Below are 72,089 nucleotides of genomic sequence, written 5' to 3'. Positions count from 1 at the left end.
AAGATCAATTCTTCGCTTCGGAAGTTGTCCGGGGATCCGAAGACAACTTCCAATGTGATGGAACCCGTGCAGCGGGCCTCTACACCTGGTATTACTCCTTTAAAGTTAGTTTTTGTGGGCTTGATCCTTGATGGATCGATGCCCATTTTGCGGACTGTATCCTGATAGAGCAGGTTGAGGCTGCTGCCACCGTCCATGAGGACTCACGTGAGGTGGAAACCATCAATAATTGGGTCAAGGACCAGTGCGGCTGAACCACCATGACCGATACTGGTCGGATGGTCCCTGCGATCGAAGGTGATCGGGCAGGACGACCATGGGTTGAATTTTGGGGCGACTGGCTCTATCGCGTAGACGTCCCTGAGCACCCGTTTGCGCTCCCTCTTGGGCATATGTGTAGCGTATATCATGCTCACCATTTTAACTCGGGTGTCGGTATCAAAACCGGTGGATCTCGGGTAGGGGGTCCTGAACTGTGCGTCGAAGGTTGATGGTAAGAGGAGACAGGGGACACAATGTTTACCTAGGTTCGGGCCCTCTCTATGGAGGTAGTACCCTACTTCCTGCTTGATTGATCTTAATGAATATGAGTATTACAAGAGTTGATCTACCTCGAGATCGTAATGGCTAAAACCCTAAAAGTCTAGCCTGTATGACTATGATTATTATCATCTCTACGGACTAAGCCCTCTGTTTTATATAGACACCGGAGGGGACTAGGGTTATACAGAGTCAGTTACAGAGAAAGGAATCTTCATATCCGGGCGCCAAACTTGCCTTCCACGCCAAGGAGAGTCCCATCCGGACACGGGAGAGAGTCTTCTGTCTTGTATCTTCACGGCCCAACAGTCCGGCCCATGCTACACAGTTCAGACGCCCGAGGACCCCTTAATCCAGGACTCCCTCAGTATCCCCTGAACCAGGCTTCAATGATGAGGTGTCCGGCGCGCTAATTGTCTTCGGCATTGCAAGGCGGGTTCCTTCTCCGAATACTCCAAAATAGTCTTTGAACACAAGGATCGTGTCCGGCTCTGCAAAACAAATCCCGTACACAACCGCAGAGAGTATAATATTTCACGAGTCCAATCTGCTGACAACTTTTTGTAGCGTGATATCACATCACCACCCGGTTATTATGTCGAACCGTTTTTTAGCCTGTCGCTCAATGTTTCGAGACGTGGCTTTATTGGCACGTCTTGTCGAAGCATAGATCGTGTCCACTTATTGTGGGATTCTCATCAATACGGACGTGGGTATCCCAACCGTTCTGTTGGCATGATTCCTTAGGAATAGGCAGGTTTTAAGGCTTAGGAGGAGGCGTTCGATATTCATTGCCTTTATAAAGGGGCTAAGACCCGTCTTTCTCCTTTACGCCAACCCTTTCCTCAACCTCTCCAACCTCGAGTTCCAGCACCCAAGGTTCAATTTAATTGATTCGAGCTTCCCAGTCATGTCCGGACCCAGCCCTCAAGGCCGGTGGGTGGCTTCCTTTGTCACAGAGGAGGATATCACGAAGCTCCGGGCGGCAAGATACCTGATCGCGGAAATCTCCCAGAGGCTTCCTGCTCAAGGGCAGGTTATTCCTACTCCCAGATCCGGCGAGAGGGTCGTATTCATATCTCACTTCCTCCAAGGGCTAGGGTTCGCTCTCCATCCCTTCGTCTGTGGGCTCGTGTTCTATTACGGGCTAGATTTTCACGATCTAGCCTCGGACTCTTTTCTTCTCATCTCGGCGTTCATCGTCATGTGCGAGGCCTTTCTCTTTATTCCCCCACACTTCGGCTTATGGCTCAAGAGCTTTAATGTGAAGCCGAAGGTGATCGAGGGGAAGCAAGCGGAGTGTGGTGGTGCCACGGTGAGCAATCTCACCAACGCTCTTTGGCTAAAAGGATCCTTCATAGAATCTTCCAACTTATGGCAGCGGGAGTGGTTTTACATCACTGAACCCCGTGGTACCAAGTGGGCAGCTACACCCGCGTTCCGATCTGGCCCTCCAATTCAGCTCGCATCATGGATCAATAAGGGGTTGGACTGGGGATCAATCGATGAAGTGCAGACTCTACGAAGCCGCATTGGGAGTCTCCTTGAGAAGGACACCAATCTCATCGACGTGATTCAAGTAATGTTAGTCCGCCGGATCCTCCCGTGCCAGCGACGGCCCCTCCGTATGTGGGAGTTTAATCTGGAAGGACCACAAACCCTTCAGCACTTCTTCAGCACGACGCACAGAGGAATGTGGAAGTTATTTTTTGGGACACGAAAACAGTGGCCGGACACCACCGAGGACATCGACCTCGACTGCAACCATCTGGATACCTCGGTAAGCACTTGACTCCTTAACACAGCATAGTTAAATATCCAGTGATAAGATACTGAGAAAATCATCTTCTTCCAGGGCTGCATAAAGAAGGCGGTGCCAATTAGGTGTTCGGCCCCTCTTCCCGAAGACTCAGGTTGTCCTGTGCTAACAAGGATGCTGGCCCCGGCACCATACCAGGTGCCGGCGAAAGAGGACAATGAGGAGAGCAGGAAGGCCAAAGGTGGTCTTCATTCTGAAGGTACACCAAACATTGTGTCCGGGGAGATTAAGGCTCCCTCTTCCGAAGACAAAAGAGAAGGAGAAGCTAGCATCCTTTCTCCCCATGGTAAGAAAAGGGTCGCCTCCGAAGGTTGGGAGGTAAAGGCTCCTAAGCGAGGTAAGATGCCCCTGTCAGGTGGTTTGGGCTCAGAAGACGACGTTGTCGCAAAGTTCCTCCGTAAGGACGAGCCTTTAGCCAAATCGTAAGTGAACAAGGGTGTTTTAAACATATCCCGTTCCTTTTCCTGTTACAAGGGTGACATCTAGAATATATGTTTTGCAGTCCGGCATGCAGTCTTCCTCAACAATCCTCTTCCTCGAGGGATCTTCTTCCGAAGATGATGGAAAGCGAGACGCCTCCACAGTCTTCCTCGCCCAATAGGGCAGACGACTTCGAGGTGTCGTCCCGGAGGATCTCTCCCGATCAACAAGTGGTGCAGAGGATAATGAAGACAACACCCTAAGGTGAAACTTCGGTTGCCCAGGGTCCGGGGTGTTTGGTCCCTACGGGGACCAACAATAAAGGCCCCGGACTATCCAGTTTACAGCCGGAGACGACTCTAGGGTCGAGCAAACATATCCCCTCAAAGGGAGTCCATACTACCATAGCTGCTTCCAGGAATCTGAAGATGCCGGATACACTGATGGACATGTTGCGATATTCGTCCGTCTTAGAGGAACATCGTACCTTGATGGGTACGGTGGTTGAGAGGATTCTTTCCGCGAAAAGCGGATTGAATGAAGCCTTCATGGGCCTGCTAAGAGGCTTCGAGGTACGTAATGTAATATTTTTAATTGTGCTCTATACGCAAAATGCACCTGTGTATAGATAGTAGCCCCTGAGACTCTGGTTGGCGTCCAACGGGAGGCAATCAGAAGATCGAAAAAGATATGCCCAGGAAATAATCTAATTAATTGGAACACAGGCTGTTACATCCATGACGACTGCCCACACTACAGAGGTTGCAGGTCTAAAGCAGAAACTTGATGTGGCGGATGACGACATCATGCTTATTAACAGGCGGCTCGACAAGGCGCAAGGTATGTTTTGGGGCGGTCAGTGTATGTATGTATAATAACATGAGCACGAAGCTAAGATTTATTTACTGAGACATGCATAACTACAGATAGTGCTGGCGCGGTGGAGACCCTTCGGGCTGAACTTTCCCGAGCCAAGGAGCAAGCTCGGATGAGTAATGTGGCTGCCAAGAATGCAGCTGATGAGTTAAAAGCCGAACAGGCTGCTCGGCGCCAGTGCGAGGAGAGAATGTCTACTATGGTGCGCGAGCTAAAGGAAGCCACTGTCCGGTGCGAATTCCTCTAGAGGGATAACAAAGCCAAAACGGCCAATCTCGACAAGGCCTTACAAGAGGCGAGAGAAGCACGATCCGAGTCTAGAGCGGCTCGGGAGGAGATCCGGCAAGCTGGGGAGATAGCGGCCGGTAAGCCTTTCTTATTTGCAGACTAAATTCGGTGATCCGAAGTATGCCCCGCTTAATCAAATGTGGAGCTCTCCAGACGTACTCTTGGACTTGCCGAAGTGCGCCTCCGATGCGGCGCAATTTTACCAAGCGCAAGAAGGGTTTGCAACAGAGAAGCTTTTCTGGTTACAATTCGGCACGCCAAAGCACCCGCTGTTGCTGAGCGAACAGATGGCCCAGTGGGCCGAGCTCCACAAGATATCCGGTTCTGCCATGAAGGAAGTCGTGGTCCGGCTGTGGCCGACTGAGCCAGTTCCGAATAGTTATTTCAGTTTGGTGCAGCGACTTTTGGATGTGGTGTCGCGTATCGACGCCGTGAAGCGATCAGCATGCATTGAAGGTGCACGGATGGCCTTTGCCCGTGTCAAGACGTATTGGGCGAAGATGAAGGCCACCGATATTGCAGCGAAGAGTCCACCCGGGGGTAAGGACAAACACACGCCGGAGCATTATTTTGAAGATGTCCTAGAGGGCGCCCGCTTGATACAGGTTCAGTGCTCAAAGGATATGGTCTTCGAGTGAATGTACCGAGATTGTAAAAACAATATTATGATATTTTAAGGCTATGCCTAAAAGTTTTGGCTCCTCCAGTGCGACCGTTTTTGTATAATCTGAAAGTATTCCAGTCATCGGCTTCAGCCCCCTCGCATAAAATACGGGGGTGTTCGGAAAAGCACTTGATCACTCTTGACCCAACGTCTTGCTCCGTGAAGGAGGTGTCAATGCGGCAAACTAGGCAATCGGACTATAGGGCTTTAACACTTTCACTTAGCCTTAGGAGTTTGATGGTTGGTCTACGATATAGCCCCTAGTATGTACGTAGTTATCCGAATACGATGTGTTACATAGATGACCAGAAGAACGGTCCTTCGTGTAATACAGAAGGAACCGCGAAAGATTCTGATAAGTCATCAAGTGGTTGACCAGCTCTCGCCGCATCATGACAGTTAGTTTTCGGCTTTATCTACTGAGGTGCTCATCCGGATAAACCAGGACACAATCGCAGTAGTTCTCCCATTACCACCCTAGCTGATAGAGCGGAATGTAAGGTAGTAAGCACAGGAGCCGGGCAACCCAACTATTGACCAAAGTGTTGGAGATCATTGCAGAAATAAAAAAAATTCTACGCATCACCAAGATCAATCTATGGAGAGACTAGCAACGAGAGAGAGGGGAGTACATCTTCATACCCTTGAAGATCGCGATGCGGAAGCGTTGCAAGAACGCGGTTGGTGGAGTCGTACACGCAGCGATTCAGATCACGGTCGATTCCGATCTAAGCGCCGAACAACGGCGCCTCCGCGTTCAACACACGTGCAGCCCGGTGACGTCTCCCGTGCCTTGATCCAGCAAGGAGGAGGGAGAGGTTGGGGAAGACAACTCCAGCAGCAGCACGACTGCGTGGTGGCGGTGGAGCAGCGTGGTTCTCCAGCAGGGCTTCGCCAAGCACTACAAGAGACGAGGAGGTGGAGAGGTAGGGCTGCGCCAAGAAAGAGAGAGACGTTCGTGTATGGCAGCCCCAAAACCCCCACTATATATAGGAGGAGGGGAGGGGGTGCGCCCCCTTTAGGGTTCCCACCCTAGGGGGGAGGCGGCAGCCCTAGATGGGATGGAGGGGGGCGAGCAAGAGGGGTAGAGAGGGGGGCGCGCCCTAGGGTGGGCCTTAGGCCCATCTGCGCCAAGGTTTTCCCCCTCTCCCCTTTGATGCGCCTTGGGCCTTGGTGGGAGGCGCACCAGCCCACTCAGGGGCTGGTCCCTTCCCACTCTTGGCCCATGCACGCCTCCGGGGCAGGTGGCCCCTCCCGGTGGACCCCTGGAACCCTTCCGATGGTCCCGGTACATTACCGGTGATGCCCGGAACACTTCCGGTGTCCAAATCCTCACTTCCTATATACCATTCTTTACCTACGGACCATTCCGGAACTCCTCATGACGTCTGGGATCTCATCCGGGACTCCGAACAACATTCTATAACCACGTACATACTTTCCCTATAACCCTAGCGTCATCGAACCTTAAGTGTGTAGACCCTACAGGTTCGGGAACCATGCAGACATGACCGAGACATCTCTCTGGCCAATAACCAACAGCGGGATCTAGATACCCATGTTGGCTCCCACATGTTCCACGATGATCTCATCAGATGGACCACGATGTCGGGGATTCAATCAATCCCGTACAAAATTCCCTTTGTCTACCGGTATGATACTCGCCCGAGATTCGATCGTCGGTATCCCTATACCTTGTTCAATCTCGTTACCGGCAAGTCTCTTTACTCATTCGTAACACATCATCCCGTGATCAACTCCTTGGTCACATTGAGCTCATTATGATGATGTCCTACCGAGTGGGCCCAGAGATACCTCTCCGTCACACGGAGTGACAAATCCCAGTCTCGATTCGTGCCAACCCAACAGACACTTTCGGAGATACCCGTAGTGTGCCTTTATAGCCACCCAGTTACGTTGTGATGTTTGGCACACCCAAAGTATTCCTACGGTATCCGCGAGTTGCACAATCTCATGGTCTAAGGAAATGATACTTGACATTAGAAAAGCTTTAGCAGACGAACTACATGATCTTGTGCTATGCTTAGACCATGAGAAACATTAGCAAGGGCCATTTGAAATTTTAGCGAGGGATCATCTTATTTAAGCTACCGTCGTTCTAAGCAAATAAGATGTAAAACCATGATAAACATCACATGCAATCAAATAGTGACATGATATGGCCAATATCATTTTTCTCCTTTTGATCTCCATCTTCGGGGCGCCATGATCATCATCGTCACCGGCATGACACCATGATCTCTTCATGAAGTTGTCTCGCCAACTGTTACTTCTACTACTATGACTAACGGTTAGCAATAAAGTAAAGTAATTACATGGCGTTTTCATTGACATGCAGGTCATACAATAAATTAAGACAACTCCTATGGCTCCTGCCGGTTGTCATACTCATCGACATGCAAGTCGTGATTCCTATTACAAGAACACGATCAATCTCATACATCACATATATCATTCATCACATCCTTTTGGCCATATCACATCAGACGGCATATGCTGCAAGAACAAGTTAGACGTCCTCTAATTGTTGTTGCAAGTTTTTTTACGTGGCTGCTATAGGTTTCTAGCAAGAACGTTTCTTCCCTACGCCAAAACCACAATGTGATATGCCAATTTCTATTTACCCTTCATAAGGACCCTTTTCATCAAATCCGATCCGGCTAAACTGGGAGAGACAGACACCCGCTAGCCACCTTATGCAACTAGTGCATGTCAGTCGGTGGAACGCATCTCACGTAAGCGTACGTGTAAGGTCGGTCCGGGCCGCTTCATCCCATGATGCCGCTGAATCAAGATAAGACTAGTAACGGCAAGTAAATTGACAAAATCGACGCCCACAACAACTTGTGTTCTACTCGTGCATAGAAACTACGCATAGAACTAGCTCATGATGCCACTGTTGGAGATCATTGCAGAAATCAAAAAATTTCTACGCATCACCAAGATCAATCTATGGAGAGACTAGCAATGAGAGAAAGGGGAGTACATCTTCATACCCTTGAAGATCGCGATGCGGAAGTGTTGCAAGAACGCAGTTGGTGGAGTCGTACACGCAGCGATTCAGATCGCGGTCGATTCCGATCTAAGCGCCGAACAACGGCGCCTCCGCGTTCAACACACGTGCAGCCCGGTGACGTGTCCCGTGCCTTGATCCATCAAGGAGGAGGGAGAGGTTAGGGAAGACAACTCCAGCAGCAGCACGACGGCGTGGTGGCGGTGGAGCAGCGTGGTTCTCCAGCAGGGCTTCGCCAAGCACTACGAGAGACGAGGAGGTGGAGAGGTAGGGCTGCGCCAAGAGAGAGAGAGAGACGTTCGTGTATGGCAGCCCCAAAACCCCCACTATATATAGGAGGGGAGGGGGTGTGCCCCCTCTAGGGTTCCCACCCTAGGGGGGCGGCAGCCCTAGATGGGATGGAGGGGGGCGGCCAAGAGGGGGAGAGAGGGGGCGCACCTTAGGGTGGGCCTTAAGCCCATCTGCACCTAGGGTTTTCCCCCTCTCCCCTTTGATGCGCCTTGGGCCTTGGTGGGAGGTGCACCCTCCCACTCAGGGGCTGGTACCTTCCCACTCTTGGCCCATGCACGCCTCCGGGGCAGGTGGCCCCTCCCAGTGGACCCCCGGAACCCTTCCGGTGGTCCCGGTACATTACTGGTGATGCCCGGAACACTTCCGGTGTCCAAATCCTCACTTCCTATATATCACTCTTTACCTCCGGACCATTCCGGAACTCCTCGTGATGTCTGGGATCTCATCCGGGACTCCGAACAACATTCGTTAACCACGTACATACTTTCCCTATAACCCTAGCGTCATCGAACCTTAAGTGTGTAGATCCTACGGGTTTGGGAACCATGCAGACATGACCGAGACATCTCTCCGGCCAATAACCAACAGCGGGATCTGGATACCCATGTTGGCTCCCACATGTTCCACGATGATCTCATCGGATGAACCACGATGTCGGGGATTCAATCAATCCCGTACACAATTCCCTTTGTCTACCGATATGATACTTGCCCAAGATTCGATCATCGGTGTCCCTATACCTTGTTCAATCTCCTTACCGGCAAGACTCTTTACTCGTTCATAACACATCATCCCGTGATCAACTCCTTGGTCACATTGAGCTTATTATGCTGATGTCCTACCGAGTGGGCCCAGAGAGACCTCTCCGTCACACGGAGTGACAAATCCCAGTCTCGATTCGTGCCAACCCAACAGACACTTTCAGAGATACCCGTAGTGTGCCTTTATAGCCACCCAGTTACGTTGTGACGTTTGGCACACCCAAAGCATTCCTACGGTATCCGGGAGTTGCACAATCTCATGGTCTAAGGAAATGATACTTGACATTAGAAAAGCTTTAGCAGACGAACTACATGATCTTGTGCTATGCTTAGGATTGGGTCTTGTCCATCACATCATTCTCCTAATGAAGTGATCCCGTTATCAACGACATCCAATGTCCATGGTCAGGAAACCGTAACCCTCTATTGATCAACGAGCTAGTAAACTAGAGGCTCACTAGGGACATGTTGTGGTCTATGCATTTACACATGTATTATGATTTTCGGATAACACAATTATAGCATGAACAATAGACAATTATCATGAAGAAGGAAATATAATAATAACCACTTTATTATTGCCTCTAGGGCATATTTCCAACACAAAGACATGATTCGGAGCTGATGCATATAAGGCCAAACTCGTGACGCCGAAGTGTGCTATAAAGCTGTTCGGACTTGTCGGCAATTCATTTGTTCCCATATTGAGCCCCTGGCAATTTGCACCGAGGTGCGTGTGTGAAACAACCGAAGAAGCAAAATTCAGTTCTGTAGAAAAAGCGAATACTGAATACGGATTATGTTCACTGGAACCTGATTGATATGTCAATTTCCATTTTATAGATAATAACGCCGCGACCCAGGCTATTTGACATGCCGGTGGTCGAAGGCTGAGGGAGAAGGCACTTTACAGGCTCGAAATAGAGAGTGCGGTCTACGAAAAATTATTTGGACCTCCTGTCGCACGTCTGCGCCGCCTTGCCTCGGTGAAAGGACTCCTTAACAGGAATAGCCTTTGGGTAAGTGTACGAAGCCGAACTCCGAAAGAGTCCGTGAGATGACCAGTCTTTGAGCCACCTGTGGTAAAAGATAAAAAATAGTTAGAAAAGAAAAGGAGGCTATGGGAGTGCTTGTAGGCCTGTCCGTATTGTGCCTCCGCCGATGACCAGGGTATTTTAAGTACATAATTATGCGTGGTACAAACTTTGCGGGTGCATGAGGCGAACGACGGAGGCCGAACTGCTAATCCAGCTCTGAGATTGATCGGTTCCCTTTAATAGAGACCGGCGGCTTAATGGCCGATGAGATATGCGGCTTGATGAGGCCGCTTTGTACTTCGGCTGTAGTAGCCGTAGTATGGTCCTCTATACGGAGGGAGTGTTCCGTATTTCCATTTATTGTTATGACGCCACGTGGACTAGGCATCTTAAGTTTTGCGCGGGCGTAGAGTGGGACCACTTTAAAATGAGGAAAAACAATACGCCCCAGAAGTGCCTGGTGGCTACTGCGGAACAGGACAATATCAAAGTCAAGCCTTCGCTTCGGAAGTTGTTCGGCAAACCGAAAACGACTTCCAATGTGATGGAGCCTGTGCAGTGAGCTTCTATGCCGGGTACTGCTCCCTTGAGGGTAGTTGTGGTGGGCTTGATTCTTGAAGGATCGATGCCCATTTTGTGGACAGTGTCTTGGTAGAGTAGATTAAGGCCACTGCCACCGTCCATAAGGACTTTCGTGAGATGGAACCCATCGATAATCTGATCGATGATCAGAGCTGCCGAACCTTCGTGACGGATATGGCTAAATTTTGGGGGGACCGGCTCTATGGCATGTGCGTTCGGTAGTGCGCGCCTGCGCTCCCCTGTAGGGGTGTGCGTCACGTATACCATGTTTACTGTTTTCACTTCGGGGGGAATTGCTTCTGACCCCCGGTACTCGGCTGGCGAGTCTCTTCATCATCGCTGTCACTGGGTGACCCCTTCCCCTTGTGTTCGGCATTAAGCTTGCCGGCTTGTTTGAAGACCCAACAGCTTCTGTTGGTGTGAGTAGCTGGTTTATCGGGGGTGCCATGAATCTGGCAGGGCCGATCCAGTATCTTGTCTAGATTGGATGGTCCGTCTCTATTTGCCTTGAATGGCTTTTTCTGTTGACCGGGTTTGGAGCCGCTGAATCCGGCATTGACCGCCGTGTCTTGCGTTCTTTCATTATTATTGCGACGCTTGTGTTTATTGCGTCGTGGCTTTGCATTGCCGTCTCGGACTTTGGAAGTGCCCGGATCGCTGGCGCTGTTGCTTCTACGAGCGAGCCAGTTGTCTTCTCCCATGCAAAAGCGGGTCATTAGAGCGGTAAGGGCTGCCATGGATTTTGGTTTTTCTTGACCGAGGTGGCGGGCGAGCCACTCATCCCGGACGCTGTGTTTGAAGGCCCGCGAGGGCTTCGGCGTCCGGACAATCGACAATTTGGTTCTTTTTAATTAAGAACCTAGTCCAGAGCTTCCTGGCTGACTCTCCGGGCTGCTGGATGATGTGACTTAAGTCATCGGCATCTAGTGGCCGGACATATGTACCTTGGAAGTTATCGTGAAAGGCATCTTCCAGGTCTTCCCAGCTGCCAACGGAGTTCTCTGGAAGGCTATTTAGCCAGTGCCGCGCTGGTCCCTTTAGTTTTAGTGGGAGGTATTTGATGGCGTGGAGATCATCACCACGGGCCATGTGGATATGGAGAAGAAAATCTTCAATCCATACCGCGGGATCTGTTTTTCCATCGTATGATTCGATATTCATGGGTTTAAACCCTTCTGGGAATTTGTGCTCCATTACCTCGTCAGTGAAGCAAAGGGGGTGTGCGGTGCCTCTATATCGGGCCACGTCACGATGTAGCTCGGATGGAGTCCGTCTGCGGTTCTCAGCCTGGGCGTGATTATGATTGTTGCATCCGGCTAGGTAGCCATTGTCGCGTGTCGGGGCACGCCCCTGTGATCCATAGATCGATCTCTTCTGCCCTGCTCTACTGTCCAAGTTCCGCCGCAGGTCATATGTATGTCCCCGAGCTATTTTATCTCTGCCTTTATGGTGAGGTAGTGCGGGCTGGTGTTCGGCTTGAGTTGCCGCTTTGTCCCGGCCACGTGGTGGTTGATTAGCCGCATTGCGCGATGATGGTATGGACTCCAACGCCTCGTCATCGAACTGAGGTAGCAATTTGTGCTTCGGATAACTTTTGGTTAGGCGCTCGAGGCCGTATTCCTCGACTGCCAGGACATTAGTCCACCTGTCATTGAGCAGATCCTGATCAGCTTGAAGCTGTTGTTGTCTCTTTTTCAGGCTCCTTGCAGTGGCGATTAGCCGGCACGTAAAGTGCTCCTACTCGAGAGGTTCCTTAGGTACGATGAAGTATTCGTCACCGAGGCTCACCTCATCCTCGGAGAGTGGTAGATAATTGCTGTTCTCCGAGTCTTCATTTATGGCCTGTTCATCAGGGCTAACTTGCTCATCTTCCCGATCGTCCTGTTCAGCAGTTTGCTCATCGGGGTATTCTCTGTCTTCGGCACCATCCGAAGTGTTATCTTCTCCTGTGCCGGTATTGCTGTTTTTTCTGTGGCATGATTTAGAGCGGCGCCGCTGACGTCGGCACTTTGGTTGTATCTTAGGAGGTTCATCCTCGACTGGATATTCCTTGTCATCGCCGCTATTCTCTTTGGGTGTATCCACCATGTATACGTCGTATGAGGACGTGGCCGTCCAGTGCCCGTTAAATGGCAGGTTTTTGGCCAACTCCTCTTCGGCATCGTCGTCCATACCATCGATGTCTTCGGAGCTGTAATCGAGCGTGTCGGTTAATTCTTCGACAGTGGCTATTAAGTGGGATGTGGGTGGGAAGCGAAATTCCTCGTCATTAGCCTCCAGCTCAAACCGGATATAATTCGGCCGTGAGTCCCCTGCTAAGGAGAGGGTTTTTAATGAGTTTAGCACATCGCCTAAAGGTGAGTGCCGGAAGATGTCCGCGGAGCTGAATTCGACGATCGATGTCCGATCACGCTCGACGTACGTGGACACACGTGGTTCGGAACCTGTAGCCGGAAACGAGTCCGAGGTTCCGGTGGCGCAGATTCCACCCGAGGTTGGGTCTGTGTGTGGCTCCAATGCCGCTGAGTCTGCGGCTTCCCTGGCGGGGTTGAGCTTCCCGTCCTCGGATGGCGCAATCTGCTCCGGATCTAGGGCCAGAGCACTTACAGGTGCTATCTCCTGGGTATGGTCCGATGACAGATTTAGGTCATGCTCATCGCGGTGGCAGGGAGCGGCTGTCGTGGGCTCGAACCCATCAAAGATCAAGTCTCTGCGGATATTGGCAATGTAGTTCAAGCTTCCAAACCTAACTTGATGGCCAGGGGCGTAGCTGTCGATCTGCTCTAGATGGCCAAGCGAGTTGGCCCGCAGTGTGAGGCCGCCGAATACGAAGGTCTGTCCGAGGAGAAAAACCTCCCCCTGGACAGCATTATTGCACATGATTGACGGGGCCATCGAACCTCTTGAAGACTATGCAGCGGAACTCTCAATGAAAGCACCAATGTCGGTGTCAAAACCGGCGGATCTTGGGTAGGGGGTCCCGAACTGTGCGTCGAAGGTTGATGGTAACAGGAGACGGGGGACACAATGTTTACCCAGGTTCGGGCCCTGTCTATGGAGGTAATACCCTACTTCCTGCTTGATTGATCTTGATGAATATGAGTATTACAAGAGTTGATCTACCTCAAGATCGTAATGGCTAAAACCCTAAAAGTCTAGTCTGTATGACTATGATTATTATCATCTCTATGGACTAAGCCCTCCTGTTTATATAGACACCGGAGGAGACTAGGGTTATACAAAGTATGTTACACAGAAAGGAATCTTCATATCCGGGCGCCAAACTTGCCTTCCACGCCAAGGAGAGTCCCATCCGGACACGGGAGAGAGTCTTCTGTCTTGTATCTTCACGGCCCAACAGTCCGGCCCATGCTACATAGTCCAGACGCCCGAGGACCCCTTAATCCAGGACTCCCTCACCGGGGGGGACTTCTTCTGTCCCCCTGTGTTCGGCGGACGGGACTCCTCGTCGTCGTTCTCACTTTGCGACCCCTTCTCCTTATCCTCGGCATTTAACTTGCCGGCCCGTTTAAAGACCCAACAACTCCGGTGGGTATGATTGGCTGGTTTATCAGGGGTGCCGTGGATCTGACATGGACTATCGAGTATGCGGTCAAAGCTAGAAGAGCCCGGATTGTTCCTTTTGTATGGCTTCTTCCGCTGACCGTGTTGGGGATCGTAGCAGAATTTTAAAATTTCCTACGCATCACCAAGATCCATCTATGGAGTATACTAGCAACGAGGGGAAAGGAGTGCATCTACATACCCTTGTAGATCGCGAGCGGAAGCGTTCCAATGAACGAGGTTGATGGAGTCGTACTCGCCGTGATCCAAATCACCGATGACCGAGTGCCGAACGGACGGCACCTCTGCGTTCAACACACATACGGAGCAGCGACGTCTCCTCCTTCTTGATCCAGCAAGGGGGAAGGAGAGGTTGATGGAGATCCAGCAGCACGACGGCGTGGTGGTGGATGTAGCGGGATCTCGGCAGGGCTTCGCCGAGCTTCTGCGAGAGGGAGAGGTGTTGCAGGGGAGGAGGGAGGCGGCAAAGGCTGTGTTGTTGCTGCCCTCCCTCCCCCCTTTATATAGGCCCCCTGGGAGGGGGGCGCCGGCCAAGACCCATCTGCATGGGGGGGCGGCGGCCAGGGGGGAGACTTGCCCCCCAAGGCAAGTGGGGCGCCCCCCACCCTAGGGTTTCCAACCCTAGGCGCAGGGGGGAGGCCCATGGGGGGCGCCCCAGCCCACTAAGGGCTGGTTCCCTTCCCACTTCAGCCCATGGGGCCCTCTGGGATAGGTGGCCCCACCCGGTGGACCCCCGGGACCCTTCCGGTGGTTCCGGTACAATACCGGTGACCCCCGAAACTTTCCCGGTGGCCGAAACTTGACTTCCTATATATAATTCTTCACCTCCGGACCATTCCGGAACTCCTCGTGATGTCCGGGATCTCATACGGGACTCCGAACAACTTTTGGGTTTCCGCATACTCATATCTCTACAACCTTAGCGTCACCGAACCTTAAGTGTGTAGACCCTACGGGTTCGGGAGACATGCAGACATGACCGAGACGCCTCTCCGGTCAATAACCAACAGCGGGATCTGGATACCCATGTTGGCTCCCACATGTTCCACGATGATCTCATCGGATGAACCACGATGTCGAGGATTCAATCAATCCCGTATACAATTCCCTTTGTCAGTCGGTACGTTACGTAGCAAGCGTTCATAACGTCTTGGTTCTCTGGGATTGGTGCTTCACCTAGCGGTGCTTCTAGGACATAATGTTTCTTGGCAGCTATGAGGATGATCCTCAGGTTCCGGACCCAGTCCGTATAGTTGCTGCCATCATCTTTCAGCTTGGTTTTCTCTAGGAACGCGTTGAAGTTGAGGACAACGTGGGCCATTTGATCTACAAGACATATTGTAAAGATTTTAGACTAAGTTCATGATAATTAAGTTCATATAATCAAATTATTCAATGAACTCCCACTCAGATAGACATCCCTCTAGTCATCTAAGTGAAACATGATCCGAGTTAACTAGGCCGTGTCCGATCATCATGTGAGACGGACTAGTCAAGATCGGTGAACATCTCCATGTTGATCGTATCTTCTATACGACTCATGCTCGACCTTTCGGTCCTCCGTCTTCCGAGGCCATGTCTGTACATGCTAGGCTCGTCAAGTCAACCTAAGTGTATTGCGTGTGTTCCGAGGCCATGTCTGTACATGCTAGGCTCGTCAACACCCGTTGTATGCGAACGTTAGAATCTATCACACCCGATCATCACGTGGTGCTTCGAAACAACGAACCTTCGCAACGGTGCACAGTTAGGGGGAACACTTTCTTGAAATTATCATAAGGGATCATCTTACTTACTACCGTCGTTCTAAGCAAATAAGATGCAAAACATGATAAACATCACATGCAATCAAATAGTGACATGATATGGCCAATATCATTTTGCTCCTTTGATCTCCATCTTCGGGGCGCCATGATCATCTTTGTCACCGGCATGACACCATGATGTCCATCATCGTGTCTTCATGAAGTTGTCACGCCAACGATTACTTCTACTTCTATGGCTAACGCGTTTAGCAATAAAGTAAAGTAATTTACATGGCGTTATTCAATGACACGCAGGTCATACAAAATAATAAAGACAACTCCTATGGCTCCTGCCGGTTGTCATACTCATCGACATGCAAGTCGTGATTCCTATTACAAGAATATGATCAATCTCATACATCACATATATCATTCATCACATCTTCTGGCCATATCATATCACAAAGCACATGCTGCAAAAACAAGTTAGACATCCTCTAATTGGTGTTGCAAGTTTTTACGTGGCTTGTATAGGTTTCTAGCAAGAACGTTTCTTACCTACGTAAGACCACAACGTGATATGCCAATTTCTATTTACCCTTCATAAGGACCCTTTTCATCGAATCCGTTCCGACTAAAGTGGGAGAGACAGACACCCGCTAGCCACCTTATGCAACTAGTGCATGTCAGTCGGTGGAACCTGTCTCACGTAAGCGTACGTGTAAGGTCGGTCCGGGCCGCTTCATCCCACAAATGCCGTCGAAACAAGATAAGACTAGTAGCGGCAAGAAGAATTGGCAACATCTACGCCCATAACTGCTTTGTGTTCTACTCGTGCATAGTAACTACGCATAGGCCTGGCTCATGATGCCCCTGTTGGGGATCGTAGCAGAATTTTAAAATTTCCTACGCATCACCAAGATCCATCTATGGAGTATACTAGCAACGAGGGGAAAGGAGTGCATCTACATACCCTTGTAGATCGCGAGCGGAAGCGTTCCAATGAACGAGGTTGATGGAGTTGTACTCGCCGTGATCCAAATCACCGATGACCGAGTGCCGAACGGACGGCACCTCCGCGTTCACCACACGTACGGAGCAGCGATGTCTCCTCCTTCTTGATCCAGCAAGGGGGAAGGAGTGGTTGATGGAGATCCAGCAGCACGACGGCGTGGTGGTGGATGTAGCGGGATCTCAGCAGGGCTTCGCCGAGCTTCTGCGAGAGGGAGAGGTGTTGCAGGGGAGGAGGGAGGCACCAAAGGCTGTGTTGTTGCTGCCCTCCCTCCCCCCCTTTATATAGGCCCCCTGGGAGGGGGGGGCGCCGGCCAAGACCCATCTGCATGGGGGGCGGCGGCCAGGGGGGAGACTTGCCCCCCAAGGCAAGTGGGGCGCCCCCCACCCTAGGGTTTCCAACCATAAGCGCAGGGGGGAGGCCCATGGGGGGCGCCCCAGCCCACTAAGGGCTGGTTCCCTTCCCACTTCAGCCCATGGGGCCCTCTGGGATAGGTGGCCCCACCCGGTGGACCCCCGGGACCCTTCCGGTGGTCCCGGTACAATACCGGTGACCCCCGAAACTTTCCCGGTGGCCGAAACTTGACTTCCTATATATAATTCTTCACCTCCGGACCATTCCGGAACTCCTCGTGACGTCCGGAATCTCATCCGGGACTCCGAACAACTTTCGGGTTTCCGCATACTCATATCTCTACAACCCTAGCGTCACCGAACCTTAAGTGTGTAGACCCTACGGGTTCGGGAGACATGCAGACATGACCGAGACGCCTCTCCGGTCAATAACCAACAGCGGGATCTGGATACCCATGTTGGCTCCCACATGTTCCACGATGATCTCATCAGATGAACCACGATGTCGAGGATTCAATCAATCCCGTATACAATTCCCTTTGTCAATCGATACGTTACATGCCCGAGATTCGATCGTCGGTATCCCAATACCTTGTTCAATCTCGTTACCGGCAAGTCACTTTACTGGTACCGTAATGCATGATCCCGTGGCTAACTCCTTAGTCACATTGAGCTCATTACGATGATGCATTACCGAGTGGCCCAGAGATACCTCTCCGTCATACGGAGTGACAAATCCCAGTCTCGATCCGTGCCAATCCAACAGACACTTTCGGAGATACCCGTAGTGTACCTTCATAGTCACCCAGTTACGTTGTGGCGTTTGGCACACCCAAAGTACTCCTACGGTATCCGGGAGTTGCACGATCTCATGGTCTAAGGAGAAGATACTTGACATTGGAAAAGCTCTAGCAAACGAACTACACGATCTTTGAGCTATGCTTAGGATTGGGTCTTGTCCATCACATCATTCTCCTAATGATGTGATCCCATTATCAATGACATCCAATGTCCATAGTCAGGAAACCATGACTATCTGTTGATCAACGAGCTAGTCAACTAGAGGCTTACTAGGGACACGTTGTGGTCTATGTATTCACACATGCACTACGATTTCCGGATAACACAATTATAGCATGAACAATAGACAATTACCATGAACAAAGAAATATAATAATAACCATTTATTATTGCCTCTAGGGCATATTTCCAAAAGTCTCCCACTTGCACTAGAGTCAATAATCTAGTTACATTGTGATGAATCGAACACCCATTGCGTCCTAGTGTTGATCATGTTTTGCTCTAGGGAGAGGTTTAGTCAACGGATCTGCTACATTCAGGTCCGTATGTACTTTACAAATATCTATGTCTCCATTTTGAACACTTTCACGAATGGAGTTGAAGCGACGCTTGATATGCCTAGTCTTCCTGTGAAACCTGGGCTCCTTCGCAAGGGCAATAGCTCCAGTGTTGTCACAGAAGAGAGTCATCGGGCCCGACGCATTGGGAATCACCCCTAGGTCGGTAATGAACTCCTTCATCCAGACTGCTTCCTGTGCTGCCTCCGAGGCTGCCATGTACTCCGCTTCACATGTAGATCCCGCCACGACGCTTTGCTTGCAACTGCACCAGCTCACTGCTCCTCCATTCAAAATATACACGTATCCGGTTTGTGACTTCGAGTCATCCAGATCTGTGTCGAAGCTAGCGTCGACGTAACCCTTTACGACGAGCTCTTCGTCACCTCCATAAACGAGAAACATATCCTTAGTCCTCTTCAGGTACTTCAGGATATTCTTGACCGCTGTCCAGTGTTCCATGCCGGGATTACTTTGGTACCTTCCTACCAAACTTACGGCAAGGTTTACATCAGGTCTGGTACACAGCATGGCATACATAATAGACCCTATGGCCGAGGCATAGGGGATGACACTCATCTTTTCTCTATCTTCTGCCGTGGTCGGGCATTGAGCCGTGCTCAATTGCACACCTTGCAATACAGGCAAGAACCCCTTCTTGGACTGATCCATATTGAACTTCTTCAATATCTTGTCAAGGTACGTACTCTGCGAAAGACCAATGAGGCGTCTTGATCTATCTCTATAGATCTTGATGCCTAATATATAAGCAGCTTCTCCAAGGTCCTTCATTGAAAAACACTTATTCAAATAGGCCTTTATACTTTCCAAGAATTCTATATCATTTTCCATCAATAGTAGGTTATCCACATATAATATGAGAAATGCTACAGAGCTCCCACTCACTTTCTTGTAAACACAGGCTTCTCCATAAGTCTGTGTAAACCCAAACGCTTTGATCATCTCATCAAAGCGAATGTTCCAACTCCGAGATGCTTGCACCAGCCCATAGATTGAGCGCTGGAGCTTGCATACTTTGTTAGCATTCTTAGGATCGATAAAACCTTCCGGCTGCATCATATACAACTCTTCCTTAAGGAAGCCGTTAAGGAATGCCGTTTTGACATCCATCTGCCATATCTCATAATCATAGTATGCGGCAATTGCTAACATGATTCGGACGGACTTCAGCTTCGCTACGGGTGAGAAAGTCTCATCGTAGTAAACCCCTTGAACTTGTCGATAACCCTTAGCGACAAGTCGAGCCTTATAGATGGTCACATTACCATCCGCGTCTGTCTTCTTCTTAAAGATCCATTTATTTTCTATGGCTCGCCGATCATCGGGCAAGTCAGTCAAAGTCCATACTTCGTTTTCATACATGGATCCTATCTCGGATTTCATGGCTTCTAGCCATTTGTCGGAATCCGGGCCCGCCATCGCTTCTTCATAGTTCGAAGGTTCACCGTTGTCTAACAACATGATTTCCAGGACAGGGTTGCCGTACCACTCTGGTGCGGAACGTGTCCTTGTGGACCTACGAAGTTCAGCAGTAACTTGATCCGAAGCTTCATGATCATCATCATTAACTTCCTCCCCAGTCGGTGTAGGCACCACAGGAACATCTTCCCGCGCTGCGCTACTTTCCGGTTCGGAAGGGGTGACTATCACCTCATCAAGTTCCACTTTCCTCCCACTCAATTCTTTCAAGAGAAACTCTTTCTCCAGAAAGGACCCGTTCTTGGCAACGAAGATCTTGCCTTCGGATCTGAGGTAGAAGGTATACCCAATGGTTTCCTTAGGGTATCCTATGAAGACGCATTTTTCCGATTTGGGTTCGAGCTTTTCAGGTTGAAGTTTCTTGACATAAGCATCGCATCCCCAAACTTTTAGAAACGACAGCTTAGGTTTCTTCCCAAACCATAATTCATACGGTGTCGTCTCAACGGATTTCGACGGAGCCCTATTTAAAGTGAATGCGGCAGTCTCTAAAGCATAGCCCCAAAATGAGAGCGGTAAATCGGTAAGAGACATCATAGATCGCACCATATCCAATAGAGTGCGATTACGACGTTCGGACACACCGTTTCGCTGAGGTGTTCCAGGCGGCGTGAGTTGTGAAACGATTCCACATTTCCTTAAGTGCGCACCAAATTCGTGACTTAAATATTCTCCACCACGATCTGATCGTAAGAATTTTATTTTCCTGTCACGTTGATTCTCAACCTCACTCTGAAATTCCTTGAACTTTTCAAAGGTTTCAGACTTGTGTTTCATTAGGTAGACATACCCATATCTACTTAAGTCATCAGTGAGAGTGAGAACATAACGATATCCTCCGCGAGCCTCAACACTCATTGGACCGCACACATCGGTATGTATGATTTCCAATAAGTTGGTTGCTAGCTCTATTGTTCCGGAGAACGGAGTCTTGGTCATCTTACCCATGAGGCATGGTTCGCATGTGTCAAATGATTCGTAATCAAGAGACTCCAAAAGTCCATCTGCATGGAGCTTCTTCATGCGCTTGACACCAATGTGACCAAGGCGGCAGTGCCACAAGTATGTGGGACTATCGTTATCAACTTTACATCTTTTGGTATTCACACTATGAATATGTGTAACATCATGTTCGAGATTCATCAAGAATAAACCATTGACCAGCGGGGCATGACCATAAAACATATCTCTCATATAAATAGAACAACCATTATTCTCGAATTTAAATGAGTAGCCATATCGAATTATACGAGATCCAGATACAATGTTCATGCTCAAAGCTGGCACTAAATAACAATTATTGAGGTTTAAAACTAATCCCGTAGGTAGATGCAGAGGTAGCGTGCCGACGGCGATCACATCGACCTTGGAACCATTCCCGACGCGCATCGTCACCTCGTCCTTTGCCAGTCTCTGTTTATTCCGCAGTTCCTGTTTTGAGTGACAAATATGAGCAACCGCACCGGTATCAAATACCCAGGAGCTACTACGAGTACTGGTAAGGTACACATCAATTACATGTATATCATATATACCTTTGGTGTTGCCGGCCTTCTTGTCCGCTAAGTATTTGGGGCAGTTCCGCTTCCAGTGACCACTTCCCTTGCAATAAAAGCACTCAGTCTCAGGCTTGGGTCCATTCTTTGACTTCTTCCCGGCAACTGGCTTACCGGGCGCGGCAACTCCCTTGCCGTCCTTCTTGAAGTTCTTCTTACCCTTGCCTTTCTTGAACTTAGTGGTTTTATTCACCATCAACACTTGATGTTCTTTTCTGATCTCCACCTCCGCTGATTTCAGCATTGAATATACCTCGGGAATGGTCTTTTCCATCCCCTGCATATTGAAATTCATCACAAAGCTCTTGTAGCTTGGTGGAAGCGACTGAAGGATTCTGTCAATGACCGCGTCATCCGGGAGATTAACTCCCAGCTGAGACAAGCGGTTGTGCAACCCAGACATTCTGAGTATGTGCTCACTAATAGAACTATTCTCCTCCATTTTACAGCTGAAGAATTTGTCGGAGACTTCATATCTCTCGACCCGGGCATGAGCTTGGAAAACCATTTTCAGCTCTTCGAACATCTCATATGCTCCATGTTTCTCAAAACGCTTTTGGAGACCCGGTTCTAAGCTGTAAAGCATGCCGCACTGAACGAGGGAGTAATCATCAGCACGTGATTGCCAAGCGTTCATAACGTCTTGGTTCTCTGGGATTGGTGCTTCACCTAGCGGTGCTTCTAGGACATAATCTTTCTTGGCAGCTATGAGGATGATCCTCAGGTTCCGGACCCAGTCCGTATAGTTGCTGCCATCATCTTTCAGCTTGGTTTTCTCTAGGAACGCGTTGAAGTTGAGGACAACGTGGGCCATTTGATCTACAAGACATATTGTAAAGATTTTAAACTAAGTTCATGATAATTAAGTTCATATAATCAAATTATTCAATGAACTCCCACTCAGATAGACATCCCTCTAGTCATATAAGTGAAACATGATCCGAGTTAACTAGGCCGTGTCCGATCATCACGTGAGACGGACTAGTCAAGATCGGTGAACATCTCCATGTTGATCGTATCTTCTATATGACTCATGCTCGACCTTTCGGTCCTCCGTGTTCCGAGGCCATGTCTGTACATGCTAGGCTCGTCAAGTCAACCTAAGTGTATTGCGTGTGTTCCGAGGCCATGTCTGTACATGCTAGGCTCGTCAACACCCGTTGTATGCGAACGTTAGAATCTATCACACCCGATCATCACGTGGTGCTTCGAAACAACGAACCTTCACAACGGTGCACAGTTAGGGGGAACACTTTCTTGAAATTATCATAAGGGATCATCTTACTTACTACCGTCGTTCTAAGAAAATAAGATGCAAAACATGATAAACATCACATGCAATCAAATAGTGACATGATATGGCCAATATCATTTTGCTCCTTTGATCTCCATCTTCGGGGCGCCATGATCATCTTTGTCACCGGCATGACACCATGATCTCCATCATCGTGTCTTAATGAAGTTGTCACGCCAACGATTACTTCTACTTCTATGGCTAACGCGTTTAGCAATAAAGTAAAGTAATTTACATGGCGTTATTCAATGACACGCAGGTCATACAAAATAATAAAGACAACTCCTATGGCTCCTGCCGATTGTCATACTCATTGACATGCAAGTCGTGATTCCTATTACAAGAATATGATCAATCTCATACATCACATATATCATTCATCACATCTTCTGGCCATATCATATCACAAAGCACATGCTGCAAAAACAAGTTAGACGTCCTCTAATTGTTGTTGCAAGTTTTTACGTGGCTTGTATAGGTTTCTAGCAAGAACGTTTCTTACCTACGTAAGACCACAACGTGATATGCCAATTTCTATTTACCCTTCATAAGGACCCTTTTCATCGAATCCGTTCCGACTAAAGTGGGAGGGACAGACACCCACTAGCCACCTTATGCAACTAGTGCATGTCAGTCGGTGGAACCTGTCTCACGTAAGCGTACGTGTAAGGTCGGTCCGGGCCGCTTCATCCCACAATGCCGCCGAAACAAGATAATACTAGTAGCGGCAAGAAGAATTGGCAACATCTACGCCCATAACTGCTTTGTGTTCTACTCGTGCATAGTAACTACGCATAGGCCTGGCTCATGATGCCACTGTTGGGGATCGTAGCAGAATTTTAAAATTTCCTACGCATCACCAAGATCCATCTATGGAGTATACTAGCAACGAGGGGAAAGGAGTGCATCTACATACCCTTGTAGATCGCGAGCGGAAGCGTTCCAATGAACGAGGTTGATGGAGTCGTACTCGCCGTGATCCAAATCACCGATGACCGAGTGCCGAACGGACGGCACCTCCGCGTTCAACACACGTACGGAGCAGCGACGTCTCCTCCTTCTTGATCCAGCAAGGGGGAAGGAGAGGTTGATGGAGATCCAGCAGCACGACGGCGTGGTGGTGGATGTAGCGGGATCTCGGCAGGGCTTCGCCGAGCTTCTGCGAGAGGGAGAGGTGTTGCAGGGGAGGAGGGAGGCGCCAAAGGCTGTGTTGTTGCTGCCCTCCCTCCCCCCCTTTATATAGGCCCCCTGGGAGGGGGGGCGCCGGCCAAGACCCATCTGCATGGGGGGGCGGCGGCCAGGTGGGAGACTTGCCCCCCAAGGCAAGTGGGGCGCCCCCCCACCCTAGGGTTTCCAACCCTAGGCGCAGGGGGGAAGCCCATGGGGGGCGCCCCAGCCCACTAAGGGCTGGTTCCCTTCCCACTTCAGCCCATGGGGCCCTCCGGGATAGGTGGCCCCACCCGGTGGACCCCCGGGACCCTTCCGGTGGTCCCGGTACAATACCGGTGACCCCCGAAACTTTCCCGGTGGCCGAAACTTGACTTCCTATATATAATTCTTCACCTTCGGACCATTCCGGAACTCCTCGTGACGTCCGGGATCTCATCCGGGACTCTGAAAAACTTTCGGGTTTCCGCATACTCATATCTCTACAACCCTAGCGTCACCGAACCTTAAGTGTGTAGACCCTACGGGTTCGGGAGACATGCAGACATGACCGAGACGCCTCTCCGGTCAATAACCAACAGCGGGATCTGGATACCCATGTTGGCTCCCACATGTTCCACGATGATCTCATCGGATGAACCACGATGTCGAGGATTCAATCAATCCCGTATACAATTCCCTTTGTCAATCGGTACGTTACGTGCCCGAGATTCGATCGTCGGTATCCCAATACCTTGTTCAATCTCGTTACCGGCAAGTCACTTTACTCGTACCGTAATGCATGATCCCGTGGCTAACTCCTTAGTCACATTGAGCTCATTATGATGATGCATTACCGAGTGGGCCCAGAGATACCTCTCCGTCAGACGGAGTGACAAATCCCAGTCTCGATTCGTGCCAACCCAACAAACACTTTCGGAGATACCCGTAGTGTACCTTCATAGTCACCCAGTTACGTTGTGACGTTTGGCACACCCAAAGTACTCCTACGGTATCCGGGAGTTGCACGATCTCATGGTCTAAGGAGAAGATACTTGACATTGGAAAAGCTCTAGCAAACGAACTACACGATCTTTGAGCTATGCTTAGGATTGGGTCTTGTCCATCACATCATTCTCCTAATGATGTGATCCCATTATCAATGACATCCAATGTCCATAGTCAGGAAACCATGACTATCTGTTGATCAACGAGCTAGTCAACTAGAGGCTTACTAGGGACACGTTGTGGTCTATGTATTCACACATGCATTACGATTTCCGGATAACACAATTATAGCATGAACAATAGACAATTACCATGAACAAAGAAATATAATAATAACCATTTATTATTGCCTCTAGGGCATATTTCCAACAGACCGGACTTGGAGCCACTAAATCTGGCATTGACCGCCGTGTCATCCGTATTGTCACCATTGTTTCGACGCTTATGCCTATTGCGTCGGGGCTTGCTGTTGCTATTCTTGGCTTCAGAGGTGCCAGGTTCGCTTGCATTATTATTGCTACGGGCTAGCCAACTATCTTCGCCCGCACAAAAGCGGGTCATAAGTGCCGTGAGGGCCGCCATGGACTTCGGCTTTTGCTGGCCGAGGTGTCGGGCGAGCCATTCGTCGCGGATGTTGTGCTTAAAGGCCGCTAGGGCTTCGGCATCCGGACAGTCGACGATCTGGTTCTTTTTAGTGAAGAACCTAGTCCAGAATTTCCTGGCTGACTCTCCGGGCTGTTGATCTATGTGACTTAAGTCATCGGCATCCAGAGGTCGGACGTATGTACCCTGGAAGTTGTCGCGGAAGGCGTCTTCCAAGTCCTCCCAGCTGCCAATTGAGTTTTCAGGCAAGATGTTCAACCAGTGCCGAGCTGGTCCCTTGAGTTTGAGCGGGAGGTATTTGATGGCATGAAGATCATCACCGCGGGCCATATGAATATGGAGAAGAAAATCCTCAATCCATACCGTGGGGTCTGTTGTCCCATCATATGATTCGATATTCATGGGTTTAAACCCTTCTGGAAATTCGTGCTCCATTACTTCATCAGTGAAGCAAAGGGGGTGTGCGGCGCCTCTATATCGGGCCAAGTCGCGACGTAGCTCGGATGGAGTCCGTCTGCGGTTTTCGGCCCGGGCATGATTATGCTTGTCACGTCCGGTTAGATAGCCGTCGTCCCACATCGGGGCACGCCCCCGTGATCCGTAGATCAATCTGGTTTGACCTTCTCTACTGTCCAGGTCCTGCCACAGGTCGTATGTATAACCCCGAGCTGTTATATCTTTACCTTTAAGGCGAGGCAGTATGGGCTGGTGTTCGGCTTGAGTTGCCATTTTGTCCCGGCCACGAGGTGGTCGGTCAGCCACATTACGTGCTGACGGTACGGGATCCAGTGCCTCGTCGTCGAATTGAGGTAGAAGTTTACGCTTCGGGTAACTTTTGGTTGGGCGCTCGAGACCGTATTCCTCGGCTGCCAGGAAGTTAGTCCACCTGTCGTTGAGTAAATCTTGATCAGCTTGAAGCTGTTGCTGCTTCTTTTTCGGGCTCCTTGCAGTGGCTATTAGCCGGCGCATAAAGCGCTCCTGCTCGAGAGGTTCCTCCGACATGATAAAGTCTTCGTTGCCGAGGATCACCTCATCATCGGAGAGGGCCGATAATTGCTGTCCTCCGAGTCTTCGTTTACGGCCTGTTCATCAGGGCTAACTTGCCCATCTTCCCGATCATCCTGTTTGGAGGTTGGCTCGATGGGTTCTTCTTTGTCTTCGACATCGTCTAGAGTGTTGTCTCTCATGCCAGTATTGCTGTCTTTTCCACGGCGTGATTTAGAGCGACGCCGCTGACGTCGGTGCTTTGGTTGGATCTCAGGAGGTTTATCCTCGACTAGATTTTTCTCGTTATCGCCGTCACCCTCCTTGGGTGTGTCCACCATGTACATGTCATACGAAGCGGTTGCCGTCCAGTGTCCGGTAAACGGCGGGTTTTCGGCCTGCTCCTCTGCGGCATCGTCGTCCATACCGTCGATGTCTTCGGAGCCGTAGGCGAGCATGTCAGTTAAGTCCTCGATAGTGGCTATGAAGTGGGTGGTGGGTGGGATGTAAAATTCCCCGCTCTCAGCCCCTAGTCCGGACTGGGCGTAGTTCGGACATTGCTCCTCTGTAATGACGAGGGATCGCATCAAGTCCAGAGCCTCGCTTAAAGGCGAGGTTTTGCCAGGGAGAAGAGAATCCGGGAAGGATACTTCTTGGTCGAGCTCACACGATGCTGACTCCGAGGGTTCGGAGCCAGTGTCCGGAGGAGAGTCCGGCTTCATGACGGTTGCCAGCGACACTACTTCCTCCGGTTCTCCCGTACTGGGTTTAGTGGCCGCATATGGTCCGGCGGGCTCAGGAATCCCGTCTTCGGACATGGAGACGCGCTCTGGATCTAAAGCCATAGCGGAGGTTGGAGTCGTGAACCCTTGGAAGATCTAGTCTCCTCGGATATCCGCGACATAGTCCAAATTTCCAAAACTAATCTGGTGACCTGGGGCGTAGCTATCGATCTGCTCTAGATGGCCAAGCGAGTTGGCCCGCAGTGCGAAGCTGCCGAATACAAAGATCTGGCCGGGGAGAAAAACCTCCCTCAGGGCAGCGTTGTTGTAGATGATGGATGGAGCCATCGAACCTTCCGATGATGACACAACGGAACTCTCAATGAAAGCACTAATGTCGGTGTCAAAATCGGTGGATCTCGGGTAGGGGGTCCCGAACTGTGTGTCTAAGGTCGATGGAAACAGGAGACAGGGGACACGATGTTTACCCAGGTTCGGGCCCTCTTGATGGAGGTAATACCCTACTTCCTGCTTGATTGATCTTGATGAATATGAGGGTTACAAGAGTTGATCTACCACGAGATCGTAATGGCTAAACCCTAGATGTCTAGCCTGTATGATTGTGATTGCCTCTATGGACTAAACCCTCTGGTTTATATAGACACCGGAGGGGACTAGGGTTGTACAAAGTCGGTTTACAGAGAAAGGAATCTTCATATCTGAACGCCAAGCTTGCCATCCACGCCAAGGAGAGTCCCATCCGGACACGGGAAGAGGTCTTTTATCTTATATCTTCATAGCCCATTAGTCCGGCCCATGTTACACAGCCCGGACGCCCGAGGACCCCTTAATCCAGGACTCCCTCAATAGCCGAGCTCACTACCCCTAGCTCCGGTGGAACGAGGTGGACCGGACGTGTGTCGAAGGGGAAATTGAGCCTACCCACTGCGCCGTGGTAGCGGACCTGCCAGCGGTCGTACTCCATGGCCGCGAGCTCGGACGTGTGGAAGCTACCGAGCCACCGGCGGGTGTGGGTCTCCCGATCTATAATCTCCGCGATCCACATCCCCCACCACCGCTACAGGACCTCGAGGTAGGACCTCGTCGGCTGCCGGGTCCGAGGGAGGACGGGGAAGTCCTCGAACCGGCGTAGGGGCGCGGCGGCGGGCGGTTCGGGGGACCTGCGACGGTGGATCGATAAAGAGCCCGCGGAGGACGACGGGGACACCTCAGTGGCCACCTCGCCAGCGTCGGGCGAAGAGGCCTTGATAAACCTCTTTTTGGCCGTTGGCTCCTCGAGCTCCCCGGCACACAGGCAGAGGTTGAGGATGGAGGCGGCGGCGATGGTGGCGACCTACCAATGGTTTTGGGGGTGGTGTGTGTCTGTGTGAGCGGAGGTATGGGGAGTGTGTGGTGTGTGTGGATGGGGGGGTGGGCAAGGTGGTGTTTGAGGAAAGACCGCGGCAACTAAAAATTTTACTAGGCAGGAGTAACAAGGCGGGGCTACTGAAAATTTTGATCAAGGGCGAGCAGATATTTTTGATATTGCAAGGGATGTAGAGGCGGGAGTAAAATGCCGGGGCCCGGGGCTACTGAAAATTTGAATCAAGGGACTGAAGCAGAGCGGGAGTAACAGACATCGCACACGGTCTGCACATACTAATCATGTGCTATCTGTTAAATTGTGATCCAAATTCTACCGTATTGGACTAGACGTAGTACATACGGTGTGGGCCTTTGCGTTGGTACCGACGCGTATGAGTACAACTCGTTTACTTGTCCTCCAAGGACTCTCATGTATTGCCCTCATATATACCCCATGTAGTCGCACCTCAGACGGTCTATCGTCTCGTGCTTGTAATACTCCTCCATCATAGTGATTGCGCCTTCGTCCGTCCGTGGTTTTCTCCCGCAAGGGTTTCCACATAAAAAATCCGTGTGCTCTCATGTCTCATTTATTTCTCGTTATTATCTAACAAGTGGTATACAGAGCCAAGTTGCAAAGATACGAGATTTGAGACGAGAGTTAGGGTTGCGGTCTATCCGCCGCAGCCGTCTTCCGCGATCCTCGAATCCGACACGGGATTGTTTTCTGCTGCGCGTCGTCACAGAGATCCGCTGTTCGAGTCTGACAGCTATTCCGCCGAGACCTCCGCTGCTGTGCCGCCCTACAAAGTCGTGCGCTTGTCCGATCTGCCGAGCCGTGCGTCTCAGCAGGTGCAAGCTTCAAGTCCCCAGATTTGTCGGCAAGTGATCTGACCAGCTATCGCTTCCTCGTGTGGAGACCGAAGCCACATTCCAGGTCCAGATTTGTTTTCTTTAACCCTCTCTGATCAAGAGCTAGTACTAGATAGCCAGCTACTGGTACTATTTGTCACGTGAAGCTACAGTTGGTTTTTTTAATTGCTACGTCCACTACGAAACAAACTACCAGGTGCTATCTTCTCTGTTTTGTTTGCTCCGCATATTAATTCCATCAAGAATTATTTTACTCCGACTTCACTACTTTGTGCATAGTTTAATCGACTCATGGCTTCCATGAAGTACGATCTTCCGCTGCTGGACCGTGACACAAGGTTTACCCTGTGGCAAGTCAAGATGCGGGCGTTGTTGGCACAGTCCGACTATGATGAAGCACTGTGTAATTTTGGGAAGAACAGAATTCAGGACTGGACTAATGTGGAGAAAAGAATTGATTGTAAGGCTTTGTCACAAATTCAACTCCATTTGCATAATAATATTTTGCAGGAAGTTTTGAGTGAGAAAACTGCCGCCGCTCTATGGTTAAAGCTGGAAGGGATTTGCATGACTAAAGATCTCACCAGCAAGATGCATCTGAAGCAAAACATTATTCCTGCACAGGTTACCCGAGGGAGGTAATGTTTTGAATCATATTTCAGAATTTAAAGAGATCATATCTGATCTAGCTGCAATGGAGGTTAAGTATGAAGAGGAGGATATTGCTTTACTGTTACTTTGTTCACTGCCAAGTTCTTATACCAATTTTAGAGACACCATATTATACAGTCGTGATGCTCTCACACTTAATGAAGTTTATGAAGCTTTGAACTCTAAGGAGAAGATGAAATTAATGGTGCCTCATGATGGTTCAAGTTCATCCCAATCCGAGGGATTATCTGTTTGTGGCAGGACAAAGGAGAAGAACTCACATAATGGAAACAGAGGCAAAAGTAAGAACGGCTATAGGGGCCAGTCGCAATCCAGAGACAAGAAGTATTCAGGTATTGCAAGAGAGACGGACATGACATCTCAGAGTGTTTCAAGTTGCAAAACAAGGAAAAGAGAAAAGGTAACAAACAAGGTGACAATTCTGCTAACGTTGCTCGTGATGATAGTTTCAATGATGCTCTTGTCATTATCGCTAGATGTGCTGAGACCAATGATGAGTGGGTACTTGACACTGCATGCACTTTTCATATGTGCCCGCATAGAGATTGGTTTACTACTTTTGATTCCACTTCTGCTACTGGTTCCGTTTTGGGTTTTGATAATTCACCATGCAAGATTGAAGGCATAGGTTCCATTCGAATTAAGATGTTTGATGGCACAATCAGAACTTTGGCAGATGTTCGGTATATTCCGAAGATGAAGAGAAATCTTATTTCTATGAGTGCCCTTGATGCAAAGGGGTACAAATATTCAGGTGGAGATAGTGTTTTGAAGGTCACCAAAGGTTCCCTTGTTGTGATGAAAGGTGACTTAAGTTCGACCAATGGTCTTTATTACCTTTGAGGTTCTACCGTTTCAGGTAACGCTACTCCAGTTATTTCAAAGAATTTTGATTGTGATGCTGCTAACCTTTGGCATATGCGTCTTGGACATATGAGTGAACTTGGTTTAGCAGAGTTAAATAAGAGAGGTCTTCTTGATGGATATGAACCCGGTAAATTGAAATTTTGTGAGCATTGTATCTTCGGCAAACACAAGAGGGTGAAGTTCAACACTTCGGTTCATACAACTGAAGGTATTCTTGATTATGTTCATGCTGATTTATGGGGACCATCTCGCAAGAAGTCACTAGGTGGTGCTAGTTACATGCTGACTATTATTGATGATTATTCGAGAAAAGTTTGGCCTTATTCCTTGAAGCATAAATATGAAGCATTATCAGTTTTTAAGGAGTGGAAGATTATGATTGAAAGGCAGACTGAAAAGAAGGTAAAAACACTTCGCGCTGATAATGGTATGGAATTATGTTCTAAGCAATTTAAGAATTATTGCAAGTCTGAAGGCATTGTCAGACATTATACCGTTCCTTATACTCCTCAACAAAATGGTGTTGCTGAGCGTATGAACAGGACCATTATTTCCAGAGCCCGTTGCATGTTGTCCAATGCAGGTTTGCATAAGCGTTTTTGGGCTGAGGCCGCTTCCAGTGCTTGTTATCTCATTAACCGTTCACCATCTATTGCTCTTAATAAGAAAACTCCAATTGAGGTATGGTCTGGTTCACCTGCTGATTATTCACAGTTGAGAGTTTTTGGTTGCACTGCTTATGCTCATGTTGATAATGGAAAGTTGGAGCCTAGAGCTGTTAAGTGCATCTTTCTTGGTTATAAATCTGGTGTTGAAGGTTTTAAATTGTGGAATCCTGAAACCCAGAAGGTTGTTATTAGCAGAAATGTTATCTTTAATGAATCTGCTATGTTACATGATGTTTCATCTACTAATGTTCCTATTGAGAGTGAACATCAGCCTATTGTTCAAGAGCCTATTGTTCAAGAGCCTACTGTTCAGGTGGAGCATGTTATTGACTATGGTGATACATCTGGTAATGAAATGTTGATGCACATGATGAACCCGTCGTTAATGATGATCATGTCACTCCCCCTCCAGTTCAGCTTATTGTTCCACCCAGTTGGAATCTCGCACGTGACAGAGTTAGGTGGGGTACTAATAAACCTGTCAGGTTAATTGAAGAGTGCAATATTGTTTCTTTTGCTTTATCTATTGCGGAAGAAATTGAAGGTAATTCTAAGCCTTCTTCGTATTTCGAGGCTATTATTTCTGGTGATAGTAATAAGTGGATGACCGCTATGCATGATGAGATGGAATCACTTGAAAAGAATGGCACTTGGGATTTAGTAAAATTACCTAGAGAGAAGAAACCTATTTGTTGCAAGTGGGTTTTCAAGAGGAAAGAAGGTGTTTCTCCTAATGATGAGACAATATATGAAGCAAGGTTAGTTGCTAAAGGTTACAGTCAGATTCCAGGTATTGACTATAACAAAGTCTTTTCTCCTGTTGTGAAGCATAGCTCTATTCGCACTTTACTCAGTATTGTTGCCATGCATGATCTTGAGCTTGAACAATTGGATGTTAAAACTGCATTTTTACATGGAGAATTAGAAGAGGATATTTATATGGAACAACCTGAAGGTTTTGTTATTCCTGGAAAAGAAAAGCTTGTCTGTAAGTTAAAGAAATCTCTATATGGATTGAAGCAACCCCCTAGATAGTGGTACACGAAATTTGACACCTTTATGCTCTCTCAAGGTTTCGAAAGGTCTAATTATGATAGTTGTGTTTATTTGAAAACTGTCAATGGTTCAACTATTTATTTGCTCCTTTATGTTGATGATATGCTAATTGCTGCAAAGAGTATGTCAGATATTGATGAACTAAAGAAGCAATTGAGTAATGAATTTGAGTTGAAGGATTTGGGTGCAGCAAAGAAAATTCTTGGCATGGAAATATCCAGAGATAGACCGTCTGGAAAAGTGTATCTAAGTCAGAAGGGATATATTGATAAAGTTCTTCATCGTTTTAATATGCATAATGCCAAGCTGGTGAGTACACCGTTAGCTGCACACTTCAAATTATCATCAGCTTTATGTCCTAAGTCAGATGCCGATATTGAGTACATGTCTAGAGTTCCCTATTCGAGTGCAGTTGGTTCACTTATGTATGCCATGGTTTGTTCTCGTCCGGATTTATCATATGCATTGAGTGTTGTCAGTAGATACATGACTAATCCTGGAAAAGAGCATTGGAGAGAAGTTCAGTGGATTTTCAGATACGTGCGAGGTACTTCTAATGCTTATTTACAGTTTGAGAAAACTGGAGATGGACTTGTTGGTTTTGTTGATTCTGATTTTGCTGGTGATTTGGATAAGAGAAGATCCCTCACAGGTTATGTTTTCACCATTGGTGGTTGTGCTGTGAGTTGGAGAGCAACTTTGTAGTCTATTGTGGCTTGTTCCACTACCGATGCCGAGTATATGGCTATTTCTGAGGCATGCAAAGAAGCTATCTGGTTGAGAGGTTTGTATACTGAGCTTTGTGGAGATTCATCTTTCCCTACCATATTTTCTGATAGTCAAAGTGCCATATATCTTACAAAGAATCCAATGTATCATGAGAGGACAAAGCACATTGATGTCAAATTCCATTATATTCGAGATGTTGTTGCTGAAGGCAATTTGAAGGTATGCAAGATAAGTACTCATGATAATCCTGCTGACATGATGACAAAGCCAGTTCCGACCAATAAGTTTGAGCTTTGCTCAGGCTTAGTTGGTATTTCTCACTAGCCCTATGGACTTTGACGCACAAGGTGTTTATACAGATTTGGATGGAGTTATTTGCTTTCTTCGACTACTGGAGGGAATTTGGCTCAAGGTGGAGATTGTTAAATTATGATCCAATTTCTACCGTATTGGACTAGACGTAGTACATACGGTGTGGGCCTTTGCGTTGGTACCGACGCGTACGAGTACAACTCGTTTACTTGTCCTCCAAGGACTCTCATGTATTGCCCTCATATATACCCCATGTAGTCGCACCTCAGACGGTCTGTCGTCTCGTGCTTGTAATACTCCTCCATCATAGTGATTGCGCCTTCGTGCGTCCGTGGTTTTCTCCCGCAAGGGTTTCCACGTAAAAAATCCATGTGCTCTCATGTATCGTTTATTTCTCATTATTATCTAACACTATCAAACATTAAAACCTTCCACGCGGTAGATATTTTCGAGATTACGAGGCAGTAGATATTTTTGAGACCGGGAGGCAAGCCTCGTGGCGCCCAATCTACTGTGTTGATGTGAGGGACTGCAGGGCACGGGCGTGGCACACGGGTAGTCTGACCAAACCGTGTCTGTTGCGTACCCAATCGCAGACGGTTTCTACATCCAACTCGTGTGTTGTTTATAATTTTGGCAAAAAGAATAATGCGGGAGAGGGTCAGAACACAAACACACTTGCATGTGGACAAATATATGTATGAAAACGGTGGTTTGATGTTCGAATACCCAATGCACAATTTTGATGTGGCACCTGTCGCACAAAAGCACAATATTGCTAGTCAGCCATCCCCCTACGAACCCCACTTCGTGTCGGCGGTAAGGGAATCCTAGCTACGAGTGCATGCCCCCAAATAGCTAGGTCTGAAATCTCACCTTACCGTAACACACAACCTATAGGAGTCCATCATATATATAGGTAAAATGTTTGGGGCACCTAGTTCGGATCCGACCCGCTAATTCATTTTTTGCTTACAAATAATCAATACTACCTTTCAAATAATTCACTTTCCTTTTGTACTTGCATGCACTGCCATTGATTGTCGATTGGTTTCCAGAAAATGGCATGTTATTGATTCCCTCATAAACAACTTCTTTCCTTAAATACTATAGTATTGTTAAAAAATAGCGAAAAACTCATATTTGGGTACGTAAATATATACCCTATGATTTTTTTTTCATTTGGGTACGTGTATATATACCCTATGATTTCCCTTAAATACTATGATTTTTATTTGGGCACATATATATATACCCTATGATTTTTTGTAGATACTCTATGATTTATTCTAGGTATTAGATGTCTTTCCTTAAATACTATAGTATATACCCTATATATATATATTAGTGTGGATTTTTTAACACCTAGTGACTATGCCACCCCTGTGGGTGACAGTGCCACCCCATGTAATCTCTGTTCATTGCATGCCTCGTGATCTGTGCAAACACTATGCTAACGTCATTCCTCCATCGGGATTCAGTTAATGAGCATGCTAACAATCACACTAATACGATTCCAGAAGAGTATGTGTCAAACTTGGGGCATCATAATGTCAGATCATCGATACTTAACCAAAAAGATTTCCTAATAGTATAAAATTATTATAATTACTAACTTTCTACAATAGTAAAAAAAGTTGGTTGGTGATTAGAAGTTATAATACCTAAATGGAGTTCTCCGTGAACTCAAAACAGATTCCCTGAAAATAGATCCATGCGTATACATAGTATCAACATTCAATCTTGATACTACCTAGTTCTGATGAACTCGTCTCAGTGTAAATAGACAACTGGAAAACTAGTCAATGGCAGACTAAAAAATACTGCACGGATCTCAAAGCGAGATCAGACGGAACCAGAAGGATGACAATGCCCCAGGTGACAAAGCCATAATAATAATAACAGAATAATATTCTGTTACCCTCCACCCTATAACGAGCGATCCGAGAGTAGAGGCAGACCCGTCGTCCCGAACGATTCCCCACCCCGATGCGCCTCCCTCTCCTCCCAGCGCGCCGCCGCCGCGGCCTCCCCGTCCCCCAGCGCGCGCTGCCGCGGCCACCCTCTCTCCCAGCTCGCCGCCGCCGCGGCCTCCCCGTCCCCCAGCGCACGCTGCCGCGGCAACCCTCTCTCCCAGCTCGCCGCCGCCGCGGCCTCCCCCTCCCCCAGCGCGCGCCGCCGCGGCCACCCCTCCCCCAGCTCGCCGCCGCCGCGGCCACCCCTCCCCCAGCTCGCCGCCGCCGCGACCAGCCCCTCCACCGCATCAGCTCCCAGGACGTTCAGAGCCGCCAACCAGTCCGTTCACCACCGCGAACAGAGCCCGTTCAACGACGCAGCGGTTCGATGTGTGACACGCTGCCCTGCCCTGACGTGCAGCCGACGCGCACCATCCCATCGTCGGCGCGACCTCTGCCACGTCGGGTCGCAGCCCCAGCCACCCAGCGCGCCGCTCGCGCAGATCGCCTGCGTGCTGGTGGCGAGCGTCTCCTTGTCTCGTACTCCTGCTGAACTCGGGCTCCTCTGCCCAGGCCCTTGTCTTCGCAGCACTTGCGCGGTCATCCGGCAGCGGCGGCGCCAATGGATCCAACGATGTTAGCCTCCGGCAGCGGCGGCGCTTCTGGCTACCCTGACGTGCCCCACTCCAGCTCCTCCCCTTCCCGGCGAGCCTCCCATGCCACAGTTTCTCTGTCTCTCTCTCTCTCAAGAACGTGTTCTGTTGGACAGTTCGAGTGCATCATCCTCCGTGCTAGTAATAATGTGTACACATCAGTGCATATGTGCTACTAGTGTACATGCGAATTGTCCTGTGCTAGTACAATCATTTCCATCTTCCGATGGACAGTTCAAGTACAAAACACCTACCTCTCGCTGATCCCCTGCCTTACTCTACTTTGTTTAATCCTGTGAGAGTTAGCTACAAAAGATAGCATAGCTAAAAATCCTTCATGCTGAACCATGTATTTTTACCTAAACAAACTTTTAAAACAACTATTGTGCAGGTGAACAAATTTACTGTTTGAGGCTCCCTGCTGGATGTCGGTGCCGGAGGCGAACAGACACCATCGTCTCCCCGCGCCCATAGACTTCTCTTCTCTCCTGCAACGCAAGGTTGATTTTCCTCTTAAACATTCACACGGAAAAGAATAGAGCTACTCCTTACACATTGTGTGCTGGCGTCAGAACGTGTTATACTCCAACAGAAGTTCTGCAGGGACATATAGACAGAGTGATGTGTTGTGTGCTGTTAGTTCATAAAAGTTCAGGAACTAGAGATTCAACACACAATCAATGTATAATAATATCTCCTATTTTGCTCATTTTTTCTTTCCAAAACAGCACCATGTTTTTGTTCCCAATAACGATGGCTATATTGTTCACCGCAACGTAAGTACAGTTCTGGGTTCCAGCTTTTGATCCATTCTCTTATTTTATTGCACTAAAACATGCTTGAACCATGTTTGGGAATATGTTAGATAGCTCCGGCACAGGTGACTCGGTTTGCACTTGTACTTCTCAAGTGGGAGCTATGTGTACTAATTATTTTGCTAGCAAACCTAAGTCTTATTCTGTGCATGTGTACTTGTACTTCTTAACTTGTTCTAGCAAATATATGTGAAAACTAGGTAGCATTTCTTCACACTTTTGGTGGGAAAAATATTGTTAAAACATGTTTCTTCAAATGGGAATTAATCAAAAAATTGGCAGAGGCAGTGTAGGAGTAGCAGCCACGTCATGGATGGTGAAATGCGAACAAGGTTTCAGTCGGGGTGGTCTACACCAACTACCTTCAGCTAGGAGGACAGAAAATAGTAGTAGGATGAATACATTGGCCTTACCGGTCTGTCCAGCAACTTCATTCCACGCCAGTACATGCAATGCTATGTTTTTTCTTTGCTAGTATCATGTGCATCCTCGAGTCCTAATACGAGTCATGTTTACCCTGTAGTTATGTTCCTATGTTTGGAGAGACGAACTATGATCCGAGCCGTCAGTACGCGCCTATACCGACGGGAGAACAACTTGAGGCACTTGGAAAAGGCATAGAGAAGAGGAATATCTTCCTGTAAGTAACACTACTATCTGTGTGCTTTTAGCTACGCCTATGTGCTTGTTTTTTTTGAAGCATCCTGTACAAAAAAAGAGGAGAATCTTGTGTTGATGCTGCTATCATTCAATGTCATGCTGCTTCTGTGTAAAAAAATGATGCTCTATAGGTTCTTGTCGAAATGCCTATGAAATTTGATATATCACCTAAATAAGCTCAAAGAAAAAAAATATGCAAGTTCAGTGACATGCTGCTACAGTTCTGGACTTTTCCAGCCGTGCTAGTACTAATAAAATCACATGGCAGGTAGCTACACCAAACTAAAATAGATACTGGTACTGATGAATATCGAATTGATTGAAATTTGTAGCTGATTCCTCATACCAAGGACTCTTATTTTAATTTGTAGCTGATGAATATCGAATTGATTGAAATTTGTAGCTTATTTTTAGTTCAGTTTAGTTTCATTTCTTATTTTAATTTGTTGCGTGCGTGCTACAGAGGACTCACTCTTCACTGACAAAGACAAGAAGACCGGCAGCATCCTCAGCCAGGTCTGATACATATAGAGTCTTATATTATTTGATTTGACCACAGTATGCGTAGCCTCTGCCTATGTAGTATGTAACGAACGAGATGGCAAGCATCAACATGTAGTATATGTGAGTGAGAGGAACACAAGTACTTCAGTACGGCTAGCTTAAGTGGTGTGAACTGAAAACCAAGTCTCAACATATCTGGTTCTTTCTTTTATGAGATGATTTCCTCCCGATTTCTAGAACTCACAAATATAGTGTTTGGTCATCCTTAGCAGGTAGGTGTAAACCACACAGACGCTTAGCAGGTAGGAGTACAACCAAAGCTAGCCGACGGCGCATAAGCTACTTGCAAAAGAGAAGCCCTTCTTACATCGACAACATCTTAATTTTTATTCAGTTCAATTTCCAATTTTAGTTCAGTTCATTCTTATTTTTAGTTCAGTTCATTCTTATTTTTAGTTCAGTCAGTTTCTTATTTTATTTTCCTTCAATTTCTATTTCTTTTTTAGTTCAGTTTCTAATTTTACTAAAGTTCAATTCCTAATTCCAAACAGTTTGTGTAAATTCCCATCGAGCAGGTGTGCACGGTGAGCGGCTACTGAACTAGCACAAAGGATACCAAGCAGGCTAAGGGTGAAGTACACGATGCAGGCAATGAGGAGAACAAAAACATGCAATCCGTACACATAGAAGCAGCTGCAAGTTCTTTTGTCTATGATGATATGATTGCTACTCCCTCCGTTCGGAATTACTTGTCGCAGAAATGGATGTATCTAGACGTATTTTAGTTCTAGATACATCCATTTCCGAGACAAGTAATTCCGAACGGAGGGAGTACTTCTTAAAAGAAAGTGTACATGATAGTTTGATGTTTCTACAAGAAAGGAAAAAATGGTTTGAATTTAAAACATTGATCAGTACAGATAAAAACAATTATTAGTTCGAGTGCTCTCTCCTGCCTATGTTGGTTGATGTCCACGGACGGACAAGAAATTGTATGGAATGTTCAATTATTACTAGCATATAAGTTTAGATAATAAATAGCTGTTGGTTCGTCTATGGAATTTGAGAAAGTTCGTCTATGGACCTGAGCAATATATGCTCAAAGAAAGCCAAAGAAAAAACACAACACATTTATTGTGGAAATTTTTTATTTTAGTTCAGTACAAACACACAGATAGATTAGTACAAATACGAAAACACATGAAATTTTTTTTTGCTGAGGTCGGTGCTATGGATAATATGATTCATGTACATGTATTATATGTGTGGAAACAATTTTGTCAGATGAAAGGAAAAATGGTTTGAATTAAAAATATTGATCAATACGAGTTAAAAACATGGTCCATTCGGAATAAAAGAAATGAAAAAATCAAATTGTAAAAGTTCAAGCAAAAAAGAAACCCCATGAAAATTCAAATGGTAAAAGTACAAGTCATAATGAGAGAAGTTCACAACATCGTTGTAAAAAAATGTTGAGTTCAAAAAAAAGAAACAAACTAAACATTCTCTTTCTGAAAAAATAGTATTCAGTTTGACGATATAAACTATGCAAGTACAGGGGCGATGATACTGTAAACTATTGAAACTTTACGAGGAAAACCTTACCCAAAAAACAAAGTGAAAGTTCAATTTGTGAAAACGCGCTTAGCACAAAATCCGTACGGAGATCAGTTCGAGTACTTTGTTTCCAGAAATTCAAATGATAAAAGTTCAAACAAAGAGACCCCATCGGAAATTCAAATGATAAAAGTTCAAGTCGTAAAACGAGAGAAGTCCAACACATCATTGCAAAAAAAGTGGAGTTCAAAAAAATAAACACATGAAAATTTTCTTTTCAAAAAATATGATTTAGTTCAACATATAAACCATGCAAAGTTCGGAGACTATGATATCGTGTACCATTGAAAAGTTACGAGGAAAATCATACCGAGAAAACAGAGTAAAGTCTAGTCTATGAAAACACGCTCAGTACAAATCCATACAGATATCCGTTCAAGTACTCTCTTTTTGGAACCTTTCAAAATTACTCTGTGAAAAATAAATCAGTTCGAACATATACATAGTTCAGTACAAGTACTCTGTTTTTCTACGGAAAAACATCACGACTTGTCTCACGGTATTCAAAATTACTCATCAACGATTGCGAATTTGAGAAAACATTCAATAGGACTAACTTTTGCATTTTTGATAGCTATCCAACGATATATTATTTGCCCCATTTCGACAAACTTTTAGAAAAATCGCATTCAAAATCAAATTTGACCGTATTCGAATTCGTTTTTAAACCGTAAGGAATTAGAAAAACATTTCTATATGAAAAGGTTGCGCATTTTCCATAGCTTTCCAACGCCGTATCATTTGCATAAATCCGACAAACCGTTTGCAAAAAAATGCGAAAATACGTTTCGCCCAGAATTTCACCGTTTTTCAAATTACTTTTAAATTGTACATAATTTGAAAAAACAATAGATATATGGAAGATGCGGATTTTTACCAGCTTTCCAACGCCATCTTATGTGCTCAATTCCGACAAACCGTTTGAAAATTGAGTCCAAAATACGATTCTTGTTTTCGGTTTTGAAATATTTTTTTTTTCAAAACTGCTCTTAAAGCGTGATGATTTTAAAAAAAAAATTCTATATATTTGTAATGTAAATATCAAGAGCTTTCCAACGATATATTACACGCCCCATTCCGATGAAAAGACGATCAGTTCGACGAGATGAAAATCATCAGTACAACCGCGTGAAACCATCAGTTCAAGTAGGGTAACAGAATACTATTCTGTTACGCGAAACAGAAGAGCTTTCAAACTTCCCCTTTCGCTTCCCGACAAAGGTGGACTGTGTGACGACCCACAAATGTGTGCTTGTGGCGCGAGAAGGGTCAGACCACATACGAACCACATGCGGGTGGCCCTACTATATGTATGAAAATGGTGTGGTGTGTGATATTTAACTACCATTCATAAAATTTGATGTGGCACGTGTGCCTCGCAAATTAACCGGTCTTCCCCGACCCCACGGAGGTTGCAGGTAGCGCGAAGTAGCCCCCGCCCCACACACACGTCGGGGGGTGGGCATCTCACCAAGACGTATTGTAACACGGACCAAGCAGAATCCAACTTGGTCGTACAACCTCTCCCCGCTCGTTGTTGGTCAAAGTGATGGACGTCCACACGGCCCCGCAAAATGGGCTAGCTTGTCGCCGATAACCTCGCGAGGGAGTATTGTATGAAGACAAACCCACTATGTGCATGTGGCCCAAGTATGTATATGGAAGTGGTGTGTGTGGTGTTTGAATATCCAATGCGCAAATTTGATGTGGCACCATGCTTTGGAACCGTAAAATCCCCACACCGAGCGAGGGTTCACGACGCGTAGCATGCGCTCGAACTTAATTAGGCTTGGAATGGGTCGACCTACTATACGATAACTCGAAGCAAAGAAGAAGAGTATATCCACCCTGGTAACCTTTCTCGTCGTTGGTCGAAATGATGGACGTCCACGCAGGCCCACGAATATATATAGGCTTGCCGCCCATAACCAAGCGAGTGAGAGTGTGTCCAAAGACAACCATTATTGCATGCGTGTGTCCCCGAACATATTGATGGAGTGCATGCTATGTGTTGAATACCTGACCCAATGCACACCATTGATGTGGTGCATGTGTTGAAAATCGCAGAGGTCCCCACACAGAGCAAGAGGTCGTTCATGCGTGTCGTGTGCTCCCTGAGGGAGTCCTGGACTAAGGGGTCCTCGGGCGTCCGGCCTATTATCCATTGGGCCGGACTGATGGGCTGTGAAGACATGAAGGCCGAAGACTATACCCGTGTCCGGATTGGACTCTACTTGGCGTGGAAGGCAAGCTTGGCAACCGACTATGTAGATTGCTTCTTATGTAACCGACTCCATGTAACCCTAGATCTCTCCGGTGTCTATATAAACCGGAGAGCGTAGTCCGGAAAAGGGGATACTCATTACCATATTCACATAGGCTAGACTTCTAGGGTTTAGCCATTACGATCTCGTGGTAGATCAACTCTTGTAACACTCATATTCATCAAGATCAATCAAGCAGGAAGTAGGGTATTACCTCCATAGAGAGGGCCCGAACCTGGGTAAACATCGTGTCCCCCGTCTCCTGTTACCATCGATCCTAGATGCACAGTTCGGGACCCCCTACCCGAGATCCGCCGGTTTTGACACCGACATTGGTGCTTTCATTGAGAGTTCCACTGTGCCGTCGGCAAAGGGCTCGATGGCCCCTTCGATCATCAGTAATGACGTTGTCCAGGGAGAAACCTTCCTCCCCGGACAGATCTTCGTACTCGGCGGCTTCGCACTGCGGGCCAACTCGCTCGGCCACCTGGAGCAGATCGATAGCTACGCCCCTGGCCATCAGGTCAGATTCGGAAGTTTGAACTACGTTGCGGATATCCGTGGAGACTTGATCTTCGACGGATTCGAGACCGCGGTCACCGCTCCCCTTCGCCCCGATGAGCATGGCCTAAACCTGTCATCGGGCCCCATCCAGGAGATAGTTCCTGCAACAACTCCGTCCTTAGATCTGGAGCAGATCGAGTCATCCGAAGATGGGAAGCTTAGCCCCATCACGGAGGCTGCTGATCCCGCGGCGTTGGAGCCACACACGGATTTTACTTCATATGATATCTGCATCAACGGAACCCCGGACTCGCCTCCGGCGACGAGTTCCGAACCCTGCGAGTCCACGGATACCGAACTCGATCGGTTATCGATCTTCAAGTTCAGCGCCGCAAACGTCTTCCAACACTCGCCCACGGGCGATGTACTAAACTCACTAAAAAACCTATCCCTGGCAGGCAACTCGCCGCCGAACTATGTTCGGTTCGAACTTGCGGCGGATGGTAGAGAATTTTGCTTCCCACCCGCCACCCACTTCATAGCAACTGTCGAAGACCCAACCAACACGCTTGACCCCGGCTCCGAAGACATCGACGGTATGGACGACGATGAGGGGCAAGGCCAGAACCCACTACCCGCTAGACGCGGGACGACCACTTCTTGGTACGATGTGTGTATGGTAGACACACCCAACGACGCTCTCGACGATGACAAGGAGGATCCAGTTGAGAATAAACCTCCTGGTACACAGTCTGAACACCGGCGCGCTCTGCGCCGCTCGAAGTCACGTCGCTCAAGAGAAAACAATACTAGCCCCAGAGAAGATAACACTCCGGATAATGAAGACCCTGTTGAGGTACGATCCGAACAGGAGGAACAGGAAGGCGGGCAAGACAGCCCTGATGAACAGGCCACATATGGAGACTCGGAGGATAGCAATTATCTCCCACTCTCCGAGGAAGAGGAGATCCTCGGCAACGAGGATTTTATCGTGCCTAAGGAACCTCTCGAACAGGAGCGCTTTAAACGCCGGCTCATAGCCACTTCAAGGAGCCTAAGGAAGAAGCAGATGCAACTTCAAGCGAGCCAAGATTCGCTCAATGACTGATGGACCGAGGTCTTAGCCGCCGAAGAATACGGCCTTAACGGCCCAGACAAAAGCCACCCCAAGAGTAGGTGGCTCCCTCAATACGATGGCAAGGCGTTGGAGCCCACACCACCATCGAATAATGCGGTATGCCGACCATAGTTCGGTCCGGATGAAGCAGCAGCCCAAGCAGAGCACCATACCAAACCACCCGGCCGTCAAAACAAGAACAAAACAGCTCGGGGGAATACTCACGACATCCAACAAGACCTGAAGGGTAGAACAGGACACACAAAATTGATATACAGATCGCGGGGACATACCCCGACCGGTGATGATGGTTACCTATTTGGACACAATAGAGCCGACCACGCCCGGTCCAAACACCGTAAACGGAGTCCGCCGGAGGTGCTTCATAGTGTGGCCCAACATAGAGGAGCCGCACACCCTCTCTGCTTCACTGACGGGGTAATGGAGCATGAATTTCCAGACGGGTTCAAACCCATTAACATCGAATCATACGATGGAACAACAGATCCCGCGGTATGGATTGAGGATTACCTCCTCCATATTCACATGGCTCGTGGAGATGACCTTCATGCCATTAAATACCTACTGCTCAAGCTTAAAGGGCCAGCTCGGTACTGGCTAAACAGTTTGCCAGAAAATTCTATTGGCAACTGGGAAGATTTGGAAGACGCCTTTCGAAACAACTTCCAAGGAACATATGTCCGGCCGCCAGATGCCGATGACTTAAGTCATATTGTCCAGCAGACCGACGAGTCAGCCAGGGAGCTCTGGACCAGGTTCTTAGTCAAAAAGAACCAAATCGTCGACTGTCCGGACGCGGAAGCCCTCGCGGCCTTCAAACATAGCGTCCGAGATGAATGGCTAGCACGTCACCTCGGCCAGGAAGGACCCAAATCCATGATAGCCCTCACTACTCTAATAACTCGCTTTTGTGCGGGAGAAGACAACTAGCTCGCTCGTAAAAGCAACAAAGCCAGCGACCCGGGCACTTCCGAAATCCGAGATGGCAACGGCAAGCCACGACGAACCGAACAAAACAGTCACAATGACAATGAAAGATCACGTGACATAGCGGTCAACACCAGATTTAACAATCCAAACCCCGGTCAACGGAAGAAGCCACTAAAGGCAAACAAAGACGGACCATCCACCCTTGACAGGATATTGGACCGACCTTGCCAGATCCACAGCCACCCTGATAAGCCAGCTAGTCATACCAACAGAAATTGTTGGGTCTTCAAGCAGGCAGGCAAGCTCAACGCCGAACACAAGGGGAGGAGGCCACCAAGCGATAAAGATGACGGACCGGCTCAGCAGCCAGACACCAGGGGCCAGAAACAGTTTCCCTCCGAAGTTCGACCACTCCCGGAACGGAAATAGCAGTTCGGCTTCCGCCACCCACCTCATGTACCAGCAAGATTTACACCGCGCATGCATCACTACGCACTCAAGATACCATGGGCCTCGGCAGAAGCACAATACAGACAGCCCTGCAAGCACTCCCGTAACGTTTCTTATCTGGTTTCCTTTTTCTTTTTTCACTATTATCTCATAAAAACAGGTGACGAGAAAGACAGTATCCACAACGGACTCTCTCGGAGTTCGGATCCGTACACTCACCTAAAGGGGTTACTTCCATTAAGGATTAAACTCCCCGAGGGCAGGCAGCGCAGACGTGCGACAGGAGGTCCAAAACAACTTTTTGAAGACCGCACTCTTTATTTCGAGCCTGTACTATGCCTTGTTTCCTCCATTCCCGACCCCAAGTATGTCAAATAGCTGGGTTCCTGGTTTTTTATATGAATTTATCATTGGCATATTGCTCTACTCCCAGTAAACTTTTATCTGAACTAATCTTCCGTACTCTTTCAACAATGAGTACGGCCTTAATGGCTACTTTACAGATGAACCTCGGCATAACTTTCCAGGGGCTCGGTATGGGAACAAATGAGTTGCCAGTAAAAGTCCGAACAACTCTAAAGCGCACTTCGGCGTCGCAAGTTTGGTCTTATATGCATCAGCTCCGAATCATTGTCTTGGGTCAATAGTTGGGTTGCCCGGCTCCTGTGCTTGCTACCCTACATTCCGTTCTATCGGCTAGGGTAGTAAAGGGAGAACTACTGCGATTGTGCCCTGGCCTAGACCAGATGAGCACCTCCGTAGAGAAAGCCGAAAACTGACTGTCATGATGCGGCGAGAGCTGGTCAACCACTTGACGACTTTTTCGAATCTTTAGTGATTCTCCGTGTCACACGAGGGATCTTTTTCAGATCAACATATGTAAGGCACCATATTATAATGCGCCGTATACATACCAGGGGCTATGTCGTAACCCCATCATAAAACTCCTTTGGCTAAGTGAAAGTGTTAACGCCCTATAGTCCGATTGCCTGGTTCGCCGCATTATCACCTCCTTCACGGACCAAGACGTTGGATAAAGAGTGATTAAATGCTTTGTCGAACACCCCCGTACTTCCTACGAGGGGGCTGAAGCCGGCGACTGGAAAACTTTCAGATTACATTAAAACGGCCGCACAGGAGGAACACAAGCTCTCGAGCAAAACATAAAAATAGATTAACTATAAAGTTGTTTGTTACAACCATTATACGCATCACTCGAACATTATGTCTTTCGAGCATTGACCCTCTATCAAACGGGCGGCCTCTAGGACGTCTTCAAAATAGTGCTCCAGCGCATAACAGTCCTTGCCCTTGGGTGGACTCCTCGCGGCAACATCGATGGCCTTCATCTTTCCCCAGAATGTTTTAACTCGGGAAAAGGCCATCCGTGCACCCTCAATGCACGCCGGCCGCTTCACAGCATCGATATGTGGCACCGCGTCAACAAGCCGCCGCACCAGGCCAAAATAACTACTCGGAATAGGCTCACTTGGCCACAACCGGATTATGACGTTCTTCATGGCATCGTCGGATATCCTATGAAGCTCGGACCATTGGGACATCTGTTCATTCAGCAACAGAGTACGTTTTGATGCGCCAAATTGTGACCAGAAAAGCTTCTCCGTTGCATACCCCTCTTGCGCTTGGTAAAATTGCGCCGCATCAGAATAACTCTTCGGCAAGTCCAAAAATTCAGCCGGAGAACTCGAGACCTGGTTCAGCTGGGCATAGTCCGGATCGCCAAACTTAGTCTGAAGCAAAAAGGGCTTACCGGCCGCTATCTCCTTAGCCTGCCGAATCTCTTCACGAGCCGCGCTGGATTCAGACCGAGCTTCACTCGCCTCTCGTACGGCCTTATCAAGTTCACCATTTTGGCTTTATTTTCCTTCTCAAGGTATTCAGAGCGGCTGGCAGTATTCTTCAATTCAAGCGCCAGTGCGGATATTTTCTCCTCATTTTGACGCCGAGCTGCATGTTCGGCTCTTAGATCATCCGATGCCTTCCCAGCAGCCACATCACTACACCGGGCCTGCTCCCTGGCCCGGGCTAGCTCCGCCCGAAGAGCTTCAACGGTGGCAGCACCATCTGCACTCATGCACATTTCGTATAAAACTCTTTTCGGCGTCAGGCCTAAATTAAAAGCACATTGGTGTAAGGAATGCTCAAAATATATACCTTGCGAGTCGTCAAGACGCCTGTTGATCAATGCAATGTCATCTTCCGCAATATCCAGCTTTCGCTATAGTTCGGCCACTTCCGTATTTCGGGTAGCCGTAGGAGGGGAGGCAGCCTGTATTCCAAGTTAAATCAAGGTTAGTACCTGAGCATATCTTTTTGATCCTCCAACCGCTTCCTTCGGAAGGCAATCCGAGTCTCAGGGGCTACTGCATATACAACAGGTGCATTCTGTCAATATTATTTCAATTGGCAAAACTACATCACAAACCTCAAAACCTCTTAGAAGGCTCGATAAGGCCTCGTTCAATCCGCGGATAGAACCTTTTCGACCACCGTAACCATCAAGGCATGGTGTTCCTCTGAAATGGACGCTTGTCGCAGCATGTCCGTCAGCATTTCTGGCGCTCCGGGGTCTTCGAAAACCGTTGCTGGAGTACGGCATTCCTTTGAAGGAATCCGCTGACTCGCCTCCAGAATCGTCTCCGGCTGTAGGCCGGACAGTTCGGGGCCGTCATTCTTGATTCCCGAACCCTGAGTGACAGAGGCACCACCTTCGGGTAACGCTTTCTTTGTTTCCTGCACTACTTGACGACCGGGAGGAGCCCTCCGGGACAATACCTCGGTATCATCCCCCCTGTTGGGCGATGTAACGCCCCAAGACCGACGCTCCAGATGCCTTCCTTGTTTTTCGTTGTTGCCGTGTGTTTTATTTGCTTGTTGCATTCGTCATGTCATCATGAGCATTGCATTCTCATGTTTTCATAAAACTTGCATCCGTTCATAGTGCCGCTTCTCCTTCATCTCGGTGTCCTTTCTCAGATCGACCGGGTTTTGCTTCCCTCTTGTCTGGCCGCATAACCTCTCCGCACAAGCCACACTCTTTGCTGCCTTGTCCAAAAACTTCCCCGAACCGCACAGTCATGACCAGTGGGTCCGGAACAATCCCGAGTTATCCTAAACATCATCCGTTCTTTGTATAGACAACCCGAAGCCGTCCGATAAAAATCTAGGGGCTAATCCCCTCTCATATTAGCCACCTACTATATATAGTGGGCAGCCCCTAACCAAATCAGACCAAACCCTAAATTTTAGGGAGATGTCCCATCCATCAATCCCCATGCCGCCGCCACCTTCTCCACCTTCCTCGTTTTCCCCATCGAGCCAACCACCAGCCAGATCCATTCCAGCCCGCAGCTCCCCTTCTCCACCCTCGAATGAAGATCCAAGGGATCTCCTCGTGCCAGCCAGGGCCTTCGGGCAGCTTCCCTCGCTCTGGATCGGGCTCCCCATCTCCCGAGCACCTCCTTGCCGCGTCGCGCCGGCCGGCTGCCGATGACCCGAGACCAGGCGCCCTGTGCCCGCGACCCTCGCCCGAGCCGGCGACCTCCAGCAGCAGCAGCTCGTCCGGGTCGCCTTCTCTTCCCCTGGTTTTCTCTGCTCCCTTTCTTCTCTTCTATCTCTCTCTAACCTCTCGTGCTCTCTGTTTCATGCCATGGCACCGTGCCTCAATCCGCCAAGGCCACCACCGGAGCAAGCAGCACCTCCTTCACCTAGGACTCCCAGCGCCCGTAGCTCCTTCCCGTCGTCCTTACGCTGCCTCCAGGACCCACAGAAGCCTCGACTCACCAGCGACCAGGAGCCCCTCGAGAGCCCGAGGTCTCCTGCCTCCCCGATGCCCGCTTCTTCATCATCTTCCCGTGCTCCTCCACCTCGCCTCGTCGTCTCGTGACCGGCCTCGCTGCCGGCGACCACGGCAAGGACCGGCCTCGTCCCGCTCCTCTCCTCCCCTGTCTCTCCCTTCCTCCCCGTGCTTTCCTCTGTTCCTCACATCTCTCTCTCTCTCTCTCTCTCTCTCTCTCTCTCTCTCTTTCATGCCCATGGACAGGAGCCTGAAGCCCAAGCCACCGGCGGCCTTCCTCGCGCCTGGATCTGGAGTTGCCGCCCCGGATCGACCTGTCCCGCGCCCGTCGTCGCCTGGCGCCGCCAAGTCCCGCTCCCGCCTCTGTTCAAGAGGAGGAGGCTGCAGTCGCATAGCCGCGTTGACCACTCCTCTGCTTCTGCTCGTCCTGCGTCGCCAGTCCGTCCCCGCGCGGCCCAGTCCGTCCCGGCCTACCTCTCCACCGCCTGGGCCATGGCCCATGGTGAGAAACCCCCAGCGCCCATGTCCTGTTCTGGCCTGTAGCTCTAATTCGGCCCGATATGTTTTTTCCTGGTCCTGCGAATTTTGCCAATTATCCAGAGAATTACCATTTTGCAGAAAAGTCCCTCATGTTCATGCATATAATAACTCCACAACCGTGCATCATATGTAAAAACTTCATATATGAAAAATGTCTAGAATTTCATCTAGTTTCATAATATGCTGCTCTCATCCATGTTTAAAATGTTTAAACTTGCTGTTTATTTAATTTTGCATAAATAGCATGTTAAAATGAATTATTTCATATCTTAATAACCGTAGCTCTGAATTTAATAAACTTTATATGTAAATGGGGTAGAAAAATGCATAGATTAACATGGTGCACATTGTTTTACTGTTTAATAACATTAAAAGATGTTTTAGGGCAGAACAGTAGCTAATTCGAAAAATGGACATGGGGATTTTCCGGAATTGTTGTTTGTTGTTCCGGCCTCATTTAAACTTGCCTAGCTAGGTAGTTTTCTTATGCTTCACCTCTTGCCATGTTAATCAACATTTAATATTGTTGGCTACATAAACGAGAGAGAACTAAACAATTAATGTGGTGTTTCGTCAATATGCAACTCGTTGCATATTGAGCTCCACTTAACTTGTAGTTTTGTTTGTGCACTTTGCCATGCCATGCCTCATTAAATCGGACATGCATCATACTTGATTTTGCATCATGCCATGTGTATGTGGTGGTTGTTTACTATGTTGTTTGTTTCTTTCCGGGTTGCTTCTCTCGTTACCTTCGGTTTCGTTCCGGAGTTGTGAGGATTCGTTCGACTACGCCCGTTCGTCTTCTTCTTGGACTCGTTCTTCTTCCTTGCGGGATCTCAGGCAAGATGACCATACACTCGAAATCACTTCTATCTTTGCTTGCTAGTTGTTCGCTCTATTGCTATGCCACGCTACCTACCACTTGCTATATCATGCCTCCCATATTGCCATGTCAAGCCTCTAACCCACCTTTCCCAGCAAACCGTTGTTTGGCTATGTTACCGCTTTTGCTCAGCCCCTCTTATAGCGTTGCTAGTTGCAGGTGAAGATGAAGTTTGTTCCATGTTGGAACATGGATATGTTGGGATATCACAATATCTCTTATTTAATTAATGCATCTATATACTTGGTAAAGGGTGGAAGGCTCGACCTTATGCCTGGTGTTTTGTTCCACTCTTGCCGCCCTAGTTTCCGTCATACCGGTGTTATGTTCCTTGATTTTGCGTTCCTTACGCAGTTGGGTGATTTATGGGACCCCCTTGACAGTTCACTTTGAATAAAACTCCTCCAGCAAGGCCCAACCTTGGTTTTACCATTTGCCTACCTAAGCCTTCTTCCCTTGGGTTCTTCAGACTCAAGGGTCATCTTTATTTACCCCCCCGGGCCAGTGCTCCTTCGAGTGCTGGTCCAAACCGAGCGATGTCCGGCGCCCCCTAGGCAACTAGGGTCTATGCCAACCCGACGTCTTGCTCATCCGGTGTGCCCTGAGAACGAGATATGTGTAGCTCCTATCAGGATTTGTCGACACAGCAGGTGGTCTTGATGGTCTTGTTTTACCATTGTCGAAATGTCTTGTAAACCGGGATTCCGAGACTGATCGGGTCTTCCCGGGAGAAGGTTTATCCTTCGTTGACCATGAGAGCTTGTGATGGGCTAAGTTGGGACACCCCTGCAGGGTGTAAACTTTCGAGAGCCGTGCCCGCAGTTATGTGGTAGATGGGAATTTGTTAATATCCGGTTGTAGAGAACTTGACACTTGACTTAAATTAAAATGCATCTACCGCGTGTGTAGCCGTGATGGTCTCTTTTCGGCGGAGTCCGGGAAGTGAACACGGTTCTTGTGTTATGCTTGAACGTAAGTAGGAGTTCAGGATCACTTCTTGATCATTACTAGTTGACGACCGTTCCATTGCTCCTCTTCTCGCTCTTATTTGCGTATGTTAGCCACCATATATGCTTAGTGCTTGCTGCAGCTCCACCTCACTACCCCTTTCCTACCCTTAAGCTTAAATAGTCTTGATCTCGCGGGTGTGAGATTGCTGAGTCCTCGTGACTCACAGATACTTCCAAACAGTTGCAGGTGCCGATGATACCAGTGCAGATGATGCAACCGAGCTCAAGTGGGAGCTCGATGAAGATCTTGGTCGTTACTATGTTTCGTTTCACGTTGATCAGTAGTGGAGCCCAGTTGGGACGACCGGGGATCTAGCATTTGGGGTTGTCTTCTTTTCTTTTGGTTCCGTAGTCGGACCTATGTGTGTACTCTGATTGATGTATGATTTATTTCTGTATTGTGTGAAGTGGCGATTGTAAGCCAACTCTTTATCCCATTCTTGTTCATTACATGGGATTGTGTGAAGATGACCCTTCTTGCGACAAAACCACAATGCGGTTATGCCTCTAAGTCGTGCCTCGACACGTGGGAGATATAGCCGCATCATGGGTGTTACAGGCGAGGAGGCCGGAGAAGGCGTGTCACTCTCCATCATCTCCAGAAGAAGGTCTCTCGAGGAGGAGGACGATTGAGAGACACCAGGCGTTAAGCTGCGTGGATGTGCATATGTCAGATGATTACTAATAGGAAAAGAATGCGGTACGTTTAAAGTGCCCCAGCTTCACTTACGGTTTGGCCAGAGGTTCGTCCTCATCATGAAGCCCTATGGCAGCATCGCTTGCTCGGCCCAAGCCGCCCGACGATGGCATTTTTCCTCTCTTGGAAGACTTCCCCTCCTGATCTTCGGAAGCGACCCTCTTCTTGCCATGGAAGGCTCCCTCTGCACCTTTGCCCTTGGGCAAAAGGGTTTCGGTTTCCCCGAACGCGGCGTCTAATTCATCCTCAGGACGGGCACCACCTTTGGGCTCCCCGCTCTTGCCCCCCTCTGCAGACACCTGGTACGGTGTCGGAATCAGCATTCTCGTCAGCAGGGCGGTCGTAGAGTCTTCGGGAAGGGGCGCCGGACACCGGATTAACACCGCTTTCTTTATCCAATCATGTGTAGGAACGGATTGTTCAGTATCTTGTCAAGAGGTGCTTGAATGGAAGGTGTTCGGAGATTGAATACTTACCGAAGTGTCCGGATGATTGTAGTCAAGGCCAACATCTTCGGTGGTGTCCGGCCATTGCTCTCGTTCCCCGAAATATAATTTCCACATTCCTTCGTGCGTAGTGCCGAAGAGGTGCTGAAGAGTCCGCCACCCTTCTGGATTAAACTCCCACATACAGAGAGGCCGCCGCTGACATGGCAGGGTCCGGCGGACTAGCATTACTTGAACGACGTTCACAAGATCGATGCCCTTCTCGGTAAGGCTTCGGATGCGACTTTGCAGAGTCTGCACTTCATTGACGGATCCCCAGTCCAATCCCTTATTGATCCATGAAGCAAGCTGAATTGGAGGGACGGGTCGGAACGCAGGCGTAGCCGCCCACTTGGAGCCCCGCGGCTCGTTGATATAAAACCACCCCTGCTGCCATAGGTCGGAAGACTTGGCGAAAGATCCTTCAAACTAAACTGCGCTGGCAAGCTTGCCTATTATGACGCTGCCGCACTCTGCTTGCTCCTCCTCTGTCACCTGCGGCCTCACGTCAAAGGTCTTGAGCCACAAACCAAAGTGCGGAGGAGTCTAAAGATGATAAATGTCGAGATGAGGAGAATAGAGTCCGGGGCCAGATCGTGAAAATCTAGCCCATAGTAGAAGATGAGCCCCCGGACGAAGGGGTTAAGCGCGAACCCTAACCCATGGAGGAAGTGGGATACAAATACGACCCTCTCGCCGGATTTGGGGGTAGAAATAACCTACCCCTTTGCGGGAAGCCGATGAAGGATTTCTGGGGTCAGATACCTCGCCGCGCGAAGCTCTGCAATATCCTCCTCCATGACAGAAGAAGCCACCCACCGGCCTGGACGGCTGGATCCGGACATGATTAGGGCTAGTGGAGATTGGAACCAGAGGGTTAGAACTCGAGGTCGCTGGGGTTGAGGAACAAGCAAGCGCAAAGGAAAAAGACGAGACTAGGTCCCTATATAAAGACCCCAAATACTGAGCGTCTCCACCTGGGTCTCGAAACTTACCTATCCCCAAGGAGTTGTACCCAGGGAACGGTTGGGTTACCCACGCCTGCATTAATGAAAATCCCGTGAATAAGGGGACACGATCTTTGCCTTGACAAGACGTGCCAGTAAAACCGCGTCCCGAGACGTGGGGCGACGTGCTAGCCAACGGCTGGAAATAGTAACCGGGCAGGCGTGATACGATGTCATAAACAGTTATCAGCAAATTGGACTCATGGGATATTATATTCTCTGCAATTATATGCACAAGTCCGGATATACTTACTACATCCGAAGGCCATTCTGGAGTTCGGAAGGAGGGAACCCGCCTTGCAATGCCCAAGACAAATCTGCGCATCGGACTCCTCATCATTGAAGCCAGGTTCAGGGGCTACTGAGGGAGTCCTGGACTAAGGGGTCCTCGGGCGTCCGGCCTGTTATCCATTGGGCCGGACTGATCGGCTGTGAAGGCATGAAGGCCGAAGACTATACCCGTGTCCGGATTGGACTCTACTTGGCGTGGAAGGCAAGCTTGGCAACCGACTATGTAGATTGCTTCTTATGTAACCGACTCCATGTAACCCTAGATCTCTCCGGTGTCTATATAAGCCGGAGAGGGTAGTCCGGAAAAGGGGATACTCATTACCATATTCACATAGGCTAGACTTCTAGTGTTTAGCCATTACGATCTCGTGGTAGATCAACTCTTGTAACACTCATATTCATTAAGATCAATCAAGCAGGAAGTAGGGTATTACCTCCATAGAGAGGGTCCGAACCTGGGTAAACATCGTGTCCCCCATCTCCTGTTACCATCGATCCTAGACGCACAGTTCGGGACCCCCTACTCGAGATCCGCCGGTTTTGACACCGACACTCCCCCCCTTCGATCCAGCAGGATGGATTCATGTGTACAAATGTGCTATTATATATATATGTAATCTCACATCATGATCTATATGAAGAAAAAACAAAAATTAATCCCCTGCTAAGTCAAATTAGTTAGCCTTTCTCGCGCTGTCGGTGAAAGTGATGGACCAAGCTGGTCACCCCCCTCGACACATACTATATATACACCTAGTAACACAGCCCTAAAAGAATTAATCCTCCTTGTTCGTCAAACGCGTACCTCTCTCTCGCTGGGTCAAAGTGATGGACGACGAACTCGCGGGCCCAACACAGAAGCGAAGCATACGTTGCATGTGAGTGATCATCCTATATAGGACTACGTACCACCGTGTGCATGCATGTGGCCCAAGGAGCTGTTTGTGTGATGTTTGAATGCGCAATGCACAAATTTGCTGTGGCACCACGTATATATATATATATATATATATATATGTAAGAAACCAAAAAGTCCCCGCAAAGAGCGCGAGGTTCATGACGCGTGGCATGTGCTATATGTACGCCCCCATTCGACGCGTGGTATATATGTACTTCTACTATATAGCACAAACCAAAAAAGAATCATTCCTTGATGATCAAATTAACCTCTCTCTCATTGGGTCAAAGTGATGGAGGACAACCTCGCATGCCCACGGATGGAAGGGCCACACGCGAGTGAGTTCCAATATATAGGGCAACCACCGCCTGCATGGTATTGCGTGATATTTGAATACCAATATAATGTGCAACTTTGAGGTGGAACCTGCCTCGGGAACCGAAAAGTCCCCACATGGAGCGAGGTTATGACATGCATATATATAGAGTATTCATGTTTCCCCCTCTTTGACATGTACATACTCCTATACCGTGCATATACGTAACACAAACCAAAAAAGAACCATCCTTGTTGGTCAAATTAGCCTCTCTCTCATTGTACGTTCAACTGGTCGACGACGACCTCGTGGGCCCACAGAGAGAGGCACATGCGAGTGATGTCATAGGACAAAACCAGTGCGTGCATGCGCCCGTGTGTTATGTGATGTCTGAATACCCAATGGACAACTTTGACGTGGCACATGCTTCGCAAACTGGAAACGCACTACACCATGATGCGTGTAGCCCCCTCACTTCAAGCCGGCGGGAGTGTGTACACACGTGCTCGAACTTTGACATTGAATCCCACCATGATCCACACCACACACATGCTAAGATGAATCCACCTTTTGGTCAAATTAATGCCTCTCGTTGTCGGTGGAAACTAAAAACCTTTGCGGGCTAACGAATGGGCACGTCGCTGATAACCGCACGAGGAAGAGTGTCCGAGAGGACCACCAATGCATTCATGTGGCCCAAACATTATGTATGAAAGGGCTGTGTAATGCTTTAAATAACCAATTCACGACTTTGATGTGGCATATATGACTCACAAAATGATCAATAATCCCACACGGAGGTTCATGACTCGTAGTGTACTACCGGACCCCTCCCCCACCCCCACACAGACAGACACACACATCCCGCACCACCACAGCCACTCTGAGGCATGTCAAACTTTTTCTGCAGTGAACATGTGACGAAAGGCGGAGTGTCGTGTTAATTAAAAAAAGACATCATTCGACCGTTTTTATACATTGATTGATTCCCTAGGGATTTACTGTGCAAAAATCAAATTTGAGCTACATGTGCACCAAAATGGGTTGCAAAATCATATGTGTCCTTGGGTGCATGTTTCTTTGTGCAAGAGATTTCAAAATATTGAGAATATATATTTTTAAAATCCAGTAAATCCAAAACTTAGTTGAAATTCATGAAACTTATCGTGGTGTCATATATGGACAGCAGTAGACTATGATATTGTAGTTTTTCGTCAACGATACCCGTTTTGATATAATCTTCTTACAAATGGGAGATTATTGAAAACTGGCAACCAATATCTCATACGGATTATTTATTCGGACCGTGTGCGTTAGACCGTGCCATGCTTCAGTTAAGCAATAAAGCAGCAGAAAATAAACCAAAAAATATACGTGCTGCCACACGCCCCATGTGTTGTGCGAGCAGGCGTGAGTTGACGGGACGCATGCGAGCAGTCCGCCGCGCAGGCATACCGGGAGGCGTGCGTATTGACGGGGAGGTGTGCGAGTAGCTGTGTGAAATGATGGTAGGAATGGCAGAAGTCCGCCGCCCAGGCTCCCCGGGAGGCGAGACAGCTTTTGATCGCAGCCTGACTCGCTCCCACTGGTCCGTATTAATTGCACGCCCAAGCCGCCGGCCATAATAGGCGGCTGCACCCCCGGTCCATAGTTGTCACCAACATCTGGACTATGGAGTGTATGAGGATGCCGCCGAAGCGCACCATCGGAGGGAGTGGCGACGCCGGGGCTGGTGAAGCACCCGCGCAATGCGTGAAGCGGGGCACAGATGTTGCCGCCACCGCCGACGTGGTCTCGCACAGGCAGCAGCACGACCTTGACTTCGCCGGCGCCGTTGTGCCCCCCAGCCGGAGCCGGAGGTCAACAGCAACTCCGGTAATGACTGCGACTCTGACGGAAAACCGGTTAGTCATATATATACCCATTTGTGCGGCAAACATATCATGTGTTTTCCCTGGTTAAGCCCCCACCCCTCTATAATTTTTCTGGAATACAAATCCTATTGTTATGTTCTCTCAGTCCATGAAATCAGAGTAATTAAGATCCGTTAGATGCACGTAGTGTATTGATTGTTTGAATGTTATCCGTATAGAGTTAGTGATTAATTGTTTGTTCTGTACAAATGATTTTTGCTAATAATCCGACTAGGGTTAGCTTGCGTGCTAATAATTTGTGGCCAGATCTTGGGAATTGATTTTGAATGTCCTACATATATGTTTGTGCCTTTTTTCTTCCTGATCTTGAGAATTGATTTCGAATGTCCTACATGTTATGCCATTTTTTTCTTTCAGATTGGTATGTACACAGATGAGGCTCCGGCCAGCGCCGCCGCCGGATGTAGATTTTGGACCCGGCTGTGCGGCCAGAAGCGCCCCTGGACCTGAGGAACCAGTAGAATCTCCAGTGGACCGCATCAGCGATCTCCCGTACGACATCCTTGGGGAGATCATCTCCCTTCTCCCCACCAAGGATGGCTTCCGCACACAAGTCCTCGCATCTCGGTGGCGCACTCTGTGGCGCACCGTGCCTCTTAATCTCGACTGTCATCAGCTATCTGTCGATGATGATTCTGAACTCCCCGGAGCCATCATCTCCTCCCACGAGGGCTCCGTTCAACGCATCTGCATCCGGGCATGCTACCTGCTGGACATACCCTGCACGGTGGCCGCCTGGCTGACATCCCGTCAATTCAATAAACTCCATTAGCTTGAGTTCTACCATGACTATGTATGTAACATACCACGAACCGATGTATCTGTGCCCTCACCACCGATGTCCATCTCGTGGTTTTCCTCCTCTCTCCACACCGCCACCTTCGCCCAGTGCCATCTAGCAAACAATCTGGTACGAATGCTTCGACTCCCACTGCTAAAAAAACTTGCGCTTGTGGTGGTTGATCTGTCGGAGGCCGCACTGCACAGCATCATCCACTCCAGCTGCCCTGCCCTGGAGCGCTTGCTGCTTGTTTTTGGAATGGAAATCTATATCTGTTGTCTCAAAATAAAGTCTCCCCACCTTGTAAGCATGGGAATTTGTTTTTTTGGGCATGATCTCATCATCGAAGATGCCCCTTCACTTCAAAGGTTGCTCCTTGATTTTGTTATAGTACCTTCGCAAATAACTGTAGTCTCTGTGCCTAAACTGGAGACCTTGGGTGCAATTCGTGATCCTTTTAGATGGTTCAATATGGTGGTTGGCTCCACACCTATTTAGGTATTGTATATTATTCACGTAAACTTTTGCAATATGCTTTTTTCATTTGTGCGCATAAGTTAAGTATCATCTTGGAGTACACTTTTGGTACTAATATTATGTTCTATGCTCAATGAAGAGCTTGTCCATCATATCAGTGGTGGTGGATTCTGTCAAGACCTTACATATCAATATGTGGTGTTTTGATCTAGACATGATTATTGGCTTGCTGCAATGCTTTCCATGTCTGGAGAATTTGTATATAAAGGTGATGATTTCAGGCACATCGAAAGCCCATATATAATGTAGTATAATTAATCGTTTAGCTATCACTCTTTCAACATAATATTTTTTATATATTAACTGTTTTCATCTTCATCTCTATTTAGGCACTACCACATGGATGAGAAGGTATATCCAATCGATGGTTCAAGAAGCACCAGGATTTTCTCAGATCTCGTGACATTCGTTTGAAGATAGTAACGCTGGAAGGATATGCATCCAACAATGCAAACACTAGCTTTGTCACATTCTTCATGTTGAATGCGAGGGCACTATTGTCCGTGAGGATTAGGTTTTTCGACAACAAATTTCTTACGGCTGCAAGTGTTGAGCAGCATAAAAAGAGGTTGCTTAGTTTTGGGTTTGGTTTGGCCAACTAGATTGGTTTTTCTTGCAATGGGAGAGGTGCTTAGTTTTGGGTTCAATCTTGCGGTGTCCTCACTCAGTGACATAGTAGGGGTAGCAAGGCACATATTGTATTGTTGCCATCAAGGGTAAAAATATGGGGTTTTCATCATACTGCTTGAGTTTATCCCTCTACATCATGTCATCTTAATTAAGGCGTTACTCCGTTCTTATGAACTTAATACTCTAGATGCATGCGGGGTAACGGTCGATGTTTGGAGTAATAGTAGTAGATGCAGGCAGGAGTCGGTCTACTTGACACGGACGTGATGCCTATATTCATTATCATTGCCTTGGATATCGTCATAACCTTTGCGCTTTTCTATCAATTGCTCGATAGTAATTTGTTTGCCGACCGTATGTTCTCTTTCAAGAGAGAAGCCTCTAGTGAAACCTATGGCCTCCGGGTGTATTTTCTATCATATATTTTCAGATCTATAAACCAAAAACCCCAAAAATACCATGCTGCAATTTATTTATATTTAATTTAGTTTACCTTTTTATTTATCATTATACTTATCTCTTTTAGATCTCACTCTTGTTCGTGACCGTGAAGGGATTGACAACCCCTTTTTCGCGTTGTGTGCAAGTGTTTGTTAGTTTGTGCATGTGCATAGATTGGAGACTTGCTTGTGCCTCCTACTGGATTGGTACCTTGGTTCTTAACTGAGGGAAATACTTATCTCTACTTTGCTGCATCGCCCTTTCCTCTTCAACGGAAAAATCAACACAAGCTCAAGAAGTAGCAATATGCAAGGAATGGAGAAAATGATTCCCGAGCTCTTCGCGGTGCTTAAGGCCGCGGAGGTAGAAATCAAGAAGGAGCATCAAGTGTTGATGATTAGAAAGACCACTAGTTTCAAGAAAGGCAAGGGAAAGAAAGGGTACTTCAAGAAGAATGGCAAGACAGTTGCTGCTCCCGTAAAGAAACACAAGGCTGGACCCAAACCTGAGACTGAGTGCTTCTACTTCAAGGGGAATGGTCACTGGAAGTGGAACTACCCGAAGTACTTGGCAGATAAGAAGGCTGGCAACATCAACAAAGGTATATTTGATATGCATGCACAAAAAAAAGGCACATCCGTGACATTTTGGGCCGAACGAATTTTTTTCCTGTCATGCTTATGACACTTCTATGACGATAATTGTGACAAAACCCGGTATCATCATAGATGTGGTGGGCTCCTACTTCTATGACAAAAAATCATGACAGAAAACGGGCTTTTCGTCCTGGGCGGGCCGGAGACGCAGCTGCATGACATTCTTTGGGCCGTCCATGACGGGAAAAAACATGGTAGAAGCGAGGGCGAGGAAAATATTGGGGAGTTCCCGGTTATGGTGGGTGGTCAGGGCCGAGTGATGCACAGAGGTTTACGCGTTTCTCTCGTAAACGTACGCGCGTGTGTGCAAGGCGTTGCGTTCTAACTGAACCTGAGCGAGGCGTTCGGCTCTAACTGAACCCGAGCGATTGCACGAGCTACATTACTGAACCTCGATCGATCCCTTGCTGTTAACTGAACCTGAGTGATTCCTTCGCTACTACTGCTAACTGAAGTCGATCGAACCCTGCTGCCTCCTTCCCTTGATGAACAGTGAGTGTTGTTGGGGGGGGGGGTTGGATGAACAGTTCCCGGTGGGGGGTTGGATGAACAGGACCTCGTGGTAGTAGAGGCCGTTGCCGCTGGATGAACAAGACCCGGTCGATCGAGCCGGTTGGGGGTGGATTAACAGGACCCCGTGGAGGGCTGGAATAACATGACCCCGTGGAGGGCTGGTTAAACAGAAGCCGGTGGAGGGCTGGATGAATAGTAGCCTGTGGAGGGGTGGTTGAACAGGACCCCGTGGAGAGGGCTGGTTGAACAGTAGCCGGTGGAGGAGCGGTGGAGGCTGGATGAACAGGAGCCCGTGGATGAACAATCACAGGTGGAGGCTGGAGGAGGTCGACGGTGGATGAACAGTAGCCCATGGAGGCAGTCGACGGTGGAGATGAACAATATCCCGTGGAGTACCGTTTTGCGGTACGCCACACCCCTCCCGATGAACAGGACCCCCATGTTGACCGTAGCGCTCCAACACAAGTCCGTTTCCTCCGTTTTGCGGTACGCCACACCCCTCCCGATCAACAGGACCCCGTTTTGACCGTAGGAGGTCCAAGAGAAGTCCGTTTCCTCCATTTTGCGGTATGCCAGACCCCTCCTGATGAACAGGATCCCGTTTCGACCGTGGCAGGTCGAACACAAGGTCGTTTCCTCCGTTCTGCGGTACGCCAGGCCTCGTTTCGATCGGCCGTTCGGTCCAAGCCGGTTGGCTCCCGATGAACACGACGATGCAGTTTCTCTGTTCCGACCCAACCATGTACATGAGCCCTGGCCGTACGTATGCGCGAGTAGGCATTTGAGACCCCGCCCGTATGTACGAACGTGGCCATATTTTTTGGCGTGTGGCTGTATGTATGTTGGGGAACATAGTAATTTGAAAAATTTCCTATGCACACGCAAGATCATGGTGATGCATAGCAAGGAGAGGGGAGAGTGTTGTCCACGTACCCTCGTAGACCGAAAGCGGAAGCGTTAGAACAACGCGGTTGATGTATTCGTACGTCTTCACGATCCGACCGATCCAAGTACCGAACGCACAACACCTCTGAGTTCGGCACACGTTCAGCTCGATGACGTCCCACGAACTCCGATCCAGTTGAGCTTTAAGGGAGAGTTCCGTCAGCACGACGGCGTGATGATGGTGATGATGATGCTACCGACGCAGGGCTTCGCCTAACCACCGCTATGATATGACCGAGGAGGATTATGGTGGAGGGGGGCACCGCACACGGCTAAAAGATCAATGATCAATTGTTGTGTCTCCAAGGGGTGTCCCCCTCCCCGTATATAAAGGAGTGGAGGAGGGGGAGGGCCGGCCCTCTCTATGGCGCGCCCTAGGGGAGTGCTACTCCCACCGGGAGTAGGATTCCTGCTTTCCTAGTAGAACTAGGAGCCCTTCCAAGTAGTAGGAGTAGGAGAGAAGGAAAGGGAAAAGAGAAGAGAACGAAGGAGGGGGCGCTGCCCCTCCCCCTAGTCCAATTCGGACTAAGCCTTGGGGGGCGCGCAGCCTCCCCTCTCTCTTTCCCCTAAAGCCCAATAAGGCCCATATACTCCCCGGTGAATTCCCGTAACTCTACGGTACTCCGAAAAATATCCGAAATCACTCGGAACCTTTCCGAAGTCCAAATATAGTCGTCCAATATATCGATATTTACGTCTTGACCATTTCGAGACTCCTGTCATGTCCCCGATCTCATCCGGGACTCCGAACTACCTTCGGTACATCAAAACACATAAACTCATATTACTGATCGTCACCGAACGTTAAGCGTGCGGACCCTACGGGTTCGAGAACTATGTAGACATGACCGAGACATGTCTCCGGTCAATAACCAATAGCGGAACCTGGATGCTCATATTGGCTCCCACATATTCTACAAAGATGTTTAACGGTCAAACCGCATAACAACATACGTTGTTCCCTTTGTCATCGGTATGTTACTTGCCCGAGATTCGGTCGTCGGTATCTCAATACCTAGTTCAATCTCGTTACCGGAAAGTCTCTTTACTCGTTATGTAATGCATCATCCCGCAACTAACTCATTAGTCACATTGCTTGCAAGGCTTATAGTGATGTGCATTACCGAGAGGGCCCAGAGATACCTCTCCGACAATCGGAGTGACAAATCCTAATCTCGAAATACGCCAACTCAACAAGTACCTTCGGAGACACCTGTAGAGCACCTTTATAATCACCCAGTTACGTGCGACATTTGGTAGCACACAAAGTGTTCCTCCGGTAAACGGGAGTTGCATAATCTCATAGTCATAGGAACATGTATAAGTCATGAAGAAAGCAATAGCAACATACTAAACGATCAAGTGCTAAGCTAACAGAATGGGTCAAGTCAATCACATCATTCTCCTAATGATGTGATCCCGTTAATCAAATGACAACTCATGTCCATGGCTAGGAAACTCAACCATCTTTGATTAACGAGGTAGTCAAGTAGAGGCATACTGGTGACACTATGTTTGTCTATGTATTCACACATGTATTATGTTTCCGGTTAATACAATTCTAGCATGAATAATAAACATTTATCATGAAATAAGGAAATAAATAATAACTTTATTATTGCCTCTAGGGCATATTTCCTTTAGTCTCCCACTTGCAATAGAGTCAATAATCTAGTTCACATCGCCATGTGATTTAACACCAATAGTTCACATCACCATGTGATTAACACCCATAGTTCACATCGTCATGTGACCAACACCCAAAGGGTTTACTAGAGTCAATAATCTAGTTCACATCGCTATGTGATTAACACCCAAAGAGTACTAAGGTGTCATCATGTTTTGCTTGTGAGAGAAATTTAGTCAACGGGTCTGCCACATTCAGATCCGTATGTATTTTGCAAATTTCTATGTCAACAATGCTCTGCACGGAGCTACTCTAGCTAATTGCTCCCACTTTCAATATGTATCCAGATTGAGACTTAGAGTCATTTGGATCAGTGTTAAAAAAATTGCATCGACGTAACCCTTTACGACGAACCTTTTGTCACCTTCATAATCGAGAAATATTTCCTTATTCCACTAAGGATAATTTTGACCGCTGTCCAGTGATCTACTCCTAGATCACTATTGTACCCTCTTGCCAAACTCTTGGTGAGGTACACAATAGGTCTGGTACACCGCATAGCATACTTTATAGAACCTATGACTGAGGCATAGGGAATGACTTTTCATTCTCTTTCTATTTTCTGCCGTGGTCGGGTTTTGAGTCTGACTCAACTTCACACCTTGTAACACATGCAAGAACCCTTTCTTTGACTGTTCCATTTTGAACTACTTCAAAATCTTTTCAAGGTATGTACTCATTGAAAAAACTTATCAAGCGTCTTGATCTATCTCTATAGATCTTGATGCTCAATATGTAAGCAGCTTCACCGAAGTCTTTCTTTGAAAAACTCCTTTCAAAAACTCCTTTATGCTTTCCAGAAAATTCTACATTATTTCCGATCAACAATATGTCATTCACATATATCTATCAGAAATGCTGTAGTGCTCCCACTCACTTTCTTGTAAGTACAAGCTTTACCGCAAGTCTGTATAAAACTATATGCTTTGATCAACTCATCAAAGCGTATATTCCAACTTCGAGATGCTTGCACCAGTGCATAGATGGATCGCTGGAGCTTGCACATTTTGTTAACACCTTTAGGATCGACAAAACCTTCTGGTTGCATCATATAGAACTCTTCTTTAAGAAATCCATTAAGGAATGTAGTTTTGGCATCCATTTGCCAGATTCATAAAATGTGGCAATTTTCTAACATGATCCGGACAGACTTAAGCATAGCTATGAGTGAGAAAATCTCATCATAGTCAACACCTTGAACTTTGTCAAAAACCTTTTTCGACAAGTCTAGCTTTGTAGATAGTAACACTACTATCAGCGTCCGTCTTCCTCTTGAAGATCCATTTATTTTCTATGGCTTACCGATCATCGGGAAGTCAACCGAAGTCCACACTTTTGTTCTCATACATGGATCCCATCTCAGATTTCATGGCCTCAAGCCATTTCGCGGAATCTGGGCTCATCATAGCTTCCTCATAGTTCGTAGGTTCGTCATGGTCAAGTAACATGACCTCCAGAATAGGATTACCGTACCACTCTGGTTGACCTACGAGGTTCGGTAGTAACTTGATCTGGAGTTACATGATCATCATCATTAGCTTCCTCACTAATTGGTGGAGTCACAGGAACAGATTTCTGTGATGAACTACTTTCCAATAAGTGAGCAGGTATAGTTACCTCATCAAGTTCTACTTTCCTCCCACTCACTTCTTTCGAGAGAAACTCCTTCTTTAGAAAGGATCCATTCTTAGCAACGAATGTCTTGCCTTCAGATCTGTGATAGAAGGTGTACCCAACTGTCTTCTTTGGGTATCCTATGAAGACACATTTCTCTGATTTGGGTTTGAGCTTATCAGGATGAAACTTTTTCACATAAGCATTGCAACCCCAAACTTTAAGAAACAACAACTTTGGTTTCTTGCCAAACCACAGTTCATATCATCTCAACGGATTTAGATGGTGCCCTACTTAACGTGAATGCAGCTGTCTCTAATGTATAACCCCAAAACGATAGTGGTAAATTGGTAAGAGACATCATAGATTGCACCATATCTAATAAAGTATGGTTACGATGTTCGGACACACCATTACTATGGTGTTCCAGGCGGCATGAATTTGTGAAACTATTCCACATTGTTTTAGTTGAAGACCAAACTCGTAACTCAATATTCATCTCCGCGATTAGATCGTAGAAACTTCATTTTCTTGTTACGATGATTTTACACTTCACTCTGAAATTCTTTGAACTTTTCAAATGTTTCAGACTTATGTTTCATCAAGTACATATACCCATATCTGCTCAAATCATCTGTGAAGGTCAGAAAATAACGATACCCGCCGCGAGCCTCAACACTCATCGGACTGCTACATCAGTATGTATTATTTCCAACAAGTCGGTTGCTCGCTCCATTGTTCCGGAGAACGGAGTCTTAGTCATCTTGCCCATGAGGCATGGTTCACAAGCATCAACTGATTCATAATCAAGTGATTCCAAAAGCCCATCAGCATGGATTTTCTTCATGCGCTTTACACCAATATGACCTAAACGGCAGTGCCACAAATAAGTTGCACTATCATTATTAACTTTGCACCTTTTGGCTTCAATATTATGAATATGTGTATCACTATGATCGAGATCCAACAAACCATTTTCATTGGGTGTATGACCATCGAAGGTTTATTCATGTAAACAGAACAACAATTATTCTCTGACTTTAAATGAATAACCGTATTGCAATAAACATGATCAAATCATATTCATGCTCAACGCAAACGCCAAATAACATTTATTTAGGTTTAACACTAATCCCGAAAGTATAGGGAGTGTGCGATGATGATCATATCAATCTTGGAACCACTTCCAACACACATCGTCACTTCACCCTCAACTAGTATCTGTTTATTCTGTAACTCCTGTTTTGAGTTACTAATTTTTAGCAACCGAACAAGTATCAAATACCCCGAGGCTACTATAAACACTAGTAAGGTACACATCAATAACCCGTATATCAAATATACCCTTGTTCACTTTGTCATCCTTCTTATCCACCAAATATTCAGGGCATTTCCGCTTCCAGTGACCATTTCCTTTGCAGTAGAAGCACTCAGTTTCAGCCTTTAGTCTAGCTTTGGGCTTCTTCACGGAAGTGACAACTTGCTTGCCATTCTACATGAAGTTCCCTTTCTTTCCCTTTGCCCTTTTCTTGAAACTAGTGGTCTTGTTAATCATGAACACTTGATGCTCTTTTTTGATTTCTACCTTCATCGATTTCATCATTATGAAAAGCTCGGGAATCATTTTCATCATCCCTTGCATACTATAGTTCATCACGAAGTTATACTAACTTGGTGATGGTGACTAGAGAATTCTGTCAATCACTATTTTATCTGGAAGATTAACTCCCACTTGATTCAAGCGATTGTAGTACCTAGACAATCTGAGCACATGCTCACTGCTTGAGCTATTCTCCTCCATCTTTTAGCTATAGAACTTGCTGGAGACTTCATATCTCTCAATTCGGGTATTTGCTTGAAATATTAACTTCAACTCCTGGAATATCTCATATGGTCCATGACGTTCAAAACGTCTTTGAAGTCCCGATTCTAAGCCGTTAAGGATGGTGCACTAAACTATCAAGTAGTCATCATATTGAGCTAGCCAAACGTTCATAACGTCTGCATCTGCTCCTGCAATAGGTCTGTCACCTAGCGGTGCATCACGGACATAATTCTTCTGTGCAGCAATGAGGATAAACCTCAGATCATGGACCTAGTCCGCATCATTGCTACTATCATCTTTCAACTTAGTTTTCTCTAGGAACATATATAAAACATAGGGAAGCAACAATGTGAGCTATTGATCTACAACATTATTTGCAAAATACTATCAGGACTAAGTTCATGATAAATTAAAGTTCAATTAATCATATTACTTAAGAACTCCCACTTAGATAGGCATCCCTCTAGTCATCTAAATGATCACGTGATCCAAATCAACTAAACCATGTCCGATCATCACGTGAGATGGAGTAGTTTTCAATGGTGAACATCACTATCTTGATCATATCTACTATATGATTCACGCTCGACCTTTCGGTCTCCAGTGTTCCGAGGCCATATCTGCATATGCTAGGCTCGTCAAGTTTAACCTAAGTATTCCGCATGTGCAAAACTGTCTTGCACCCATTGTATTTGAACGTAGAGATTATCACACCCGATCATCACGTGGTGTCTCAGCATGAAGAACTTTCGCAACGGTGCATACTCAGGGAGAACACTTATACCTTGAAATTTAGTGAGAGATCATCTTATAATGCTACCGTCGATCTAAGAAAAATAAGATGCATAAAAGATAAACATCACATGCAATCAATATAAGTGATATGATATGGCCATCATCATCTTGTGCTTGTGATCTCCATCTCCGAAGCACCGTCATGATCACCATCGTCACCGGCGCGACACCTTGATCTCCATCTTAGTATTGTTGTCGTCTGGACAACTATTGCTTCTACGACTATCGCTTCCGCTTAGTGATAAAGTAAAGCATTACAGGGTGATTGCATTGCATACAATAAAGCGACAACCATATGGCTCCTGCCAGTTGCCGATAACTCGTTTACAAAACATGATCATCTCATACAATAAAATATAGCATCATGTCTTGACCATATCACATCACAACATGCCCTGCAAAAACAAGTTAGACGTCCTCTACTTTGTTGTTGCAAGTTTTACGTGGCTGCTACAGGATGAGCACGAACCGTTCTTACCTACGCATCAAAACCACAACAATAGTTCGTCAAGTTAGTGCTGTTTTAACCTTCTCAAGGACCGGGCGTAGCCACACTCAGTTCAACAAAAGTTGGAGAAACTAACACCCGCCAGCCACCTGTGTGCAAAGCACGTCGGTAGAACCAGTCTCGTGTAAGCGTACGCGTAATGTCGGTCCTGGCCGCTTCATCCAACAATACCTCCGAACCAAAGTATGACATGCTGGTAAGCAGTATGACTTGTATCGCCCACAACTCACTTGTGTTCTACTCGTGCATATAACATCTACGCATAAACATGGCTCGGATGCCACTGTTGGGGAACGTAGTAATTTCAAAAAATTTCCTACGCGCACGCAAGATCATGGTGATGCATAGCAAATAGAGGGGAGAGTGTTGTCCATGTACCCTCGTAGACCGAAAGCGGAAGCGTTAGAACAACGCGGTTGATGTAGTCGTACGTCTTCACGATCCGACCGATCCAAGTACCGAACGCACGACACCTCTGAGTTCGGCACACGTTCAGCTCGTATGACGTCCCACGAACTCCGATCCAGCAGAGCTTCGAGGGCGAGTTCCGTCAGCACGACGGCCTGATGATGGTGATGATGATGCTACCGACGCAGGGCTTCGCCTAAGCACCGCTACGATATGACCGAGGTGGATTACAGTGGAGGGGGCACCGCACACGGCTAAAAGATCAATGATCAATTGTTGTGTCTCCAAGGGGTGCCCCCCTCCCCGTATATAAAGGAGTGGAGGAGGGGGAGGGCCGGCCCCCTCTATGGCACGCCCTAGGGGAATCCTACTCCCACCGGGCGTAGGATTCCTCCTTTCCTAGTAGAACTAGGAGCCCTTCCAAGTAGTAGGAGTAGGAGAGAAGGAAAGGGAAAAGAGAAGAGAAGGAAGGAGGGGGCGCCGCCCCTCCCCCTAGTCCAATTCGGACTAAGCCTTGGGGGGGGGGGGGCGCAGCCTCCCCTCTCTCTTTCCCCTAAAGCCCAATAAGGCCCATATACTCCCCGGCGAATTCCCGTAACTCTACGGTACTCCGAAAAATACCCGAATCACTCGGAACCTTTCCGAAGTCCGAATATAGTCGTCCAATATATCGATATTTACGTCTCGACCATTTCGAGACTCCTCGTCATGTCCACAATCTCATCCGGGACTCCGAACTACCTTCGGTACATCAAAACACATAAACTCATATTACCGATTGTCACCGAACGTTAAGCGTGCGGACCCTACGGTTTCGAGAACTATGTAGACATGACCGAGACACGTCTCTAGTCAATAACCAATAGCGGAACCTGGATGCTCATATTGGCTCCCACATATTCTACGAAGATCTTTATCGGTCAAACCGCATAACAACATACGTTGTTCCCTTTGTCATCGGTATGTTACTTGCCCGAGATTCGATCGTCGGTATCTCAATACCTAGTTCAATCTCGTTACCGGCAAGTCTCTTTACTCGTTATGTAATGCATCATCCCGCAACTAACTCATTAGTCACATTGCTTGCAAGGCTTATAGTGATGTGCATTACCGAGAGGGCCCAGAGATACCTCTCCGACAATCAGAGTGACAAATGCTAATCTCGAAATACGCCAACTCAACAAGTACCTTCGGAGACACCCGTAGAGCACCTTTATAATCACCCAGTTACGTTGTGATGTTTGGTAGCACACAAAGTGTTCCTTCGGTAAACGGGAGTTGCATAATCTCATAGTCATAGGAACATGTATAAGTCATGAAGAAAGCAATAGCAACATACTAAACGATCAAGTGCTAAGCTAACGGAATGGGTCAAGTCAATCACATCATTCTCCTAATGATGTGATCCCCTTAATCAAATGACAACTCATGTCCATGGCTAGGAAACTCAACCATCTTCGATTAACGAGCTAGTCAAGTTGAGGCATACTAGTGACACTATGTTTGTCTATGTATTCACACATGTATAATGTTTCCGGTTAATACAATTATAGCATGAATAATAAACATTTATCATGAAATAAGGAAATAAATAATAACTTTATTATTGCCTCTAGGGCATATTTCCTTCAATGTATGTGTACACGGTTTAGATGGGACAACCTGAACTGCTACGTGGGGGGCTCTACTATGACATGTGCCGCTACTTACTCGACTACGGTTCATCGTTGCAGAGCGACCGATCGACCAGTATGTACGTACATGTTCACGACAAGACAGATAACGGTACGTACGCTTCGATCGGGTGGGTCCCAGCTGTCAAGGAGGATAAGGACGCACATCCTTGCCTGCGAAGATATAGCTGTCGGGTCCCAGCTGTCAGGGGGGAATCTTCTTTTTTTCCCATAATAAGGACACACTTCCTTGCGTGCGAAGATGTAGCTAGTGGGTCCCAGCAGTCAGGGGGAGAAAACATTATTTTTCATGGTAAAAAGGATGCAGTTGCATGCATGCGTCCATGGGCGTGGTGCGTCCCCACTGTCAGCCTCTCACGCACATTCATCTTCCGATTACTCTCATTTGTTGACCACGTTGACCACACCGTACCGAGCACACCAAGGCTGATGGACGATGGTGAGGGCCTAGACTGGAATGACCCGGAGATGGGGAAGACGCGGCAGTGGAGTCACAGATGGAGAGGAGTGGGAAACTTGACTGGTTCGGGTGTGCAGCAGCACTGCCGCGAACGGGAGACAGGAGCGAGAATAGAGGTTGAAGAAGGAGCACGGCTGTTGGATTAACATCCAATGGTCCAGCTGTCGGTGTCAAAACCGGCGGATCTCGGGTAGGGGGTCCCGAACTGTGCGTCTAAGGCGGATGGTAACAGGAGGCGGGGGACACAATGTTTACCCAGGTTCGGGCCCTCTCGATGGAGGTAATACCCTACTTCCTGCTTGATTGATCTTGATGATATGAGTATTACAAGAGTTGATCTACCACGAGATCGTAGAGGCTAAACCCTAGAAGCTAGCCTATGGTTATGTTGTTGTTGTCCTACGGACTAACCCCTCCGGTTTATATAGACACCGGAGGGGGCTAGGGTTACACAGAGTCGGTTACAAGGGAGGAGATCTACATATCCGAATTGCCAAGCTTGCCTTCCACGCCAAGGAGAGTCCCATCCGGACACGGGATGAAGTCTTCAATCTTGTATCTTCATAGTCCAACAGTCCGGCCAAAGTACATAGTCCGGCTGTCCGAGGACCCCTTAATCCGGGACTCCCTCAGTAGCCCCTGAACCAGGCTTCAATGATGATGAGTCCGGCGCGCAGATCGTCTTCGGCATTGCAAGGCGGGTTCCTCCTCCGAATACTCCATAGAAGATTTTGAACACAAGGATCGTGTCCGGCTCTGCAAAATAAATACCACATACCACCGCAGAGAGTATAATATTCCACAAATCTAATCCGCTGACAAGTTTCATAACGTGACATCACGCCACGGCCCGATCATTATTCGAACCGTTTCTCCCAACCAGCTATTGCACATATTGCGAGGCGGTTTTCTCGGCACGTCTTGTCGAAGCAGAGATTGTGTCCCCTTATCACGGGATTCTGATCAATACGGATGTGGGTAACCCAACCGTGCCATCAATTATGGCGCTTGGGGAATAAGCGGGTTTACCAGGCAAGTGGGGAGGCGCAGAATCCCTGCTGCCTTTATAAAGGGATAAGGACTCCTTTCTCACCCACGCTCTCTTCTTCCCGATCCATTCCCCTTCGCTCGAGCTCCAGCGCCCAAGCGTTCATTATCGTGGTTCTATGTTTGACAGTAGAATGGGGGATAGGGATGTAAAGGCAAGGTCCTAGCTATGGAGAAGCTGTACGCACGAGTTTTACGAGTTCAGGCCCTTCTCGGAGGAAGTAACAGCCCTACATCTCGGAGCCCAGAGGCGGTCGACTGGATTATATGCGTGTGTGCTACAGGGGGTGCGAACCCTTGTGCCAGTGGAGGGGGTGGCTTATATAGAGTGCGCCAGGACTCCAGCCAGCCCACGTTACAAGGAGTTCAATGTTCATAAAGTAGGAGCGTTACAGGTAACGTCTGCAGTAAAGTAATATAAATGACTATTAAGTCTAAGAGTAAATGCCCAACCGTT

General features: G+C 47.7%; 1 long non-coding RNA gene and 1 other non-coding gene across 7 annotated transcripts; both read left to right on the top strand.

Moving 5' to 3' along the window:
- Positions 1–36,339: 36,339 nt before the first annotated feature.
- Positions 36,340–39,345, top strand: LOC109746435 (uncharacterized). 6 transcript variants are annotated; one of them, XR_005759711.3, is made up of 5 exons: positions 36,340–36,623; positions 36,720–36,828; positions 37,667–37,783; positions 38,267–38,319; positions 38,883–39,345. It is a non-coding gene; the product is annotated as an uncharacterized lncRNA (long non-coding RNA). The 6 variants fall into 6 exon arrangements; XR_002228793.4 differs by adding an exon at positions 37,432–37,558 and having other exon boundaries at positions 36,380–36,828; XR_002228792.4 differs by adding an exon at positions 37,426–37,558 and having other exon boundaries at positions 36,380–36,828.
- A 9,114-nt stretch (positions 39,346–48,459) lies between these two features.
- LOC109746434 (uncharacterized) lies at positions 48,460–59,148 on the top strand. The gene is made up of 5 exons (XR_012187417.1): positions 48,460–49,141; positions 49,274–49,529; positions 50,339–50,410; positions 58,489–58,617; positions 58,739–59,148. It is a non-coding gene; the product is annotated as an uncharacterized protein (transcript).
- The last annotated feature ends 12,941 nt before the right edge of the window (positions 59,149–72,089 follow it).

This window comes from Aegilops tauschii, chromosome 6 (genome assembly GCF_002575655.3).
Source record: "Aegilops tauschii subsp. strangulata cultivar AL8/78 chromosome 6, Aet v6.0, whole genome shotgun sequence".
Classification (NCBI taxonomy): Eukaryota; Viridiplantae; Streptophyta; class Magnoliopsida; order Poales; family Poaceae; genus Aegilops; species Aegilops tauschii.
The sequence above is the reverse complement of the archived record's forward strand: the minus strand, read 5'-3'. Positions and strand labels throughout refer to the sequence as shown.